General features: G+C 33.7%; 2 protein-coding genes across 2 annotated transcripts; one reads left to right on the top strand and one right to left on the bottom strand.

Annotated features, from left to right (window-relative positions):
- Positions 1 to 21,232: 21,232 nt before the first annotated feature.
- On the bottom strand, positions 21,233 to 21,754 carry LOC149031366 (uncharacterized). The gene has a single exon (XM_089176271.1). The coding sequence runs from the start codon at positions 21,752 to 21,754 to the stop codon at positions 21,233 to 21,235; it is 522 nt and encodes a 173-aa protein (XP_089032397.1).
- Positions 21,755 to 25,717: 3,963 nt separating this feature from the next.
- LOC149031365 (COP9 signalosome complex subunit 5-like) lies at positions 25,718 to 30,192 on the top strand. Its single transcript, XM_089176261.1, has 4 exons — positions 25,718 to 25,888; positions 26,008 to 26,242; positions 26,322 to 26,516; positions 28,198 to 30,192. The coding sequence occupies exons 1-4, from the start codon at positions 25,737 to 25,739 to the stop codon at positions 28,621 to 28,623; spliced, it is 1,008 nt and encodes a 335-aa protein (XP_089032387.1). The 5' UTR covers positions 25,718 to 25,736; the 3' UTR covers positions 28,624 to 30,192.
- The last annotated feature ends 41,897 nt before the right edge of the window (positions 30,193 to 72,089 follow it).

The following is a 72,089-nucleotide window of genomic DNA, read 5'->3' as shown; positions in this document are numbered from 1 at the left end:
TGTTCATTGTTCTCTCGATCGTATTGATTCACATGTTACCTAGCTGACTTATGATGTTGGTCTACATTATGCCGCTATTTTTGTTAAACAGTTATTAACCGTTTTCGATACTATTGCATATTGCCACACACCAATGAGCAATGATAACGGGCTAATGTTCCCGTAGCTCCAATCATAAGCCATGATATTATCTTATTCTTCTTAGATGTGTCTGTCGCGGCTGCACCTTCGGCCATGGTAGACGGTGTTTTCTTCATGCCGTAAATAATGGCACTGGCAAGAAACACAAGAGCAATGAGAATGACAATTACCGACGCGATTGAAGCCAATTTAATGCCCTTGGACAGATTTTCGCATTCGGGCGTTAGCCCGGATCGTATCCTTCCACCTACAGAAAACATTGTCAAATAGACGATTATAATTTATCGGCAAATTTCGAAAATATACTATCTTATGGGTGATTATTAGATCGACTATGGTGGCAAAATCAAATAGTCTCGCTTCGTCAATTGGCACTTCCCAAATGGTACACTGCAAAGTTTCTCTATATTTACTGGCACCTTTTATGTGCACACTCAAATCCGTCCCATTGGAGTGAGCCAATTTTAATGTAAATGTATCATGTAAGAATATCAACGGATACGTCGATTCGTTCATGGGAAAGACATACGTAGTTCGATCTTCGAGAATCACAAAAATATGGACGATGGTCGATTCGATACTGGGAACTATTAATCGATGGTCCTACCACTTGCACAAGTCTTCCAGCTGTACTATGAATTGCTCGAGCCTGGTCAGACCGTTACAACTATAATGTATTGCGAACAACTCGAACGAATGAAACATGAGTTAATAAAAAAAAAGATCTGTTTTGGTCAATGGACAAAATTGGATCCTGCATCAAGAAAAAGCATGGCGAAACGCTGCACATGTAGTACAGAAAAAAATAACGGAGCTTGGATTGGAACTTTTACCACATCCACCCTATTCATTAGATCCTTGCACATCGTATAACATTTTCAAATCGTTAAAACGTAGATTAAGAGATGAGAACTTTAACAATGTTGGAGAAGTGAAAACCTACTTTGAAAAGGTTTTTAATGATTTATACGTTTTTAGAAATAATATCGAACAACTGCCTCGTTTATGGCGTAAAGTGTTAGAAGAGGATAGAAATTATCTTTAAATATATTATTAATTTCGTAATCAAAGACCAATTTGGATTAATTTCGGCTTTCCTAATACATGCATATGCATATATAACTGCGTATTTATATCTTTCATTTCTATTTTCATATGTGAACAGCTTCAAGAACAGTATATAATGTTAATATTTTACCAGCCGTTTTCACGTACACGTGATATTTCTTACTCCAGCATTAATCTCGCCGGTTGCAGAGCAAATTTGGAAAGAAAAACTCGATTATAAGCCGGAAATTATTTTCAGTGACCCATTCAAGAAGAAACCATCAGCTTAAAATCGTTCTTTAATCACCGTTGTTGACAAAATAGAAGAAAGGAGGAGAAAAGCGTAGGACAACGATCATATTGTCACAATAAGACAGCGAAAATGATTTGGAGCTTACCTCGACACCTTGGGAATATCAGCACTTCTCTACATTTTATGTTCAAAGTCCAGCCTGAAACGGGACTACTCTATAAAATAAAAAAGTATTATCATAAATATCTACGAAGAACTAAATAAGTTGTCGATAATGTGCAATAAAAATATTCATGAGTAAGTGAAACAACTGCATTTACTACCCGTTCAAGCTGGACCTAACCGTTATTTTTTTTAAACGATCTCAATGTTTCTAAGAGTGCTGTCAATATAAAAATGACACCTAAATTCTGCAAACTGATTAGTTAGTTTTAATTTTTTTTTTCTGTGTAAAAACTAAAGCTTCATCTAGATTATCTTTTTTATCACATATATTTTAATCATTTATGAATTTCTATTGAATTTTATAATATTTCGACTATTAAAAAATGTTAAAAAATATAATAAAATGAATTACACATTTTTTATTACGTATATAAAATATAAATTTTATAACTGCGAATTCTGATATTAAAAAAATATAAATTAAAATAAACAATATATTTATTTAATTAAAATAAAGGGCATAATTTTTTTTGTTATATTATCTGATTTATCGTTAATTGTTAACATTTCTTTTCTTTTTCGTTTTGTTTTTTGTTTGTAATCTTGAAATTGTATATTTGTAGTTGCTAATGTCAAAATATATTCCACTGATAAGGATAGAATTAAATAAGAAACATATATAGATATGTATGTATAATAAATTTTTACTTTTGTAACTAAAAGAATTTAACAATATTCAATCTGTAATAGGATACGAATTCTCTTGTTATTTAAATTTATTTTCAGTCTTTCATTAATAAGGAACATAAAAATACATCAACGCTTATAATGAGAAATTTGTTAAAATAATTTAAAAGGATGAACTATAATAGGAATTATTTGCAGTTTTTACGATATTAATGCATTTATATTGATGTGAAAATTATATTTTACCTATAAATCCTGTAATCTAAATATAATTTACTTGAACAAAAATATCCTATTTCTTGTATTTATATTTGATCTAAACATAAACAACAGTTTGAATATGAATAAACTAAATTATAGAAACAATGTCTATTTGTATTTTGAATATTTGAATTTAACAGTTACTTTCTATAATTTATGATGTATTATACCTATATATACAGTAACTCGAACAATTGATTTGGTACAATGGATTTTGATATAGTGGTACACTATAATAGCGACTCGTGTCCATGTGTTCGGACATAGTGTGCCACTCCGGCGTGTCTGCCAACTTCGGTTACACTCGACTTCTTTCGACATCCCGAACACACGGACATAGGTAACTTTCATTGTGTGCAATCCCACAGTGGCACAGGGAGAGGGTACGATTTACCCACGATCTGGCTGCACTGAGGGATTCTCATTCTATTCCTTGGCTGGACGCCTGTGAGTACGCATCTAAGTAGAAGCGAGAGAGCAAAAAGCTAAGTAAATTAAGTTGAGTTAAGTCAAGAGAATTTAAGTCGTTACGAGTGATGAGTGGGATCGTAAGCGAAGCGGACGAGAGGTGAGATCGTTTCATTATATTTGTTTCACATTGACGGTAATTTCCCGCGTGGTAACGCCGTGGTGGATTCTCATTGTTATAATCTAATATCATCGAGGGTTTTTATGCCGCAAGGCTTTTTCCCTGACGAGTCAATAAAGCATTGCATCTTTATTTTGGCTCAACCACGTGTTTGATTAATTTTATTCTAATCCCTTATTCCTCATCCCCAGTAACTATTTACCAGAGGACTCTTAATTGAGGAATCTAAGCAATAACAGGTAGGTCTGACAAATAATAACGCAGAGTTATAATAGAAAAAGTAAGATGTAATATTTATTATAAGATTCGTTAAAAGTAATTTACTGCACAGCTAACCCAGTAAACACAAGACCAATGATATCATACATAGGTCATACAGTGATCTTCAAATTTTTTCGTAGACATGACGTAATGGTTACTTATTTATAACCTCAATATAAAGTCATATGTTCTGACTTTAAAATGACGTAATAATTCCATCATTTTCTTACAGCAAAAAACGAAAGGTTGAAATGTTTTTTTTTTTAACTTTGTATTTTTAGACTATAAATTAAGTATATAATATTGTAAAATTGTTTAATTGCATTAATTTAATTTAAAAAAAAATAAATAAAAAATTTTTTTTCAATTAAATAAAAAAAATAGGAAACTAACTCAGCTTACTCTTGGACTGGCAGGGATAATCGCAGATTTAGACAAAGTTTTTTCTAGAAAATAAAAAAAAATGAAAAATGGCGAACTTCAAGAAAATAACGGGTTTTCTCAAAATAAATGCGAAAATTTTATGGATTTTATAATTTTAATATTTTTTAGTATTTTTTCTGAAAAGTACATTTAAAACAAATATTTTAAAAAAACGTTCCAATAAATTGAATTTTAAAGAAGTTATAGCCATTTCAATAAAAGAGCCATTTTTTCAAAAATTAAAAATTTTTTTTGGGTTTGGTAAAAAAATTTGAAAAAATTTAAAAATTGTTTTTCATAGGGTAGCATAGGATAAAAAACTTTCAGCCAAATCGAAAGGGGTCAAGGTCAAAAGTGACCGATTTAACGTGGAATGCCCCGTATATATATATATCATCAAACCTTCATGTGTACTGATTTCTGTCTCTGAATATCTTTTGAACGCTTAATTTAATCGCCAAAACATAAGACACCATTTTTATAGAGCAGTTAATTTCCTACAAAAACCGGTACTACGGTGAGACAACTAAAAGACTGGGAGATCTTTTCAAAGCGACTGGAAAGAGACTTTTACGGGCTCCAGAAACAGATGTGGCGATTCATAAGAAACCAAAAAAAGAAACAAGCGAGTTAATACCCGCTAGTCAAATTAGTAAGGAAACGTGGATAAGTTACCTTACCTTAAAGACCTATATAAAGGTGCACCTATGCAACAACCAGCACCGAGTGTGGTAATAGACGACCAGATATCAATAAATGAGTCGGACATAAAAAAAGCACTAAATAAACTCAAAAATAGGAAAAGTCCGGGTCAGGATGATATCACTAACGAACTGTTCAAGTATGGCGGCGAAAGATTGCTTCAGGAGTTAACGGTCTTAACACAAAACATTTTTGAACAACAAAAAATTCCCGACGAGTTGCGGACAAGTACAACAATCCTTCTCTTTAACACTTAGCCGACCACGCGCGCCGCAGCGAACTATACGGTTTCCACCACGCTCGAGCAACCAAAACTACGCTGTCCACCACGCATTATTCGCAAGTGACACGTACTGATATGCGGTATTTGAAATCAAAGTAGTTTAAAAATTATTTAAGTGTCATTTATATCTTGGGTTAACAATTTTATTTAACGATTTCACATATTGTTTATACAAAATACCAATATATATATCCCGATAATTTTTAGGTTTGTTTATGGTTTTATGACCCTCCTAAACTTTCCCTTTAGTTTCTGAATAGAATTCTCCTTTCCAGAAAATAAAATGTAACAATAAGAACTGAATACTAGTTTTTTTTTCCTACACTATAAAGATAATTAAACGAAAAAAAAAACGCGTTGCTAAGATCACTATGGGAGATCTCCCTGATCGGTCGGGCACCGATCTACATTAAAACGGGAAGATCTCCCCGAGTGGTCGGCTAAGTGTTAAGAAAGGCGACAAGAAGTTGCCCGCGAATTACAGGGGAATAAATCTACTGTCCTCCACCCTGAAATTAGTGACCAAAGTCATAACGAACCTGATAAACGAGCGAATCACATTAGCAGATGAGCAACAAGGTTTCCGAACTGGACGATCATGCACAGATGCAGCGTTTGTGATCAGGCAAATAACAGAAAAGTCCATAGAATACAATAAACCAGCATTTTTCTGTTTTATAGATCTAGAAAAGGCGTTCGACCGGATACAGCTGGAGGATATAGTGCACCTTCTATATGACAGACAAATACCGAGTAACATCATCAAAACTATCGAAGACATCTATCGGAATAATCGAACACAGGCAAAGATAAACAACGAACTCACAGAACTCATAACGGTGGAAAGAGGTATTCGACAGGATGACTTACTGAGCCCCCTACTTTTTAACATTATAATAGACGAAATCATAAAGAAAATGAGCGAACCAAGAGGATATCGAATGGGGATTATCAGGTTGCAGTCCTGATAGCGGAAAATGAGGATGACCTGCAAAGGCTCCTGTATACGTTCAACATAATTGCCAAGACACTCGGGATGTCTATATCAACATCCAAGACTGAATGCATGACTACATCTAAAACACCCCTAAGATGTAAATTGGTTGTCGATGGCAAATTAATACAACAAGTGATAGAATTCAGCTACTTAGGCATAAAAGTTTCGAGCTTCGGTGACATAGAGTCAGAAGTAAGAGGACAAGCCATTAAGGCAGCAAGAACAGCCTCACTATTAAACGACACCATATTAATTAATTATTAACGAAACAAGCACCTATGAATAGATGCAAAAGCGCGTATATACAAAACCGCTATAAGGCATATACTAACATATGCGGCAGAAACAAGACCTGAAACATCTAAAACACGCCAAATCATGGAAGTAACTGAAATGAAGATAGTTCGCAGAATAGCTGGGAAATCACTATGGGACAGGGTAAGAAGCAAAGGCCTTAGGAAAGCATGGCAGATCGAGAACATCAACGACTGGATATTAAGCAGAAAAGTAGAGTGGAATGACCACATCACTCGCATGACTGATGACCGAGTGGTCAAAATATCCCAAGATAAGTCACAATAAAGACGAAGAGTTGGAAGACCTCGAAAGCGCTGAAGCGACAGCAGTGATCCTATTCGTACGATAATTATCGCACACGTCACATAATGTGCACCATTGTACGATCGTAAATCCAACTTGTACGATAATTTACGATAATTCGATATGTAAATATAATTTTCGATATGTCTCGATTTTGTTTTTGTTTTGATTGCAGCCCATCGCTCGCTCAGCTATTTATGTATCGTTGCATCGAAAAGTTTGAAATTCGAAAAGTTGATATCTACTACTCGGTATGCGGTATAACATATATAGTCGCATAGCAGCATCAGAGCAGCATCGCAGCATCACGCAGCATCATAGCACATGTCATTAGCATAGTCGAAAAGAAGGATCGAAAAAATCAAATCGAAAAAAACGACAAGACAAGATCGTGAAAATTAATTTTTTTACTTTTTTTGCACTTTTGCATTAAAAAAAACCAAGTCAAAAACTTATTTTTCTGTGCGTATGATAATTTTACGGCAATGTGTCGATCAGACAAGCAAAAGTTTCTGGGATCACTGAGCGACAGTCTGACTATATGAAGCGTGTCGCGATGAAGAACAGGCATTGTACCTACTTGGATGAAAAAAGAAGAAAAAATTTCTCCTTATAGACGTTTATGTATTTTTATGTTCTTTATTAATTAAAGGCTGATAATAAATTTAAATAACAAGAGAATTCGTATTCGATTACAGATTGAATATTGTTAATTTTTTTATTTACAAAAGTAAAAATGCATTATACATGCATATCTATGTATGTTTCTTATTTAATTCTATCCTAATCAGTGGAATATATTTTGACATTAGCAACTACAAATATACAATTTCAAGATTACAAACAAAAAACAAAACGAAAAAGAAAAGAAATGTTAACAATTAACGATAAATCAGATAATATAACAAAAAAAAATTATGCCCTTTATTTTAATTAAATAAATATATTGTTTATTTTAATTTATAATTTATTTAATATCAGAATTCGCAGTCATAAAATTTATATTTTATATACGTAATAAAAATTGTGTAATTCATTTTATTATATTTTTTAGCTTTTTTTAAGAGTCGAAATAATATAAAATTAAAAAGAAATTCATAATTAATAAAATATATGTGATTGGAAAAATAATCTAGATGAAGCTTTAGTTTTTACACAGGAAATCGAATAAAATGAAAACTAACCGATCAGCTTGCAGAATTTAGGCGTTATTTTTATATTGACAGCACTCTTAGAAACATTGAGATCGTTTAAAAAAAAATAACGGTTAAATCCAGCTTGAACGGGCCGTAAATGCAGTTGTTTCACTTACTCATGATTATTTTTATTGCACATTATTGACAACTTATTTAGTTCTTCGTAGATATTTATGATAATACTTTTTTATTTTATAGAGTAGTCCCGTTTCAGGCTGGACTTCGAATACGGAATGTAGCGAAATACTAATATTCCCAAGGTGTCGAGGTAAGCGCCAAATCATTTTCGCTGTCTTACAGTTACTATATGATCGTTGTCCTACCCTTTTCTGCTCCCTTATTCTATTTTGTCAACAACGGTGACCAATGAACGATTTTTAGCTGATACTTTCCTCTTGAATGGGTCACTGAAAATAATTTCCGGCTTATAATCGGGTTTTTCTTTCCAAATTTGCTCTGCAACCGGCGAGATTAATACTGGAGTAAGAAATGTCACGTATACGTGACAGCGGCTGGCAGTGTTAACATTATGTATTGTTCTTGAAGCTGTTCACATATGAAAATAGAAATGAAAGATATAATTACGCAGTTATGTAAGCTTATGCATGTATTAGGGAAACCGAAAAGTAATCAACATTTTTTTTGCTGGCGAAATTAATATTATACTTAATAATAATCTCCATTACATTTTAAAACACAACGCCAGAGATTAGGAAATTGTAAGATATCACGTTGAAGAACGATTACTGGTAGTTCATTGAAAACCTTTTCCAAACATGTTTTCATCTCTCTAACATCGTTAAAGGTTTAATCTCTTAATCTACGTTCTAACGAATTGAAAAGGAAATTCGATCTGCAGAGATCTAATGAGTAGGGTGGATGAGGTAAAAGTTCCAATCCAAGCTCCGTTATTTTTTTCTGTACTAAATCTGCAGCGTTTCGCCATGCTTTTTCTTGATGAAGGATCTTGTTTTTTCCATTGACCAAAACAGATCCTTTTTTTATTAACTCATGTTTCATTCGTTCGAGTTGTTCGCAATACATTATAGTTGTAACGGTCTGACCAGGCTCGAGCAATTCATAGTGTATGATTCCAAAAGTATCCCACCACACACAAACAAGTCTCTTCTGTATTGCTAGTGATGGTTCAGGTGTCGAAACAGATGCTTCTCCCGAAGAAAGCAATTGTTTTTCTTGTACAGAATATTTGCATACAACCCACTTCTCATCTCCAATAATCAGTCGTTGCAAAAACGGATCGGCTTCATGCCGAGACAAAAGAGACGCGCAGATGGTACGCCGTCGATCGAGTACCGTCTCCATCAATTCTTCAGGAACCCACATTCCTTTCCTCCACACTCTTCCTATGCTATGAAGATTACTATGAGTTGTTTTCACTGAACAGCCCATCTTCAATGATAATTCTGTAATTGTTTGATAAGGATTTGAATCGATCAACTCCTTCAAAAACTCCAACTTATCAGAATTTTTCATTTCTGGAGCATCTTCAAGAATCCTATTTCCATTTCGAAACTTACAAAACCATGCATAACACTTCCATAGTGTCAAAACATCCCCATAAGTATCGTTAATTTTGTTCACTGCTTCGAAACAGTCCATTCCATGATCGAACAAATATAGCATATATTGACGTAAGTCTGCTTCTTCTATTGTTGGCCTTGACATATTTCCTCCTTGGTAGAACAAGAATTTGTTAACCGAAAAATAAAATTTACAACCAAGATTAAACGTAATAACTAAATTTCCGTGTTTGCAGGACCGTGTCTCGACACAAACCAAATGGAAATGAGTTCATCGAAGAAATTTTTATTACAGTTGATCCTTCTAATACATTTAAATTCAAAGACAGGATTGAGTAAACATACTCCTGTAAATTTAAATTTTTTTTGATAAAGTTTACAAACTAAATCAATATAGTTTAGCTTTAAACTAACGTTATTTCAAATATTATTATTGTTACATCTATTAAATATTGTAAATAAAACTAATACGGATCATATTCGAAAAATAAACAGTAATTTATGAAACCTGTTTGAATTGTATGTTTACAGTTTTACTAAATTCTTAACGCAGTTTTCTTTTCTTTAAACAGGCCAAAAAAAATTATTTTTTATGTATAAGAATAAAATTTAACACATTACCTGCGTAAAATAATTTAAAAAATACGAAATTAAGGGGACGTTTCACCCGAAGCACCCCAAAAAAAGGCTATTTTCGCGAATTTTTTCCAAGAAAACTATAAAAGATACCGATATAAAAGTTGTTGGGTTTGTTAAATGAAGTCTTAAATTGCATAAAAAGATTTTTTTTTGTTCATTTCATTTAATTTTTTGTGACAAAAACAGTAGTTGTAAAAAACACCTCAAAACTTTAGTGCTTTGATAGCTCCATCAGAACTTGAGAACGGCTTACCTGAAACAAAAAGTCAAATGGTTTTATATTTTGTATGACTTCAGCTACAAAGTGACGCAAATATATGAAATTTTATCAATAAATAAAAAAATGGTGGACAAATTACAAAAAACGTTATAAATGACCTTTTTTTTTGTTGTTTTTGACTAAAAATTAATAGTAAAAATTAAAATTAAGAAAAGATTTTGAGTCACTTTGTTACAACTCATGTGTAGAATATGTGGATTAAATTTGATAAGAATCGGTTTACTGGTTCACGAGATACGATGGAGCTAGTTTTTCAAAACGTTGTTTCGAGAAAAACGCGTTTAAAGTTTTTTTAACTAAAAATCGTGAAAAATTCTTACCTAAACTTAATCTGCGATGCCTGGACCGTACAAAAGACCTTCTTCTTGTTCAAATTCTTCAATTTCTTCCAGTTTTGCCTTCTTCCACTTTGATCTGGCATCTTTTGAGCACTCAAAGCTTCGACGGTTCGCAGATTCGATGCGTCGGTCGTCGCATCTTTTAGCAAAGTCGATCGCTCCTGGCCCAAGTTTCATGCCCATTGTTTCCTTTATCTTCCTCACTGTTCGGAATCCTTCGTTGAAGATACATGCAGAAACTTTGCACGCAATTTCAACAACTTTTTTGCCGTTAAACATGTATTTAGGTGCCATGTGCCTTAGATTTGAGGTACTTTCACCAGTCGATGGAACACGTAGAATGCTTCAGCTTGGCATCAGTCAAAATTTTGTGGTAGTATCTTGCCCAAATCTTGTTTCGCATATCCTATAAAGAATTCAAATTTCTTCTGACTGCTAAACCGTAGTTCTCTGAGAGTTCTTTCATCAATTTGATTGTAAACTTTTAGTTTTGACTTCAGTAACTTTTTTCACAACAGTCGTTTTTTCTTCACTACTGTTTTTACTACGGTTCCTTTTTTTTTGCGGTTCGGCGTTTTTCTTTTCAATTTTCTTCTTTTGTATGAGAGCTTTTCTTGCCTTATTAGCGCGCTTAAAAATACGTTTTGCCACATGCAAAATACACTTAAACTTTTTAACAATGAAATCTTCACTGTATGGATGATAATAAAGCAGCATTTTAAAGATCTTGAAGTCTCCGTAGCCGATATAAAAACCATACCGCACAGCAAATTTCTCGATTGAACAAGATAAAAGTCGACCGTGCACGCCGAACGCTCAGGAGAGCGGTCCGAGATAGTAACGTTCAGGCAGCAAAAAAATGTAGTTAGAGACATCGGATTTTTTGAAATTTCAACACAATATTTCTACATATATATACATTCTAAAAATGTAAAAAAAAAATTAAATTTTTTTAAAATTGCAGAGTGGAACTTCCCCTTAATGAAAATTTTTATAGCAGCATAAAATACAACGCCGCTCGAATATACCCTAGTTAACCTATTTAGGATATTACAAAAACATAAAAACTATGATCAACATTTTTGTTGTCGCAATTTTATCTTACATATGATTAGTATAAAAATTTTATAGTTAATTCTCGTATAAGAAATATAATCAACAAATAGCAAACCAGTTTATTTTATTTTATTGAAAAATACTCATAGTTATAATAATTCTATCCAATTCAAATTTTACTTTATTTTACAATTTGTATAACATATCTTAATTAGGTAAAATTACATAGTTTAAAAACGATTAGGTAAAGCTTAGGAAAGGTTATATTTTATGAGTTTTAATTTTACAAAAAAGACACTGTATGAAATAAAAATGTCGGAATATTGTGAAATATTATCTCAGGTAGAAACAGCAAATTCGAATTCAAACATTTTATTAATCCAAATGTAAAAGATGAGAGGTAATTCTGTAAAAAAATCTGTAACATTAAAATGGATATATTTATTTATTTATAAATATATTAAAATTATTTAAAAAATCATTATTGTTACGTCCTAGAGGACAAGTTTAAGTAAGTAGTATAAGTAATGCCTGTTTATGGTCACTCTGCTTTCACCGAGTTTAACCGGGACCAGGATGGTTCGTTTTTCCGTTTTAAACAGTGATAAAATATGACAAAGTGCGTACGGTAAAGGGGTGGATTGAGGAAGGTTTGGTTGAAAGGAGAAATATTGGTAACCGCAGCTCTGATTTAACAATGGTTTTAATGAAAATAAAAAAAAATTTTTAAAGAAAATAAAAAATCATGAAAATGAAAATAAAAGAAAAACGAATAGAGAGAGCTGGAACGCTAGTGGCGAATGTGAAGTTTACTAAATAATTATAAGTAGCAATTGAACTATAAGTGATTGGTAAAAATATAAATGAAGAATGAAAACTATAAGTTGCTGAAAAACTATAAGTAACTGGTGAAAATTGTAAGTGACGAAAAAAACTACAAGTGACTGGTGAGAAAAAGTGCACGCGTTTATAATATTTTATTGCAAGGAGGTATGGTTATTCTCCAGGATTTCGGTAAGGGTTGCTTTCCTGCGTTGTAGTTGTCATTTTAACGTTAGGTTTCATGTGTTTGTAATATAGGCGGGGGTGCTCGATACTATGAATGCGAAGGAAATCTTCGGAGAGGTTTTTATTTAATTGGTTGTGCCTTTACGTCTATGCATCAGTTCAATTTATGAGATAGCCAATGGGTCCATGTAAAGGAATTGGAGAGCGTTGGTGACTATTGAAACCTTTTAGTCTTACACATGACGAGTCTCATATTCAATTCTTTTCCTTGATATTTGTTTATTCGTTGGTTACTTTTCCACGCTGGTTAAAAAAAAGAGCTCCATTCAAAAGGAAATATTCCTGGGCAATGGATGTTGGTGCAACGGAAAATCTTAGTGCAGTGTCGGATTCAATACGTGGCTTTGGATACAAGCAGGCACGTGCGACACTGGAGAAATAATGGTATTCTTTGTTCTAGGAAATAGGTTTTTCAGGAGATAATTTATGGTTCCGGTATGTGCCTTGCAAGGGACAATCCTTCCAATAGTTCATTTTAATATAGAGAGTGAATATAAAGCAATGCAAGTAATAATTAATTTCTTATACTTACTACTTATAATTATTTCTACTGTTATTCATGTGAACAACTGGAATGATGTCTCGCGCAATTGGATCTATATTACTGCGAAAAATCTGGGTAGGCAAATTGTGGCGGAACGTCACATTATATTGCAGTTAAGTTTGCCCAAATGCAGTTGGACATCTTATCACTGTATACACCGCAGTGTGTAAAAATACTTGAAATGTAAAAACAATAGACTATAATCAAAATGCTTTCATTCAAATTCCTTCTGTAGAAGAATTACATTTGTTATTCATTAATACATCATAAATTATAGAAAGTAACTGTTTAATTCAAATATTCAAAACACAAATAGACATTGTTTATATAATTTAGTTTTTTCATATTCAAACTATTGTTTATGTTTAGATCAAATATAAATACAAGAAATAGGATATTTTTGTTCAAATAAATTATATTCAGATTACAGGATTTATAGGTAAAATATAATTTTATTAATTATTATAAATTAATCAATATAATTGCATTAATATCGTAAAAAGTGCAAATAATTCCTATTATAGTTCATCCTTTTAAATTATTTTAACAAATTTCTCATTATAAGCGTTGATGTATTTTTATGTTCTTTATTAATGAAAGACTAAAAATAAATTTAAATAACAAGAGAATTCGTATCCTATTACAGATTGAATATTGTTAAATTCTTTTAGTTACAAAAGTAAAAATTCATTATACATACATATCTATATATGTTTCATATTTAATTCTATCAGTGGAATATATTTTGACATTAGCAACTACAAATATACAATTTCAAGATTGCAAACAAAAAACAAAACAAAAAAGAAAAGAAATGTTGACAATTAACAATAAATCATATAATATAACAAAAAAAATTATGCTCTTTATTTTAATTAAATAAATATATTGTTTATTTTATTTTATAGTTTATTTAATATTAGAATTCGCAGTCATAAAATTTATATTTTATATACGTAATAAAAATTGTGTAATTCATTTTATTATATTTTTTAGCTTTTTTTAAGAGTCAAAATAATATAAAATTGAATAAAAATTCATAAATAATTAAATATATGTGATTAGAAAGATAATCTAGATGAAGCTTTAGTTTTTACACAGGAAATCGAAAAAAATGAAATCTAACTAATCAGCTTTCAGAATTTAGGCGTTATTTTTATTTTGAAAACACTCTTAGAAATATTGAGATCGTTTAAAAAAAATAACGGTTAAATCCAGCTTGAACGGGCCGTAAATGCAGTTGTTTCACTTACTCGTGAATATTTTTATTGCACATTATTGACAACTTTTTTAGTCCTTCGTAGATATTTATGAAATTACTTTTTTATTTTATAGAGTAATCCTGTTTCAGGCTGGGCTTTGAACATAAAATGTAGAGAAGTGCTGATATTCCCAAGGTGTCGAGGTAAGCGCCAAATCATTTTCTGTCTTATTGTTACGATATGATCGTTCTCCTACGCTTTTCTCCTTCTTTCTTCTATTTTGTCAACAACAGTTTTCAAAGAACGATTTTTAGTTAATGGTTCTTTTTTGAATGAGTGACTGAAAGTAATTTCTGGCTTATAATCGGGTTTTTCTTCCTAAATTCGCTCTGCCGCCAGCAAGATTAATACCGCAATAAAAAAAAATCACGTGTTCGTGACAGCAGCTGGCAGTGTTAACATTATGTACTGTTCTTGAAGCTGTTCACATATGAAGATAGAAATAAAAGATATAAAAATACTTATATATAATACTACAATAAATACTACAATAATTTTGAAAAGGAATCAAAATTTTTCTTTGATTACAAAAAATATATTATATTTAAAGATATTTTCCATCATTCTCTAACACAGAACGCCAGGTAAAAGGCATTTGTTCGATTTTATATTTAAAAACGGTTATGCTATTGAACATTTTTTCTAAGGTGGATTTTACTTCATCAGCATTGTTAAAGTTTTTACGTTTAAAAGTAGTTTCTAATATTGTGAAAAGGAAATGCGACGGCAAGAGATCTAATGAATAGGGTGGATGTGGTAAAAGTTCCAATCCAAGCTCCGTTATTTTTTTCTGTACTACATGTGCAGCGTTTCGCCATGCTTTTTCTTGATGAAGGATCCTGTTTTTTCCATTGACCAAAACAGATCCTTTTTTTATTAACTCATGTTTCATTCGTTCGAGTTGTTCGCAATACATTATAGTTGTAACGGTCTGACCAGGCTCGAGCAATTCATAGTGTATGATTCCAAAAGTATCCCACCACACACAAAAAAGTCTCTTCTGTATTGTTAGTGATGGTTCAGGTGTCGAAACAGATGCTTCTCCCGAAGAAAGCAATTGTTTTTCTTGTACAGAATATTTGCATACTACCCACTTCTCATCTCCAATAATCAGTCGTTGCAAAAACGGATCGGCTTCATGCCGAGACAAAAGAGACGCGCAGATGGTACGCCGTTGATCGAGCACTGTCTCCATCAATTCTTCAGGAACCCACATTCCTTTCCTCCACACTCTTCCTATGCTATGAAGATCTCTATGAGTTTGTCTCAATGAACAGCCCATCTTCAATGATAATTCTGTAATTGTTTGACAAGAATTTGAGTCCATCAACTCCTTCAAAAACTCCAACTTATCAGAATTTTCCATTCGTGGGGCATCTTCAAGATTCCTATTTCCATTTCGAAACTTGCGAAACCATGCATAACATTTCCATATTGTCAAAACATCCCCATAAGTATCGTTAATTTTGTTCACTGCTTCGAAACAGTCCATTCCTTGATCGAACAAATATAGCATATATTGACGTAAGTGTAATTCGTCTATTCTTGTCCTTGACATATTTCCTCCTTAGTAAAACAAGAATTTGTTAACCGAAAAATACAATTTACAACCAAGATTGAACGTAATAACAAAATTTCCGTGTTTACAGGACCGTGTCTCGACGTAAACCAAATGTAAATGAATTCATCTAAGAAATTTTGATTACAGTTGATCCTTCTAATACATTTAAATACAAAGATAGGATTGAGTAAACATACTCCTGTAAATTTAAATTTTTTTTGATAAGGTTTACAAACTAAATCAATATAGTTTAGCTTTAAACTAACGTTATTTCAAATATTATTATTGTTACATCTATGAAATATTCTAAATAAAACTTACTAATTACTAAATAAAACGAATATATTAGAAAAATAAATTGTTATTTATAAAATCTGTTTTAATTTTTTGTTTTCAGTTTTATTAATCCTTTAAAGCAGTTTTTTTTTCTTTAAAAAAAATCTTTTTTTTTTTTAAATAAAAAAAATTCAGTTTCGGTCATTGTCTTTGCTAAAAAATTAAAAAAATACAAAAATAAGCAAAATTTATTATAGCACTATAGAATAAAATGCCGATTGAGTTAACTCGTGCGGTGTTAACTTAAAGGGCTAAACTATCATTTTAGTTTTTTTGAAATCACTCGTTTTTTCACTTATGGTATTATCATAATAAGTATTTGGGAGCATTCAATGAGTCTTAGCAGCAGATTTGTTTGTATTGTTTATTTTATGACGCCTATGATCTATTTATTTCGACTACAACTTACTGGTAAAACCAGCCATACAAATAACGGCGGAAGTGAGTCATGACCGACTCATCGCTGATCGTGTGTAGAGTCCAGTGATCCCAGAAACTTTTGCTTGTCTGTTCGACATAGTGCCGTAAAATTATCGGGTTCTCAGTAAAATTATCGTACGCACAGAAAAAATAGTTTTTGACTAGGTTTCTTTTTTATACAAAAGTGCAAAAAAAAAGTGTATTTTCGCGATCTTGTCTTGTCGTTTTTTTCGTTTTGATTTTTTCGCTTTTTTCGATTTTTTCGATCCTTTTTTCGACTATGCTAATGCTATGTGCTATGATGCTGTGTGATGCTGCGATGCTGCTCTGATGCTGCTTTGCGACTATGTATGCTAAGACCATCCGAATACTGCATACCGAGTAGTAGATATAAACTTTTCGAACTTCAAACTTTTTGATGCAACGATGCATATATAGCTGAGCGAGCGAGCGCTGCGCTGCAATCGAAAAAAAAACAAAATTGAGACATATAGGAAATTATATTTACCTATCGAATTATCGTAAATTATCGTACAAGTTGGATTTTCGATCGTACAATGGTTTACATTATGTGACGTGTACGATAATTATCGTACGAATGGAATCACTGGTATAGTCAGTGAAGCCAGATTGCAAACATTGCTACCCCTTCTCTCGAGCCCAGCACACCTACACAGCAAAATTTACGTGTCGGTGTATCGGAAAACCGAAAGAAGCCAAGGGAAGCCGAGGTAGCTGTGCGACAGAGCAGAAATACATGGACATAATACACATTTGAACAATGTGTAAAACAATGTGTAAAACAATGTGTAAAACAATGTGTATTGTGTCCAGGTATTTCTCCTCTGTCGCGCAGCTAACCTCGACTTCCCTCGGCTTCTTTCGGTTTCCCGATACACCGAAACGTAACATTTCGTTGTGTGCAAAGCGTGCTGGCCTCGAGAGAAGGGGTAGAAATGTTTTACGATCTGGCTTCACTGATCGTGTGTATAGGTCTCAAAGATAACACTTTGGTTATCTTGATCGGAACACGCATGGCGGTGGAAATCGATACTTGACGAGCAGGGCAGCCACACATAGCTTGCTGGTGGCGCAGTCTTTTGTCAAATGGTGGAAACTTAAATGTACTCCCAATAGAATTTGAAATATTTATTTATACCTACTGTTGTCATTACCTTTGATTTTTATACAAGAAATACTTAAATATAACTCTAAGCAAAGGCAGCAGATGTCGATAACAGTATTCTTATTGTAGAGGGTTTCTCTAGAGTAAAGATAATATAAGACTGAATTTTGTTTTATGATTTTTATTGTTAGGATGCGACTTGCTTTTCTTTCTTGTACACTTCTCAACGGCTACGCACAGACTGTACTCGTCTGGTGACCACACTTGCTAGCGTGGTTCCCTAGCCTTCTAGTAACTTAGATGGCGCGACCATCGGTCGTACCGCTACATTACTCCCTTCGGAGCATTTTTCTTATTACATAAAATGCGAAACTTAAAATTATAGATGTTTACAAGTATATAAAAATATAAAAATATATAAAGATATATAAAAATATTGCATTATCTCTATCCTAACCTAATAAGTTTTAATTGGTACATACGAATCGGTATTGCAATCTTTTTCGACGAACGCTGGTTTTAGTCTTTCTATAGATACATTTATATGTTTTCCTTTATAGTTAATTTTGAAAATATTATCTGTAAGTCTTTGTATAATTTCGTATGGACCTTCGTAAGGCGCTTCTAATGGTTTTTTTACAGCATCGACTCTTAAAAATATGTGCGTACATGTATATAACCTATCCTGAATAAAATGTTTCTTTTTGGTATGGTGTGCTGTGGGTATCGGTCTGATTTGCCTTATATGTTGTCTTAATTTTTCTAGGAATATGTGTGGATCTTGTAATAGTTCTTCGCTGAGGAAAAATTCTCCTGGTAGTCTGATGTTTTCACCATATACCAATTCCGCAGCTGAAGCTTTTATATCTTCCTTTAGACTTGTGCGTAGACCAAGGAGCACTGTTGGTAGTATTCCTACCCAGTCTTTTTCTTCGTGGCACATTATTGCTGCTTTAAGTGATCTATGCCATCTTTCTATCATTCCATTTGATGCAGGGTGATATACTGTTGTTCTAATTCTTTTCGCTCCGACTAATTTGGTTAATGCTTCAAATAGTTGACTTTCAAATTGTGTTCCTTGATCAGTTGTAATTGTAATAGGAGAACCAAATCTCGAAATCCACTGCGAATAGAATGTTGTTGCCACTGTATCTGCTGAGGTATCTGGCATTGGAATTGCTTCTGGCCATCGAGTAAACCTATCGATCATAGTTAGGCAGTATCTCATATTTTTAATCGTTGGTAATGGACCTATTATATCTATGTGTACATGTTCGAAACGTCCTTGTGGTACTTCTATTTTCGAAGGTACCTGTTTGTTATGACGGCTTATTTTGCACTTTTAGCATGCTAAACATGTACTTGACCATTCTGCAATATCTTTGTTCATTTTTGGCCACATGAAGCTTTTTCCTATAAGGTGTTTTGTTACTCTGCCGCTGGGATGTGACAGATTGTGTACGTTCTTAAAAATCTGCCTCCGTAAAGAGACTGGAACGTATGGTCGTATGTTTTTTCCTACTATGTCGCCATAAATATATTTATCAGAGCTATCGAGGAAAATCTTCTGCAGGTTCCATTTTTCTTCTGCCAAAATATTCTTTAGTTCGTCATCCTCTTGTTGCTTTACCATTAGCTCTTCTGTTGATACTAGGACTGGCATGTCTATGGTTTCCAGTCTTGACATAGCCACATTGTCTTTTCAAGCAACGTAAACAATTTTGGAAGTAAACTGTCCTACGTAATCCAACTGTCTGGCTTGTCTTGGGCTTGCTTTGTCTGTATTTTGCTTAAAAGCGTGTGACAGTGGTTTATGGTCAGTCTCTATTATTAATTCTCTTCCTTCGACAAAATATCTAAAAAACTTTAAACTTTTATAAATTGCTAATAATTCCCTATCATACACACTATATCTAATTTGCGCTTTTTCTAGTTTCCTTGAGAAATATCCTAGTGGTTCCCATTTGTTATCGCAGAATTGTTCTAAGACTGCTCCAATTGCGTTATCGGAAGCATCAGTCTTTAATTTTAATACCGCTTTCTCTTTTGGGTATGCCAATAACGTTGCTGTGGCAATTGCTTCTTTGGCTTTTTTAAAAGCTTCTTCCGCTGCTTGATTCCATTCTACCAGTCTTTTGTCGTGCTTCTTGGCACCTACCATATATTTGTTAAGTGGATTAAGCCATTCTGCAGCCTTTGGTAAGAACCTCCTATAAAAATTCACTACCCCAAGGAAACGTCGCATATCTGAAACAGTCTTTGGTTTTGTATAGTTTTGTATAGCGTGGACTCGCTCATCCAACGGCGTTATACCCTTATTATCTATCTTATAACCTAAGTAGTTTACGCTATTTTGGAAAAAATTGCACTTTGAAACATTTATTGTTAGTCCATATTGCCTAAGTCTATCGAATATTGCACGCAGATGTTTTTCATGGGATTCCTTATCTTTAGACGCTACAATTATATCATCTATGTAACAGGCACAGAAATCTAATTTGCTTAATACTATATTCATAAACCTTTGGAATGTTTGCGCCGCGTTACATAAACCGAAAGGCATCACTGTGTATTCGTACAGACCAAAAGGTGTAATTACAGCTGTTTTTTCTATGTCTTCCTCAGCCAACGGAATTTGGTGATATGCTCTAGACAAGTCTATTGTGGAAAATATATTACAGTCACGAAATTGTTGCGTGACGTCGTGTACATGTGGAATAGGGTACCTGTCTGGTACCGTAACGCTATTTAGTCGCCTATAATCTCCACATGGCCTCCATTCGCCGTTTTTCTTTGGTACCATATGCAGAGGGCTCGCCCATTGACTCTTGGACGGGCGAAAGATTCCTTCGTTGACTAGTTGCTGAAATTCGGCTTGTGCGATTCGCAGTTTTTCCGGATTTAGCCTTCTTGCTCTCTCTGCTATTGGAGGACCTTTTGTGATTATATGATGTTTCACCGTGTGGCTGATGGGTTTCCTTGAAGTTGGTTTCGTTAAATCTGCGTACTCCCTAAAAAGTTCTAAATACGGACTATTGCAATTAATGGTCAAAATGGTTGGAACGTCAATATTTACTAATTCTGCTTTCCTAGAAAGCAATGTATTGCCGTCCAACAATTTTTTGTTTCTTAAATCAGGTAGTAAATTATAAAAATGCAAGAAATCTGCGCCTATTATTGCTTTAGAAACATTCGCTATAATGAATCTCCACGAAAAATCTCGACGAAGTCCAAGATTTAAGTTTAAAAGTTTTTTTCCGAATGTGTTTATTTCTGCACCATTTGCCGCATATAACTTACACGTATTGTCTTTGGTTTCACTTATCGAAGTACGTGGAATCACTGAGACGTCTGCACCAGTGTCTATCAGAAAACATGCTCCTGTTTTCCTATCATTTACCATGAGGCGCAGGTTTTTCGTCGCGTCGTCAACTGCCTCTATTTGAGACGCTTGCCTTAGTTTTCCGAAGGCTTTCTTTTATCCGGGCCTGTCCACTTGCACGGGGATCTGCACTTCCACGATTGTTCCGCGAATTTCCAGTGGTAGTAACATAGGCCGTCATTGTTTCGGTGTTTGCTTGACAATCGGCTTCGACTTCGGGATCTTCCGCGGAAACTTCGGTACTTTCTTCTACCGCGCATCAATTTTTCCATCTTCTCTGTTAGTTGATCGATTCTCCGATTGATTTCTGCTACCTCGCGATTGGTTGTTGTTTGAGCGGTACTTCTTATTGGCGCTGCTTCCGTAATGGCGGCCGTTTCCGGCAGACGCTCTCTCTCGAGGATCTTGTCACCCATATCCGCTAACTTTGCAGGTGACGTAATTTCGTCTGCAATGGCGAGGATCTCTTGTATCCTGGTTGGCATCCTTTGCATCCATAACGTTAGGAGCATTTTTTCGCTAACACTATCTCCTGCTAAGCGTTTCATTTCTCTCCAAAGTTCGGAGGGTTTTTTGTCTCCTAATTCAACTCCCATTAACAATCGCCTTAGCCGTTGTTCGTCGGATTTAGTTAGTCTCTGTATTAAGGCTTCCTTTAAATGTGTATACGTACATTGCTCGGGGGGGGGGGATGCTAAGATGTCGTGTACCTCTCTTATCAGCGTGGTATCCAAATTCCTTATCACCGCTGAAAACTTTACGGCATCCGATTTGTGGCGTCTCGCACCAGCGCAGTGCTGACACCTCTCGGCCAACAGCGCGCAGCTGTAGCAGCGCGCGCAGGAAACGTGCTGACATCTCTCGGCCGACAGCACTAACTTACGCAAGCACCTCGTATCGCCGTTCCGCAGGGGCATCCGATTGGCCTGACCACGCCCTTTTGGCTGGCCAGAGCGAAAGAGTGACCACTGCGACGCTTCCTGGGCGTCATCAACTTCTTCAGGAGGAGCTTACCACACGCTGCTCACATCCAGGCGCCGCTCAACCAGCTTCTTCGGGGTCTTCCCAAGCGCAGCCGGCGTCCGCTGGTTTGGAACGACGCAGCAGATCGAGCCTTCGAGGACGCCCGACGCAGCCTTGCCGGAGCAGTGGAAACCGCTTTCCTGTCGCCTACTGCTCCTCTTCGACTGGCTACCGACGCATCCAGCACGGCCGTTGGCGCCGCGCTCCTACAATTGGTCAACGGAGACTGGCAGCCTGTCGGTTTCTTCTCGCAGACGCTCTCACCAACGCAGGCTCGCTACAGCACCTATGACAGGGAGCTCCTAGCCGTCTTCCTAGCAGTTCACCACTTCCGGCGTATCCTCGAGGGTCGCCCATTCACCGTACTGACGGACCATCGTCCGCTCACCTTCGCGGCCAACCAACCCTCGGACAAGGCCTCACCACGTCAACAACGTCAGCTGGACTTCCTGCTCCAGTTCGACATCACGTTCCAGCACGTGGACGGCGCAGACAACGTCGTCGCCGATGCTCTCTCCCGGACAACGGAGGACGCTCCAGCTCCGGATGGGCCAACAAGCGCCACTACGTCATCGCCGACGCCGCCAACCTCAACCTGCGCCACCATCAGCCTACCTTCGGCACTTAGCCCAGAGGCCATCGCCGCAGCACAGGACAAGGACGACGAGCTCCCAGCGCTCGCAGCACGCACCTCACTCAACCTTCAGCGACTCAACATCGAAGGATTCGAGGTGACCTGCGACATACACGACGGGCGAGTACGGCCATACCTACCCCGCTCGCTCCGCACAGCCGCCTTCGAAGCCATTCATAGTCTGGCTCACCCGGGTGTTCGCGCAACGGTACGAGAGGTATCGAGACAGTTCGTCTGGCCCGGTCTACGTAAGGACATCACCACATGGGCACGCGCCTGCCTACCGTGCCAACGCTCCAAGGTCGCGCGACACAACCGCGCAGAGCTTTCCCGTTTCAAGATCACGGAAAGTCGCTTCGAGCACGTGCACGTCGACCTCATTACGCTGCCCCAGGTAGGAGAATACCGGTACTGCCTTACCATCATCGACCGATTCACCAGATGGCCAGTGGCTGTTCCTCTCAAGGACATCCGGGCGGAAACCATCGCCAGGGCCTTCACATCGGCGTGGATCGCGGACAAGGGATGTCCGCTCACCATCACCTCGGACCAGGGTACCCAGTTCGAATCAGCACTCTTCGCCGCACTCGCCCAGGCCTCGGGGGCCACCAGGATCCGCACTACACCTCATCACCCTCAGGCTAACGGCATGGTGGAGAGGTTCCACCGAACACTCAAGGCAGCACTAATGTGCGCTCGAGCTCCTTGGCCCGACGCACTTCCTCTTGTGCTACTCGGCCTACGGAACGCGTACAAGGAGGACTTGCAAGCCTCGCCGGCAGAGATGGTCTACGGCACAACGCTTCGCATTCCCGGCGGTTTCTTCACGCCCAGCAGTTCACCCGTCAACCCGACCTCCTTCGTCGGTCGACTACGGGGACTCATGAAGACGCTAAGTGCCACACCAGCAACGGACCACTCGCGCCACCGCCCTTTCTTCTTCAGGGACCTCCGAACATGCTCGCACGTTTTCCTGCGAGTCGACACGGTCAGGAAACCGCTCGAACCTCCGTACACAGGACCACACCAAGTCATCCGCCGCATCAATGACAAAGTATATGTCATCCTAGTGAACGGCGCTGAAAAAGCCGTGTCCACTGACGCCTTGAAACCAGCATACCTGGACACCTCGGACGACCACCCGTCAGACGCACCCACTCATTCGCCTGCTCCGGAGCTGTCGACGTCCGCCCAGACTCCAGAGGATCTGGACCTTGCACCGGCTCTCACCACGACGCAGCCTTCGGCACCGCCGCCGCCGTCGTCAACTTCATCGTCCTCACCACTGCCAGCACCTGAAACTCGGCTAGTGACTCGGGACCCACCTCCGGCGTCCAGACCTCTCATCGTCTCGCCACCGCCCTCCGCCAAACCAAGCACCTTCATGCCTAACAGCGGAGCGCCCAGACAGAAGCATCGGCCCAACATCCTCCGCAGAAGTACCTTCCGCCTGCCTCCGGCAGCCGGTCCAGAGGGGGAGTGGCTGTGGCGTCTCGCACCAGCGCAGTGCTGACACCTCTCGGCCAACAGCGCGCAGCTGTAGCAGCGCGCGCAGGAAACGTGCTGACATCTCTCGGCCGACAGCACTAACTTACGCAAGCACCTCGTATCGCCGTTCCGCAGGGGCATCCGATTGGCCTGACCACGCCCTTTTGGCTGGCCAGAGCGGAAGAGTGACCACTGCGACCGTTGCTCTCCCCACTTCCGGATGCTTGGATCGCCGTAGCGGTACACACGCAGGAAGAAACGCTTCACTTCTGCTTCGTCCATCGCACCGTCCGGTCGCATTCTTCTCCTCGCGCTCTTGTGTCTCTCCTGTGTACAACTTATCTCTGTACGTGACCACGTGGCACACCACGCCGACAAATAAAATATCGTCCTACGGGATCAAAGAAATAAACAGAAATTTCTTTCCTCCACACGGAGTTCATTGGCCCATTCCTTGCGTCCGTGCAAACGCACCCTAACGCGCCGAGTAACCTCAGGGAAGGAAATTCCTAAAGATTTAACGTTGTACGCCGTGAATTCCTTTTCCAACATTACGAACCATAAATTTGGTTCCTCTTTCCAAAAAGCTGAAAGCGTTATATTTCTAAACTCACTGGCGTTGACTTTCTTTGTGTCGGTATCGGCACGGGCCACGTTGGCTTCGCTGGTTGGTTGCGCCATTGTTCTCCCACTTATTATTTTTTCTATTTTAGTTGTTGTATTATTTTTTTATTTTTTTACGCGGACGTTCCCGGGTTTCGGCACCAATTTACTGTAGAGGGTTTCTCTAGAGTAAATATAATATTAGACTGAATTTGTTTTATGATTTTTATTGTTAGGATGCGACTTGCTTTTCTTTCTTGTACACTTCTCAACGGCTACGCACAGACTGTACTCGTCTGGTGACCACACTTGCTAGCGTGGTTCCCTAGCCTTCTAGTAACTTAGATGGCGCGACCATCGGTCGTACCGCTACATTATTCGAAGTACAGAGATTTAGTTTTTCAATTTTTTGTTTGTTAAGTTCGTTATTATTGATAATTTTAGAAAACAACTTAAAAAAGAATTAAAGTAGGATAATAATTTCTTTTTATTATTAAAAATTTATATTGCAATGCTCGTTTGTGTTAGATATTTGTATGAATTTATTTTAAATTAAGTTACATTTAAAAAAATTATTGTTTATTATTATTATTATAAGAAGAAGAAATAGTTTGCTAACTATAATAAATAAAATATGTAAATTTCGTAGAACTTATGTGTATATCAATTTTATAATTTTAATGATAATCAAGTTATTGCGAATGTCTAATACTTAATGTAATATATGATGAACTTGATTAAACATTAATTTTATCATAGTTTTTATTCAAAATTGTGAAAGATAATTTGTTTAATCTGTGATATTTTGTAGCTTTACAAGAAAATAAAAAATGGCTAGTACATCCAGTGATCAAAGTATTATTGCTCAGAAGACATGGGAAATGTCAAATGAAGTTGAAACAATCAGTGCTAGTGATGAAATTTACAAATTTGATAAACAACGAAACCAAGAGATATTGTGTATTAAGCCATGGGAAAAAAAGTAGGTCTAATATAAATATATAAACGTTTCCATAAGTTTAACATTATGCTAAATATAGAAATAGTTAAGTATAGAAATCTTATTTTATTTTTCTAATGCATTGGATTTGTTCAATATAGTCCTCATTTTTTCAAAGATATTAAAATCTCAGCATTAGCATTGTTAAAAATGCTAATGCACGCACGTTCTGGTAAGAAGAATGAAGTAATGGGTGTTCTGATTGGAAAAGTACTAGGAAATGTAATGATTGTTATGGATTCTTTTGCATTACCTGTTGAAGGGACAGAAACAAGGGTTAATGCGCAAGCTCAAGCATATGAATATATGACTGTATATATGGATTATATAAAACGGGTAAAATGGAAAAAAAGATCATTTTGTTTCTTGCATAATGTCATAGTATTTTGTTTAATGTAATAAAATATCCATTTAGGTTGGCAGATTAGAGAACGTTATTGGCTGGTATCATAGTCATCCAGGTTATGGATGTTGGTTATCTGGTATTGATGTGGCTACACAACTTATGAATCAAAATTATCAAGATCCATTTGTCGCTATTGTAATTGATCCTGTGCAAACTATTTCTGCGGGTAAAGTTTGCTTAGGAGCATTTAGAACTTATCCAAAAGTGCGTATCAAAAGTTATATAGAATTATGATTCTAATACATCTTATACAGTTGCATGCAAAATTATCCGACCAAACATAATTTAATCATTTAGTGTGGTTTACTAAATGCAGAATGAAAACTCAAATATATCATTGTAAAGCGTTTTTATTATGCCATCGAAATATGTCATTTAAATATTGTTTATAACTATTAACAATTATTTGTTACAAATATGACAATTTCTGGTTTTTCATAAATATCCGGTCATGTTCTATAAAGGTATTATTAATCAAGGTAGAATGTAATTTACTTAGCTATGTTCACGTTATCAGTCGCCAATCTATGTAAACATTGAGTTCGTTGTCTTTTCTGTATTGTCCGATCAGTAACACTTTGTCAAAATGCCGAAATGCACGTCTCTTTAAACATTCGCAAATTAATTATAAAAATTACACGATGAAGGAAAAGTCTCCCGTGAAATATCAACAATTTTGGCTATCGGAAAATCGACTGTTAACAATATTATTATTAAATTTAAGACAACGGGTTCTTTAGAAACTAAACGCAATCCTGGGCGACCAAGAAAAATAACTAATCGTGTTGATAGAGTAATTAAAAGAAAGGTTTATCTCAGACGTAACAAAAATTGCTGCAATCAATGCATGCGAGTTACGCGAAGATAATTTAGCTGACATTAGTCAAAGTACTGTGTCACGAAGGTTGACAGAAGTGGGACTTTTCGGTCCCACTATTGTTGTTAAAAAACCACTTATCAGTTAGAAAAATAAGAAGGACAAATTGGAATTAGGAGATATGTTCGACGACCAAAAGGTACTAGATATGATTCAAGATATCAAATTACCCACTGTAAAACACGGTGAAAAAGTAGCATTATGCTATGGGGTGCATTTTCTTGGAAAGGCGTTGGCCCAATCTTTAAAATTGAAGACACAATGGACTCTATTAAATATAGAGATATCATATTAGATATGTAATTCTGCCTTATGCACCTCAAAACGTGCCACGAGGATGGATATTTCAGCAGGATAATGAGACAAAACATCAATTAAAGCTCCTTCAACAGTTTTTTCCCAGAAACAAGTCCGAGTTTTAGAGTAGCCAAGTCAATCTCCGGACTTAAATCCCATAGAGTATTAATGGCAAGAGTTAAAACTAAAATTAGGGTCTAAAACATGTGCGAATAAAGCTGATTATTTGTGGGGAAAAAGTTCAAGAAGAGTGGCAAAATATCTGTCAAGATAAAATCATTAAACTGATTGAATCGATGCCTCACCGATGTGCTGCTGTGATAGCTACAAAGGATATGGCTACCAAATATTGATGAAAATTTAACATTTATTTCTTATATTTATTTTTTATTACTATTTCTGATTATTTTTTCTTCAGTTTTTTTCTATACATAGTGCGAAATTTGTGCTTTGCCAGTTATTTATGAAAAACCAAAAATTATTATTCTTGTTATAAATAATTATAAATTGTTATATATAATTTTCTAATTACATGGTTTTATAACAAAAGAAAAATACTTTACGATGATAAATTTGTATTTGCATTTTGCACCCTTTATATATTACATAATCAAAAAGTTATGTTTGGCCGGATAATTTTGCATGCAACTGTATATACTTACGTATATATATATATATACTTATCTTAAAATAACTTTTCTTAATTTATAGGATTATAAAAATCCTAATAAGGAGAAATCAGAATATCAAACAATACCTTTAAAAAAAATCGAAGATTTTGGTGTACATTGTAATCAATATTATTCTTTAGAAATATCATATTTTATATCATCATTAGATAGAAAATTGTTAGATTCTTTATGGAATAAATATTGGGTGAGCGTTCTTAGTTCTTCCAGTCTATTAACAAATACAGATTATACTACAGGACAAATATTGGATTTATCTAATAAATTAGAAGAAGCTGAAGTGACAGTAAAAAGAACGAGTAGAGGTGATAATTCAGCAACAAATCTTACACAAGCAGCACGTGATAGCTCTAAAACTACAATTGAAATTATACATGGTTTAATGACACAAATGATTAAAGAAAGATTATTTAATCAAGTTGGAGCGAATAAGATAGATTATGATTAAATTACTTATTCACATTCATCATAAGTTAATTTTAAGTGAAACGAGAGAGCTAAATATAAATGCATTTGCAATACAAGCAATGAAATTTATACTGTTTTTCTATTTTAAGTTGTAATTTTTCATATTTTGTTAAGATATAAATGTATATGCTTACAAGACTGTATACTTAAAAAAAAAACCTGGTGTATCCAAAATTTCTAATATTTTCACATTTTTTATCTGTTCGAAAGTATGTACATAGTGTAAAGTTTTAACTCAAGCTTTATATATCACCGTAATGACCGGATTCATCCGGATCTCTGAATTTTTCTAAACCAAATAAACTAAAATTAGTTAACATATCTTCTTTCTGTTAAAAATAGAATATCCCGTTAAAAAAATATAAAAAGGATGTTATCATGATTATTTATCCGACAATAATTATTAAATGTTTAAATCAAAGAAATCGAATAAACTATTTATTACATTCTCGATCAAATAAAATTTTATCGCTGAGAAATTGTTAAGGTCGGCGCTACATGAAAACGCCTAAATTTTGACCGTTTTTCAGAGGCTTATTTAAAATGAAAGGAATAAGTGAATCGTTTTGAAACTCAGCATGTTTATTCATTACTTATTAAAATATAAGAATCTGATTTTTTTTCAAAATGGCCGCCGTAGTAAATAATCTCCTGAGGCTCTCGCGACGAAAAACATCAATCATGGTGATTTTTAGCTTTAGTTACAGCAATCTAAAATTAAAAAAAAAGTGTCGGAGAGTGTTCCTAAAACATGTATCTTCTAGTTGAACTAAGGAAAAACTAAAAAGTCAAAAAAATCGTGAATTGGCACGACCCAGACAAAAAAGTCTGATTTTTGACCCTTTTTTTAACGGTTTTTGGGCCAGAAATGGCAATTTTTGAAAATTTTTGTAGCATTTTTAAAATTCAACTAGAAACTAATACTATAAAGAAAATGTGGGCTAAATTTCATAATAATCGGTTGAAACCTTTTTGAGTTATCTTTCAGCACAGTTTGAAAAAAATCGTTTTGAGAAAAACGCGCTTAAAGTTTAGCGTTGGCGTCTAGCGCTGAGTTGAGGCGGTGCACTTGAATGAATTTTTAATCGATAAATAATGCGAATTTCATTATAAAAATTTACAGGCATATTTTTATGATGGTAAACTAACTATTTATGAAAAAAACAAAGAAAATTCGATTTCTTTTTTATTTTACATGTATCGCCGGCCTTAAACCAAATTTTAGTCTTCCAACGCTAGGAAGAACTCACGAAATTTCTATTTATTAAATATTAAAATAATTTACGTGTTTTGTGATGACAATGACAAAAATATCAATATATAACTTTATTTTTGAATTAATTCAATTTATTGATTTACAATATTTATAATATATTAATCCTAAAAATAGCATAGAAGCAATAATGAGAATCGTCCTACAAATTACGCGTATGCCATAAAATAATTATTATCGATATCAGTATTATTGTATTTGTATTATTCATTATTATAGTTATTATTGTTATAAATAAATTTTCAGTCATAAAAAACAAAATATTAAAAAACGAAATTTATTAATTTAGTTACATATAACTACTATACTATTATCATATTTATTAATTTTTGTATTGCCAAAAATACGAGTTATTATTTTTTTATTCAAACTTTTTTTTATTCAAATAGTGTTTTTTTTATTTTTATTTTTATTTTTATTATTGAATTTGTACTGACATTTATTAGAATATACTACAATTATCAAGTGGTAATGAAGGAATCTTGCTGCATTTATGTGCAGTAATTTTGTTATACAATAAAACATTAAATTATTATTATAGTTACGCACTTTTTGTAAATTACATCATTATTTTGTGATGTGGTTTTAATCTTTCAATATTCTAATTGCTGTAAAGCGCATTTGTTTTGTTATTTTGTGTTTTTTAAGTGCTTCTAGACGAAATATTTTTCTTTTGGTTTATTCGTTTTTCGTTTATTCCATTTCTACTGCTGATTGAGTAAAGACGTGCTTCCACCTTATCATATAAAATAAAAAGAAAATTGTTTTATAAGAAAGAGTAATTTTTTAATATCCCCTATAACTCAACAGGTTTTGGGCTAAGATCACGCTGTGCATTAATTGTGTTTAAGGTTTGTGTGTTGTTCATTTTAGATTTACTTATATATATAATTAGTGAAAATAGATATGTCTAAAGACAGAAGAAACATACCGCAGTTTGACGGTACAAGATACAGTGCGTGGAAACATAGAGGGAGAAATCTATTGCAAGAACTCGCTGTGTTGAAAGTGGTTGACGAAGAACCTCCGTCATTAGCTACTACGGGTTGGTCTAAAGTTGAACGTATTGTCAAATGTACAATTGTACAATATCTAGCGGATACTCATCTCAAGTATGATACAAGTAATAGTACAGCGAAGTCCATCTTGGCAAGTTTAGACGCAATTTATGAAAGCCAAAGTACGGCCACCGAATTGTCTATTAGAAAGAGGTTATTAAGTATAAAACTGAGAAAGACACACAATTACAGAAGCATTTCGAAACATTTGACGAATTAATAAATGAACTATCGGCTGCAGGTGTTACCTTGAGGGAGAATGAGGTAATCTCACTTCTCTTGTCAAGTTTATCCGAGGCGTATAGTACAGTGTTTGTTGTCATCGAAACGATGATGACAGAAACCAACGTTGCCCTGGACATTGTGAAAAAGAAACTGCTTGACCGTGAGAAAAAAATTACTAGCGAGAGAATGGACACCAGTAGAAAGGTGTTGCAAGTTGAGACTCCCGTAACAAGAAATTCTAAGTGAAATCATTTTAACAACGTAAGGTTCGAAGGAGGCAGCTATAGAAGTCAAAATCAGAAAAGGGCAGGTTTTAAGCAGAACAGAAATTCATTTGGTGAGAAGTGTCACTAGTGTGGAAGAAAAGGACATAGAATGAAAGATTGTTTCTACTACAAGAAAAACCAACAATTTAAAATGACGCAGAGGAATAAAAATGTGCGTACTGCTCAGACGACAAGAAAGACAACAGATGAGCATATATCTGGATTTGCCTTTATGACTGGGGAGTATCAAGTCACCCGGAAAAAAAAACTAGTTTTCATCCTCGATTCTGGTTCGTCGGATCATTTTGTGAACGATGATAGCGTGTTCTCAATTGCGGTCGAATTACATTCTCCCATTAAAGTTTTGGTAGCGAAGAATGGGGAATTCGTCACGGCCACCAGGAAGGGACAGATACACATGATGATTAACATGGGTTCAAGTGGAGTCCTCGAAGACGTATTATACTGCCCGGACGTACCATACAACTTACTGTCCGTGAGGAAAATGCAGGAGAAAAGGATGAGTATCATCTTCGATGAGAACGGCGTGGTAATCGCTAAAAATGGTAAAACGGTGATTTGTGGTAAGCCTTCAAACAATCTAATATCTATAGAATTAGATGTTGCAAAAAAGGTAAATTTAATTAACACTCAAGTAAGTAACAGTAACAATGATAGTTATGAATTATGGCACAAGCGTTTAGGGCATATTGGAAAAACAAAATTTTTACAGTTGAAAAATAAGCAAATGATTCAGGATATGACTCACTTGGAAAAGGTCATCCCGGATGATCAGTTATGTGAAGCTTATTTTTACGGTAAACAAGCACGATTACCATTCAATAAGGAAAAAGATAAGTGTCATATTACACGACCATTGCTTATGGTTCATACAGATATTTGTGGTCCAATCACTCCTTCTATGGTCAATAACAAAAATTATTTTATAACATTCATTGACGAATATACGCATTATGGCGTAACTTATTTATTAGAGCATAAGTCCGATGTTTACATAGTTTTCAAAGATTACGTTGCAAAGAGTGAGGCTCGGTTTAATTTAAAGTTAGTCAATTTGTATTGTGATAATGGTAGAGAATATCTATCAAATGAAATGAAAGATTATGGCGTTCAAAAGGAAATAAGTTACCATTGCAGAACGCATAAATAGAACTATAACCGAAAAAGCACGGGTTATGATAAATAGTGCTGATCAAGAAAAGGAATTTTTGGGAAAAGCAGTCTTAACTGCAATTTATTTAATTAATTTAATTCTAACACGGGCCCTTACAATAAATACAACTCCGTTTGAATTATGGCATAATAAAAGGCCGTGCTTAAAATATCTGAAGGTATTTGGTTCCACAGTCTATGTGCATAATAAAATTAGAATGTCTAAATTCGATGAAAAATCTTACAAAGATATATTAGTAGGATTTGTATCGAATGGATATAAAATTTGGAATGTTAAGTATAGAAAATTTGAAATAGTAAGTGATGTAATAGTAGATGGAATAAATTACTTGAACTTTCGACCGGTGCTGAAAGAAGTGAATTCGGAAGGAGATTCACATGAAACTGATGCGTCAAGTGTGATGCCAAAATCAGTAGAAATGAGAGGTGAGATAAATAAATCTGATAGTGAGAAATCAGATGTATGTAAAAGAAATAAATCTGATAGTGAGAAATCAGATGTATGTAAAAGAAATAAATCTGATAGTAAGAAATCAGATATGGTAAGGTCGAGAAAGAAAGTAATAGTAGATCCCATAAAAAGTAAAAATATACCTGAAACAGATATAGCTGTAGAACCGAAATCTAAGGATATTAAAGAGAGGAAATCTAATGATAGTATAGGACCCAGAAGGAGTGGTAGGATTAAACAACGATCTCCTATCTCGTATGATGAAATGGAGAATGACAATTTATGAATGACGATTATCTGTTGACTACACAATCTATAGTTTATTCAATTCCCATGTCATTTGAAGAACTAAAGACGAGAAATGATAAAGCAAAATGGGAACAAGCTATTACAGATGAAATAAATTCATTTATTATGAACAAAACTTGGAATTTGGTATCGAAGCCAAAAGATATGAACGTTGTCGATTGCAAGTGGGTATTTGCAGGTAAAAATGATGAATTTGGGAATCAAATTAAATCCAAGGCTAGACTCGTTGCTCAAGGTTTTAGTAAAAAATATTTGATAGATTATAATGAAACTCTTGCAGCAGTTGCTAGGATTTCAAGTTTTTGATTCCTTGCTTTTGCAAATAATCATGGTTTATTAGTTCATCATATGGATGTGAAAACCGCATTTTTGAACGATGTGTTAAAAGAGGAAATTTACATGAGGATTCCTAAGGGCGTAAAAAGCAATAGTAATCAATTGAATAAAGCTTTATATGGTTTAAAACAATCTGCTAGATGTTGATTCGAGATGTTTGATAAAGTCCTTTTAGAAAAAGAATTCCGAAATTTGTCAGTAGATCGTTGCATTTATATTTTGGATAAAAAGAATATATGTATTGGAGAATATATATGTGGTACTATATGTGGATGATCTTTTAATTGTGACTGCTGGGATGGAGAAAATGATTGCTTTTAAGAGCTATCTAATGAATATGTTTTGCATGACAGACTTAAATGAAATTAAATTATTTTTAGGAATTATAGTTAAGAGAATCAAAGGAAAATTAACATTAGATCAGAGTTCATATATCGAAACTATTCTTCAAAGGTTTTATATGCAAGATTACAAGCCCGTTAGTACGCCTCTTCCTACTATATTAGATCATTTAGCTTTGAATTCGGATGAAAAATATGATGCACCCTGCCAAAATTTAATTAGATGTTTGATGTACATAATGGTTTGTACCAGACCCGATTTGAGTATTGCCATGAATACCCTGAGTCGGTATTCAAATAAAAGTAACAGAGAACTTTGTCCAAACCTTAAAAGAGTTCTCAGATATCTTAAAGCATCAGCTGATATTAAATTAACTTACACTGGAACCGACTATAAGAACATATTGAGTAGTTATGTCGATTCTGATTGGGGATGTAGTGAACAAACGGATCGAAAAAGTTCAACTGGATATTTATTTAAGTTATACGAACAATGTCCCATCAGTTGAAATACGAAAAGACAAGCATCGGTAGCTACTTTGTCTACAGAGGCAGAATATATGGCTCTCTTCGAAGCCGTGAAAGAGGCACTCTTGATAAAATCATTGGCTTTTAGTATTAATATAATTATTTCCGAACTGATTGTAATATACGAGGATAACATGGACTGCATTAGTATAGCAAATAATCAAGGCAATCACAGACGATTGAAGCATATAGATATCAAGTACCATTTCACAAGAGAACAAGTTAAAAAAGGTGTAATAAAACTCGAATTTATTTCTACAGGTAACCAAGTAGCAGACACTTTAAGTAAGCCATTGCCAGTAGTCAAATTCCTGGAATTCAGAGATGGAATGGGACTGAAATAGTTATATGGATAACAGACTTAAAATCATTTACTATGTATTCATTTATTGTTTTAAGTGGTCTGGGTGAGTTTTTTTTCTGGGTTTCCCCACTCCTTAATAATGAATACTGGATAATATGTACTTGTTCCCAGAAGTAGAGTCAAACTTAGTGGATGTTTCGTCTTTACTTTGATCAATTAATTATTGATAGTATAATCTTATTTAAAATGACATAAAAGCAATTTAATGTAAAGATTTAATCGATTAAATTTTGAGGGGGCGTGTTGAATTCTACGCAGTATTCTTTATTCTGCGTTTATGATACCATATCTACAAAATATAATGGATACATTTATGAATATAAATAATATCCAATATCCGGTGTGGGACACAGAGTGTTTTGTTCTATCGATGGGCGGTCCTTCTTAATATTTATTTTTTTTATCCCTACCAAGGAGCAGCTGCATCCGAAGTGCTTGGCGACGAAACATTTTTCTTTTTGCTTATTCGTTATTCATTTATTCTTTTTCTACTCCTGATTGAGTAAAGACGTGCTTCCATCTTATAATATAAAATATAAAGGAAATTGTGATATAAGAAAGAGTATTTTTAATATCTCCTATAACTCAATAAGAACACTGTAAAATACAAATGCAGCTGACAAATTTCATTCAAAAGCAAGTAAATTACTGTCACATTTTAAGTCGCATATAAGAAAATTATTAATATCTATTATTAATTGTAATACATGCGTATTTAAGAAACTTATTCTAATTTTTCAATGGGAGGGGAGAAAGGGGATAGATTCTGGACAGCAAAAGGTGTCATGCAGAGGTGCCCAATGAGTCCGATACTCTTCAACATATTTACAGCAGATTTAGAGGAGGAATTGATGAAAGGAAGGTGGGATGGTGTAAGGGTAAGAGAGAAGAGGATACTCTCACTCGCATACGCGCATGATATGGTTTTGTTTGCGGAAAGAGAAGAAGAAATGGAAAGCATGCTGAGAAAGATGGAGGAGTATTGTAATAGGAAAAAAGTTAGAGGTGAATGTGGAGAAAACAAAGACACTAAGATTTAGGAGAGGAGGGGGAAAAATAGAGAGATAGACTGGAATTGGAAAGGAAAGAGGATAGAAGAGGTGACGGAGTTCAGGTATTTGGGCTATATTTTCAGAAAGAATGGAGGACAGGAAGCGCACTTAAGGAATAGAGTAAAGAAAGCAGGGGCAGTAATGAGGCAAGTATGAGGATTAGGGTGAAGAATATTCAGCAAGGATTGGGGGAGGAAGATATGGCTTTTCGACACGCTGGTGTAGACGGTGTTAAGTTACGGAGCGGAGATATAAGGGTGCGAGGAGAGGAAAGAGATCAAGTGGGTACAGGAAAGGTACATGAGATAGACACTGGAAGTAGACTGGAGGACACCAGGGTAAATGATAAGAGAAGAAGGAAAAAGAGATTAACTGGGAACAAGAGCAGCGAAAAGAGTTTGGAAGTATGAGGAGAAGCTAAGGAGAGGAGAAGGAAGTGAGCTGGCGAGAGAATGCTGAAAGGAGGCGCGGAAGAGAGAAAAGGGGGGAGAAGCTGAGATGGAGAAGAAGAAATGGGAAGAAGGGAGGAAAAGGTTTAGAGAGAGGATAGTGCAGGACAGGGAGGAGGTTGTTAAGAGTTCGGAAGAGATTGAAAAAGAGGTAAGAAGGCGGCAGGAGGACGAAAGGTGGATAAAAGGTACAAAGCTCCAGATATAATAAATGGTACATGCTAGTGATAGCGGAGGAGTTAACAAAAAATTGGGAAAGCAAGTGGAGTGAAGAGAGGAAGAGAAGAGTCGTGAGATTAAGATTAGGGAATGAGATGAGGGAAGGGTGATACTGGGAGGAGGAGGAAAGGAAACGCTGCAGGGTGTGCGGGTCGGAGAGAGAGACGTGTAAGAATTTGTGGGAAGGTTGCATCAGAACGATAGGTGAGGAGGACAGGAGAGGAATAGAAGAAAAGATATAAGAGATTATGGATCAGAGTGGAATAAGGGAAGATTGGATGAAGAGGATTGAGAGTATAAGAGAGGGAAAGGAGGGACAAGGTCTGGAGATATGGTGATAAAAGCGGGGTTGCGGGACGAGTGGAGGGGAAAAGGAGGAAAGGAGAAGCAAAGAAGAGAGTAGGTTTCCAAAATTGGAATAAGAACGCAAAAGAAGTCATTTTTTAGCAAGTAAAACAACCCTAAAAGTCAGAAAAAAATAACTAAAGAATGGTTTAAGGTTCATGGATTTACTTTTTTAGACACACCCCATAGTCTGCCGATCTGAAACCAATAGAACACCTATGGAGTTTACTGAAAAAAGCAGTTGTCAATTTCGATCATAATTCAAGATGTATTATTGAATTGTGGTCAAAAGTAAAAGTCGCTAGGAAAAAAATTAAGCCTGAACAGTGCAAAAATTGAGTAAATAGCATGCCAAGAAGCAAGAAAGCCGTATTGAAAGCTAAAAGAGGGTATACGAGTAACTCAAATTTTGTTTTTCGCAGATACAAAAAATTGATAAAATCAAAGATTTGTTAATTTTCTTTAATTTTGCTTAAATTATGCAACATATTTAAATTATTTTGCTACAATGTGATTTACGAAAGCTATGAAAATACTAAAAACTATGAGAACATTTGATCAATTGTTCGAGTCACTGTATATAAAGATTGAATACATACTAAATGTTTGAAAGTAACTGTTTAATTCAAATATTCAAAATACAAATAGACATTGTTTCTATAATTTAGTTTATTCATATTCAAACTGTTGTTTATGTTTAGATCAAATATAAATACAAGAAATAGGATATTTTTGTTCAAATAAATTATATTCAGATTACAGGATTTATAAGTAAAATATAATTTTCACATCAATATAATTGCATTTATATCGTAAAAAGTGCAAATAATTCATATTATAATTGTACTATTAATTTATTTTAACAAATTTCTCATTATAAGCGTTGATGTATTTTTATGTTCTTTATTATTGAAAGACTGAAAATAAATTTGAATAACAAGAGATTTCGTATCCTATTACAGATTGTAATTGTTAATTTCTTTTAGTTACAAAAGTAAAAATTCATTTTACACACATATTTATATTTCTTCTATATATATATATATATATATATATATATATATATATATATTTTCTTATTTAATTCTATCCTTATTAGTGGAATATATTTTGACATTAGTAACTACAAATATACAATTTCAAGATAACAAACATAAAACAAAACATAAAAAAAAGAAACGTTGACCATTAACGATAAATCATATAATTTAACTAAAATTAACTATTCCTTTCATTTTAATTAAATAAATGTATTGTTTATTTAATTTATAATTTATTAAATATGAGAATCAGCAGTCATAAAATTTATATTTTATATACGTCAAAATAATATAAAATTGAATAAAAAATCACAATTAATTAAATATACAATATTTGATGGAAAATATAATCTAGACAATGCTTTAGTTTTTACACAGGCAATCGATAAAAATGAAAACTAACCAATCAGCTTGCAGATTTTAGGCGTTATTTTTATATTGACAGCATTCTAAGAAACATTGAGATCGTTTAAAAAAAAAATAACGATTAAATCCAGCTTGAACTGGCCGTAAATGCAGTTGTTTCACTTACTCGTGAATATTTTTATTGCACATTATTGACAACTTATTTAGTTCTTCTTAGATATTTATTATAATACTTTTTTATTTTATAGCGTAGTCCCGTTTCAGTCTGGACTTCGAATATGGAATGTAGCGAAATGTTGATATTCCCAAGGTTTCGAGGTAAGCGCCAAATCATTTTCGCTGTCTTATAGTTACTATATGATCGTTGTCCTACCCTTTTCTGCTCCCTCATTCTATTTTGTCAACAACGGTGACCAATGAACGATTTTTAGCTGATACTTTCCTCTTGAATAGGTCACTGAAAATAATTTCCGGCTTATAATCGGATTTTTCTTTCCAAATTTTCTCTGTCACCGGCGAGATTAATACTGGAGTAAGAAATTTCACGTTTACGTGACAGCGGCTGGTAAAGTGTTAACATTATATACTGTTCTTGAAGCTGTTCACATATGAAAATAGAAATGAAAGATATAAATACGCCGTTATATAAGCTTATGCATGTATTAGGGGAACCGAAAAGTAATTAACATTTTTTTTGCTGGCAAAATTAATATTATACTGAAAAATAATTTCCATTACAGTTTACAACACAACGCCAGAGATAAGGAAATCGTAAGATTTCACGTTAAAGAACGATTACTGATAGTTCATTGAAAACCTTTTCCAAACAGGTTTTCATCTCTCTAACATTGTTAAAGGTTTGGTCTCTTAATCTATGTTCTAACGAATTGAAAATGTAATTCGATATGCAGAGATCTAATGAATAGGGTGGATGAGGTAAAAGTTCCAATCCAAGCTCCGTTATTTTGTTCTGAACTACATATGCATCGTTTCGCCTTGTGTTATCTTGATGAATGATCCTGTTTTTTCCATTGACCAAAACAGATCCTTTTTTTACTAACTCATGTTTCATTCGTTCCAGTTGTTCGCAATACATTATAGTTGTAACAGTCTGACCAGGTTCGAGCAATTCATAGTGAATGATTCCAAAAGTATCCCACCACACACAAAAAAGTCTCTTCTGTATTGTTAGTGATTGTTCAGGTGTCGAAACAGATGCTTCTCCCGAAGAAAGCAATTGTTTTTCTGGTACAGAATATTTGCATACTACCCACTTCTCATCTCCAATAATTAGTCTTTGCAAAAACGGATCGGCTTCATGCCGAGACAAAAGAGACGCGCAGATGGTACGCCGTTGATCGAGCACCGTCTCCATCAATTCTTCAGGAACCCACATTCCGTTCCTCCACACCCTTTCTATCTGATTAAGATAACTTCTAATTGTATCCACACTAAGGTTCATTTTCAATGATAATTCCGCAACTGTTTGAAAAGGATTTGAATCTATCAACTCCTTCAATAACTCCAACCTATCATATTTTTTTAATTGTGGGGCATCTTCAAGATTCCCATCTCCGTTTCTAAACTTGCGAAACCATGCATAACACTTGTTTATTGTCAAAACATCACCGTAAGTATCGTTAATTTTGTTCACTGCTTCGAAACAGTCCATTCCTTCATCGAACAAAAATAGCATATATTGACGTAAGTATACTTCTTCTATTGTTGGCCTTGACATATTTCCTCCTTGGTAGAACAAGAATTTGTTAACCGAAAAATAAAATTTACAACCAAGATTGAACGTAATAACTAAATTTCCGTGTTTACAGGACCGTGTACCGACACAAACCAAATGGAAATGAATTCATCGAAGAAATTTTGAATTCATTTGATCCTTCTAATACATGTAAATACAAAGATAGGATTTAGTAAACATACTCCTGTAAATTAAAATTTTTTTTGATAAAGTTTACAAACTAAATCAATCTAGTTTAGCTTTAAACTGACGTTATTTCAAATATTATTATTGTTACATCTATGAAATATTGTAAAAAGAACTAGTACGGATCATATTCGAAAAATAAACAGTAATTTATGGAACCAGTAGAAGTTGTTTTTTTACAGTTTTAATAAATCCTTAACGCAGTTTTTTTGAAAAAAACCTGCCAAAAAATCAATTTTTTTTTATTTATAAGAATAAAATCTTAAACATTGCCAGCGCAAAAAAATTAAAAAAATACAAAAGTAATGAAAATTTTTATAGCAGCATAAATTACAACGCCGCTCGAATTAACCCTAGTTAATCTATTTGGGATATTACAAAAACATAAAAACTATGATCAACATTTTTGTTGTCACAATTTTATTATCCATATTATTAGTATAAAAATTTAATAGGTAATTCTTTTATAAGAAATATAATCAACAAATAGCAAACCAGTTTATTTTATATTATTGAAAAATACTCTTAGTTATATTAATTCTGTCCAATTCAAATTTCACTTTATCTTACAATTTGTATACGATATCCTAATTAGGTATAATTACATATTTTGAGAACGATTAGGTAAAGCTTAGGGAAGGTTATATTTTATGAGTTTTAATTTTTAAAAAAAGACACTGTGTGGAATAAAAATGTCAAAATATAGTGAAGTATTACTCAGGTAGAATCAGCAAACTTGATCTTAAACATTTTATTAGACCATCCCACATAACATAGAAACTTTCTAAAAATTTTCTAAAACATTTCTTGAAGAGTTTTAAGTCTTATAAAAAGGTTTCAAAAAAATCTTTCTAGAAGGAGAAATGTCTGCGCTTAGAAACTTGCAAAGGATTTCTAAAAAGGCTTTTGAAAGATTTTTTAAAACCTTTTGACTATATTTTGGAAAAGGTTTCTAGAGAACATTTTTGAAACTTTAAAAAAAAAAACAATTTAGCTTCCCCAGCCAGGGCTCACTGACTAATTCCTCTCACGAATGCCCGGGTAAGTTTGGCATGGAGGCGCTCGTCCCACAGAAGGTTTTTGGAAGATTTTCTGAAATCTTATCGTTATGTTTTGTTAAGGCCGGCGATACAAGTAAAATAAAAAAAAATCGATTTTTTTTTTTTTATAAATAGTAAGTTTAATATCTCACAAATATGCTTGTAAATGTTTAGAATGAAATTCGCATTATTTATCGATTAAAAATTCATTTAAGTGCTCGGTCTCAACTCGGCGCTAGACGCGAACGCTAAACTTTGAACGCGTTTTTAAAACGACTTTTTTAAAACTGGCGTAATAGATAACTCAAACATTTCTAAACCGAATCTTATGAAATTTAGCACACATTTTCTTCATAGTATTAGCTTCTAGTTTAATTTTAAGAATGCCACAAAAATTTTCAATAATTGCTATTTTTGACCCAAAAATCGTCGGAAGAATGGGTCAAAAATCGAACTTTTTTGTCTTAGTCGTGCCAATGTACGATTTTTTGTTTTTTTTTTGTTTTTTCCTAATTCAACTAAAAAATACATGTTTTATGAAAACGCTTTAACCCTTTTTTTTATTCCAAATTGCTGTAACTGATGCTAAAAATCACGCTGATTGATGCCTTTCGCCGCGAGGGCCTCAGGAGATTAGTGACTACAGCAGCCATTTTGAAACAAATTTAAAAAAAAACCGGATTCTTATATTTCAATATGTAATGAATAAACATGCTAAGTTTCCAAACGATTCATTTATTCCTTCCATTTTAAATGAGCCTCTGAAAAGCGGTCAAAATTTAGGCGTTTACATTTATCGCCGGTCTTAAAAGTTTCTATAAATATGTTTGAAATGTTTTTGACATATTTTTCATAAAATTTTTACAAACCTATTTGAGGTATTGAATGAAATCTTTTAGCATGATTTCTGCTAGGTTTCATGAAAATAGTTTTATACATTTCAATTACTCCTTCATTAAAATTCTTTAAAAATATTCTTGAAATATTTTTGTAAAATTTTTTATGAATCCTTTTCACAATATTTTAGAATGATGCCTGCAAGGTTTCTGAAAGATTTTATGGGAATAATTTACGAAATTTTTCGCTGAAAGATTACAAAACTTATCGTGTTGTGTAGGAAGAATTAACTATAAAATTATTATACTAATCATATGGAAGACAAAATTGTGACAACAAAGATGATGATCATAGTTATTATGTTTTTGTAATATCCTAAATAGGTTAACTAGGGTTAATTCGAGCGGCGTTGTATTTTATGCTGCTATAAAAATTTTAATTACTTTTGTATTTTTTTAACTTTTTTGCGCTGGCAATGTTTTAAATTTTACTCTTATACATGTAAAATAATTGATTTTTTGGCAAGTTATTTTCAAAAAAACTGCGTTTAGAATTTATTAAAACAGTAAACAGAAAATTCAAACAGGTTTCATAAATTTCAGTTTATTTTTCGAATATAATTCGTACTAGTTTTATTTACAATATTTCATAGATGTAACAATAATAATATTTGTAATAACGTTAGTTTAAAGCTAAATTAGATAGATTTAGTTAGTAAACTTTATCAAAAGAAATTTAAATTTACAGGAGTATGTTTAATCAATCCTATCTTTATATTTACATGTATTAGAAGGATCAAATGTAATCAAAATTTCTTCGATGAACTCATTTACATTTGGTTTATGTCGAGACACGGTCCTGTAAACACGGAAATTTTGTTATTACGTTCAATGTTGGTTGTAAATTGTATTTTTCGGTTAAAAAATTCTTGTTTTACCAAGGAGGAAATATGTCAAGGACAGGAATAGACGAATTACACTTACGTCAATATATGCTATATTTGTTCGATCAAGGAATGGACTGTTTCGAAGCAGTGAACAAAATTATTGATACTTACGGTAATGTTTTGACAATATGGAAGTGTTATGCATGGTTTCGCAAGTTTCGAAATGGAAATAGGATTCTTGAAGATGCCCCAAAAATGAAAAATTCTGATAAGTTGGAGTTTTTAAAGGAGTTGATCGATTCAAATCCTTATCAAACAGTTGAGGAATTATCATTGAAAATGAACTGTACAGAGAGAACAATTAGAAATTATCTTCATCGCATGGGAAGAGTGTGGAAGAAAGGAATGTGGCTTCCTGAAGAATTGATGGAGACGGTGCTTGATCAACGGCTTACTATCTGCGCGTCTCTTTTGTCTCGGCATGAAGCCGATCCGTTTTTGGAACGACTGATTATTGGAGATGAGAAGTGGGTGGTATGCAAATATTCTGTACAAGAAAAACAATTGCTTTCTTCGGGAGAAGCATCTGTTTCGACACCTGAACCATCACTAACAATACAGAAGAGACTTTTTTGTGTGTGGTGGGATACTCTTGGAATCATACACTATGAATTGCTCGAGCCTGGTCAGACCGTTACAACTATAATGTATTGCGAACAACTCGAACGAATGAAACATGAGTTAATAAAAAAAGGATCTGTTTTGGTCAATAGAAAAAACAGGATCCTTCTTCAAGAAAAAGCATGGCGAAATGCTGCAGATGTAGTACAGAAAAAAATAACGGAGCTTGGATTGGAACTTTTACCTCATCCACCCTATTCATTAGATCTCTGCATATCGAATTACATTTTCAATTCGTTAGAACGTAGAATAAGAGATCAAACCTTTAACAATGTTGGAGAAGTGAAAATCTACTTCGATAAGGTTTTTAATGGAGCATCCGTTTTTAAAAATAATATCGAACTACTGCCTCATTTATGGCGTAAAGTGTTAGAAGAGGATGGAAATTATCTTTAAAAATATTATTTATTTCGTAATCAAAGACAATTTTTGATTACTTTTCGGTCCCCCTAATACATGTGTATGCATATATAGCTGCGTATTTATATCTTTCATTTCTATTTTCATGTGTGAACAGCTTGAAGAACAGTACATAATGTTAACACTGCAAGCCGCTGTCACGTACGCGTGACATTTTTTACTCCAGCATTAATCTCACCGGAGGCAGAGCGAATTTGTAAAAAAAACTCTTATTATAAGCTAGAAATTACTTTCAGTCACTCATTCAAAAAGGGACTGTCAGCTTAAATTCGTTCTTTGATCACTGTTGTTGACAAAACAGAAGAAAGGAGGTGAAGAGGGTACGACAACGATAATATCGTAATAATAAGACGACGAAAATGATTTGGCGTTTACATCGACACCATGAGAATATCGACACTTTGCTACATTTCACATTAAAGGTCAAGCCTGAAGCAGGATTACTCTATAAATTAAAAAAATAATATCATAAACATCTACGAAGGACTGAAAAAATTGTCTATATTGTGCAATAAACATATTCATGAATAGGTGAAACAACATCATATACGACCCGTTTAAACAGAATTGATCTGTTATTTTCTTTTAAACGATCTCAATGTTTCTAAGAGTGCTGTCAATATAAAAATGACGCCTAAATTCTGTAAACTGATTGGTTTGTTTTATTTTTTTTCGATTTTCTGCGTAAAAACTAACGCTTTATCTAGATTGTATTTCTTATCACAAATATTTATTTAATTATAAATTCCTATTCCATTTTATAATATTTCGACTATTAAAAAAAGCTAAAAAATATAATAAAATGAACTACACATTTTTTATTACGTATATAAAATATAAATTTTATGACTGCGAATTCTCATATTCAATAAATTATAAATTAAATTAAACAATATATTTATTTAATTAAAATAAGAGGCATAATTTTTTGGGTTATATTATATGATTTATCGGTAATTGTCAACGTTGCTTTTATTTTTTGTTTGTAATCTTGAAATTGTATATTTGTAGTTACTAATGTCAAAATATATTCCACTGATAAGGATAGAATTAAATAAGAAATATATATATATAGAAGAAATATAGATATATATGAATAATGCATTTTTACTTTTGTAACTAAAAGAAATTAACAATATTCAATCTGTAATAGGATACGAACTTTCTTGTTATTTAAATTTATTTTCAGTCTTTCATTATTAAAGAACATAGAAATACATCAACGCTTATAATGAGAAATTTGCAAAAATAAATGAAAAGTATGAATTATTGGCACTTTTTACGATATTAATGCATTTATATTGATGTGACAATTATATTTTACCTACAAATCCTTTAATCTGAATATAATTTATTTGAACTAAAATATCCTATTACTTGTATTTATATTTGATCTAAACATAAACAAAAGTTTGAATATGAATAAAATAAATTATATAAACAATATCTATTTGTATTTTAAATATTTGAATTATACAGTTACTTTCTATAATTTATGATGTATTATATCTATATATACAGTAACTCGAACAATTGATTAAATGTTCTCATTGCTTTTGAATTTTTACATTGCTTTCGTAATTCACTAAGTACAGAAATAATTTCAATGTGTAACACATTATATGTGACTTTTGTTTTTTATATAGTATAGAAATAATTTAAATATATTGCATTATTTATGCAAAATTAAAGAATATTAACTAATCCTTGATTTGATCAATTTTTTGTGTCAGAGAAGAACGAAATTTTAGTAATTCGTATTCCCTCTTTTAGCTTTCAATACGGCTTTATTGCGTCTTGGCATGCTAGTTACTCAATTTTTGCTCTTTTTAGGCTTAATATTTTTCCAAGCGACTTTTACTTTTGACCACACTTCAATAATACATTTCGATTTATGATCGACATTGACAACTGCTTTTTTTAGTTAACTCCATAGGTGTTCTTTTGGTTTCAGATCGGGAGACTATGGGGTATGTCTAAAAAAGTAAATTCATGAACTTCAAACACCTTTTAAGTTATTTTTTTCTGGCTTTGAGGGTTGTTTTTTTGCTAAAATATGACTTCTTCTGCGTTCTTATTCCAATTTTGTATATTTTATTGAAAAATTAGTATAAAATACTTAAATACGCAAATATTACTATTAATAATAGGTATAATTGTCTTATATGCGATTTAAAATGTGACATTAATTTCCTTGCTTTTGAATGGAATTTGTCAGCTGCATTTGTATTCTATAGTGTTCTCAATTCATTTTTTCTGATGTATCTTGTAAATATTCTTTTTTGTAAAATATTTCAGAAAATACAATTATTTTATATTCTATGTATTTCATAATTATTATTTATAATATTTGCGAAATAAATAACTTATTAATAATTTTTCAGTAAAATAGAAACATTTTTAAATAGAAAATAAATGACATGTTTGGTAAAAAAAAACAAACAACGCACTTTCTTTCTTTATTTCCACCGTCGATTCGTTTGTACTTTATTCTTTTGTCGAGTCCCTACGTGCTTACCTTTGTTTATTCTTCTACCCTTCTATCGCTCCTACCAACAAACAGATATAGTATCGAAATTATTCTATATGTGTGCACGCTTCGTAGTTTGCAATCGAACATCGACACACACATATAAATTTACGAGCGATAACTACGAAGCAGTGCATAAAGAGGAGACCGAGAATAGGAAAAACTGTATAGCTATATTCGGTCTCATTCTCTCGCAGGCTCAATCCTATATGTTTGTCTCTTTTTCTCTCGTTATTTAGTATAGCAGCCGTTTCATAGCTCCGTTTCCGTTTATTTACTTTTCAGATTACTCCTATTCTAAGGAAGTTTTCACTTCAAAAATATTTTATTGATTATAAACACCAGTAATCAACCAAGATTTTGTCATTACTAATAGCCAATGCTTGGCCGAACGCTGGCAGATGGTCATCGGCCGATATACGGCATTTCTTCCATCGACGATGACTTTGTTCAGAAAAGCGCGATTAGAAGCTCTCGAAAAACTCGCGAATCCTGAACCGTCGGATGCTCCGGTTTCCCACGCTCATGTTCCTTGCTTTCTTCCGCAATTTACCACCTTCAGTCACGCTTACTCGCCCAGAGAAATCATCGAACAACTTCCTAAATTTGACAACAATAATTTCCAAACCGATACCTTTATCAGAGCTTATCTACAGGCCGCCCAATCATTGCAAAATTATCCCGACGGGGAAATAATAGCCGCCTTGAGAATATACTAACCGGAGTCGCGGACGATATATGTGCTACAGATGAATTTGAAACTGTCGAAGCATTTGTCAAGAAAATAAAAATTAATTATTGGAAGAATATTTAGGCTAATGTAGTATTGAGAGTGCCGCGTGGCGTCGTGACGGTGGACTCGTAGACGCTACATTGTTCTTCCGTTGTTTTTTTTGTGTGCTGTACGTCTCGAAGTGCGTGCGTTGTTAGTTATAGGACGTCAACCGAAATGCGTGGACGTAGCGTTTCTTATTCTTAGTTTTTCTTTTGTTCTTTTATGTAATGCATATTATTATATCTGAAATATAGTTGTTCAGTATCTTAACCAAGAGTGTTGGAAATCATTAGATAGAATTTTCCAATAGGTTATGGGCCCAGCACGCTTCCACTGCGCTTAAAGTGTTATTTTCTGGGTTATGATACGTGCGCGTTACTTGTAAAAGAATATTCTGTAGTGTTCCGTAGTGCGTTTTCTCGGCTGTGTTTTATTGTAATATAGAACAAAATGGCAGATAGGGAGAAATATAGTCTTACAAAATTCGATGGGAAAAATTTTGCTTTATGGAAATACAGTGTATCGTTCTTGCTTGAAGCAGAAGATTTAACGAATTTTGTCAAAGGAACGGACGCAGAGCCAGAAAGTAAAACGTCAAAGGAATGGAAAGATTGGAAAACGCTTCGTGCTAAAACGTCGGTTATTCTCCTTAGCTCGGTGGAAACGTTCTTACATGGAAATTTGATAAACTGTGACACGCCGAAAGAAATTTGGGAAAAACTAAATACGCTGTACGGGGATACCAGTGAAGATCTGAAGCAGAGCAACTGGCAAGCATTCTACAAATTTCGAATTTCTGATGGTGAATCGGTAGCATCGAGTATTGAAAAATTCGAAAGCATTTGTAGGAAATTAGAAAATGCCGGAGATAAGCCTTCCGATAGCGCGGTTATGTCGAGACTCCTAGATAGTTTACCGTCGAAGTTTTCTACATTTAGAATGGCATGGGAGAGTACAACTGCAGGAGAGAGGAAGAAAGATAAATTAATCGCAAGAATAATCCGAGAAGATAAGCGTCTCACATCGGTCAAAGCAGAAGAATCGTCGTTAGCGTTAAAGGTGAGAAATATGAATTTGCAGCCCGGAAGGTCCAACGATAAGGCAGTTTCTAGTAATCAAGCTGGGAAAAAGAAAAGTAAAGCCAGAGTGGATGAAATGAAACAAAAATTTTCGTGTAATTATTGCTATGAAAAAGGACACTGGTATCGTGAATGGAAGAAAAGAATTGCTGATAAAGAAAATAAAAAGAAATCGGATAAGCCGTCTAATCTTGAAGAAACATATAATGTCGCGGCGTTTTCTTTGGAGGCAACAAATGAAAAACAATCGATATGGATAGCTGACTCGGGGGCGTCGATGCATATGTCGCCACATAAAGAAATATTTCGAGAATTAAGACCGGTCGATAAGATAAGATATGTGAAAGTGGCAGGAGGCGAAACTTTATCCGTGGCGGGTATGGGGACAATAGATATCGTCGCTTGTGTGGACGGTAAAGAGGAGAGCCGCCAACTTTCAAATGTTCTTTTTGTTCCGGATTTGGAACAGAATTTGTTTTCAGTGGGAGCGATTACTGAAAGAGGGTTTTCATTTCATGTTATCGGAAAGCGGTGCGAAGTTCGAAATAGTAGCGGTGCTTTATCTTCAGTGGGAGAGCGCCATGGACAATTATTTAGAATGCTATTTAAAACGAAGAAGTCTATGGAATGTTATTTAATACAAGAAAGCTCGTTAAAATTATGGCACGAGCGATTAGGCCATATCAATGTGAACGCCATCAAAAAAACTGATGAAATGAAAGCTGTAAATGGTATGAAAATTAACCCTTTCACTACTACGGGTGACTATAGTCACCCGCCACAAAACGACACCCGCACACGACGGGTGACTATAGTCACCCGTCACACGATGCCACCTATACGCGACGGGTGACTATAGTCATAGACTATAGTCACATAATTATGAACACAAATCATTTTGTTTCTAAAAGTAATGTCACAAAGTCGTTTTTGAGACAAAAGGCTCCGAATGCTAAAGACTGCGCGCGCTTAATGTTCCCACTTTCGGTACGGCGCTCCGTTCTAGACGAGGTACTTCGCGGCGAGGCCCACCGTAGCGAAAGGGTTAAAAATGGATCACAGTTTTTCTGTGAGGCTTGTACGCTGGGGAAACAGGCACGAAAACCTCATTTCTCAAGTAGGCGGGTCAAGGCAGATAAACCGGGCGAGATGATGCATTCGGATGTGTGTGGCCCAATAAATGTGGAGTCTGCAGGTTGTTCGCGGTATTTTCTACTGTTTAAGGATGATTGTACAGGTTTTCGAACAATTTATTTCCTACGGAACAAATCGGAGGTTCTAAATAAATTTAAGGAATTTGAAGCTCTTGTCCACAGGCAGACAGGTAACAAGATAAAAATTCTACGTTCGGATAATGGGAGAGAATATATTTCGAAAGAATTTCGAGATTTTCTACAATCGAGAGGAATCATTCACGAAAAATCTACGCCGTACGTTCCTCAACAGAATGGACGATCCGAGAGGGAAATGCGAACTCTTGTAGAAAGTGCAAGGTCCATGTTAATTTCAAAAGGCTTACCAAAATATTTGTGGGCGGAAGCGGTAAAAACAGCAGCGTACATTCTTAACAGGACTGTTACAAAACAGTGGGATGAAATGACTGCATATGAAAAATGGACTGGACGAAAACCGGAAGTACAACATATGCGAATTTTCGGAAGCATCGCCTACAAGAACATTCCCAAGGAAAGTAGGAGAAAGTTGGATAGTAAAAGTCTTCGGTTGGTTTTGGTTGGCTACGAAGGCGATTCTACTAATTATAGACTATGGGACAAGAAATCACGGAAAATACATATAGCCTGTGATGTCACCTTTAATGAAGAAGCTGCAGAAAATTTTGATGAAGAGTCCTGTAAACGTTTTTTTTGTAAACTTGGATTTTGGAAATTATAATGAATCACTTGAAGAGGACGAAGAAGATTTTGAGTCGGCTGAATCATCAGGTGAAGATAATGACGAAGTATCTCCAAGTGTAAGTAACCGTCAACAGGATGAAGTGCAACAAACCGGTAGACAATTGCGCGATAGAAGAACATTACGTGTGCCAGACCGCTATAGTGAGTTTGGTTATGCCTCCATAGCGGATGTAGTGCCCCAAACGTATGAAAGTGCGGTGTCTAGTGTAGAAGCAGTGCAATGGAAATGTGCGATGAATGAAGAAATGAGTGCGCTTCGTAAAAATAAAACATGGACACTAGAAAGATTACCAGAAAATAAAAAGACTGTAGCTTGTAAGTGGGTTTTTACTAAGAAACTGGACTCGAACGGTAATGTGCAGCGTTATAAAGCTAGGCTTGTGGCAAAAGGCTTCACTCAACGAGAAGGAATTGATTTTTCTGAAACTTTCGCGCCGGTGGTTAGATATGAGTCTATTAGAATATTATTGGCGATCGCGGCGAGAGATGATTTAGAGTTAGCACAATTTGATATTAAAACTGCTTTCCTTCACGGTGAATTGAAAGAGCTTATTTTCATGGAGCAGCCACAAGGTTTTGTCGATAAATGTCAACCACAAGCAGTTTGTAAATTAAATAAGAGTTTGTATGGGCTTAAGCAGTCACCACGGTGTTGGAATTATAAATTTACAAATTTTCTAAAGAGTTTTGGTTTCCATCATTCTGAAAATGATAATTGTGTATTTTTAGGGAAAGTGAATGATGCAGACGTTATTTTAGCTTTATATGTAGATGACGGGTTAGTGTTGTCAAAATCAAAAGAAGAGGTTAAAATGGTTTTAGATAAATTAAAAGAAAATTTTGAAATCACTATTGGAAACGGAAAACAATTTATCGGTATGGAAATTGAGCGCGACCGCAAAAATCGTACTATTAAAATAAAGCAGGAACAGTACATCAAAAGAATGCTTGTAAGATTTCGAATGGAGGATGCAAAACCAGTTAGTACACCGTTTGAGCCTGGTTTGCATTTGTCATCACAAGAAAATGTAAAAATGTGTGATGTACCATATCGGGAAGCTATAGGTTCATTATTGTTTGCAGCAAGGGTCTGTAGGCCGGATATTGAATTTGCGGTGAATAAATTAAGTCAGTTTTTGACGAATTATAGGCAGGAAAACTGGCAAGCTGCGAAAAGAATTTTCAATATTTGAAATGAACACTAGATCATGGAATTGTTTACAGAAAAAGTGGGAGCAATAGCATTCTAAACGGGTATACGTATGCAAATTATGCAGGATATGTAACTACTCGTAAATCTACAACAGGTTTTTTATTTGTATTAGATAATGGAGCAGTTTCACGGTCTAGTCAGAGGCAGCGTGTGGTAGCATTGTCAACAACTGAAGCGGAGTATATTGCACTTGCGAAGGGTACTCAGGAGGCTTTGTGGTTAAAGCAATTTTGTTTAGATATTGGTTTAAAATGTGAAGCGATACCTATGAATGTAGATAACCAATCAGCGATTAAACTAGCAAGTAATCCTGAGTATCATAAACGAACAAAACACATAGACGTTCGTTATCATTTTGTGCGAGAAGTCTTCGAACGAGGCGATATTATTGTAAATTATGTCGATACCACACGGCAGCTTGCAGATGTTTTTACGAAGCCCTTGAGTAAGCAACAATTTGAAAAATTACGACACGGGATCGGTGTATTAGTCTAAATAAGTGGGAGTATTGGAAGAATATTTAGGCTAATGTAGTATTGAGAGTGCCGCGTGGCGTCGTGACGGTGGACTCGTAGACGCTACATTGTTCTTCCGTTGTTTTTTTTGTGTGCTGTACGTCTCGAAGTGCGTGCGTTGTTAGTTATAGGACGTCAACCGAAATGCGTGGACGTAGCGTTTCTTATTCTTAGTTTTTCTTTTGTTCTTTTATGTAATGCATATTATTATATCTGAAATATAGTTGTTCAGTATCTTAACCAAGAGTGTTGGAAATCATTGGATAGAATTTTCCAATATTAATTTTAAACCGTTTAAATCAACACTCGAGTGCATCGCCGAATTATCGTGTTGGGAACAGGGGCGTAACAAAAGTCTAATCCAATACACCCATAGAACCCACCTGATGGAAGCCGACCTAAAGAATTCCCTTCGAGACAATCCTATGGAAATAGCCATCATCAAACAGTTGCAGTGCAACATAAAACAGTTTATTACAACCGCTTATCACCCTCAATCTAACGGATCGCTCGAAAGATCTCACCAAGTTCTACTAGAATACTTAAAAACATATGTAAATAGTAAAGGTAACGATTGGGATTCCTGGTTAAACTCAACCATGTTTTCCTACAACACTAGCGTACACGAAGGAACAAAACACACTCCATACGAATTGGTGTTCGCTCAACTCGCCCGTCTGCCAAGCTCTTCCCCTCCTTTAGAGGAAAATGTAGATGTCACTTACGCGCAATATTTAAACGACCATTTCGACGAAATGGATAGATTGCAAAACCTGGAGGAGGCAAAGATCAAAAGCAAAGCATATTACGATAGAAAAGTTGTATCACAGGAATTAATAGTTGGTGATGATAACTTGCTATTGGCAGTAAAGCAGGGAAAATTCAGCAACACTTACAATGGTCCCTTTAAGTTGATAGAATTGTTAGAAAATAACAATGCGACCATAGAAATCAAAGAGAATAAAACTAGGAGAGTATACGTTGACAGATTAAAATTATATAGAAACTATAATTCAAATTTATATACTTTACACACTATGGTATTCGTCATTTCTCTAATCCTGACTAAACTCAATTTTTATAAAAGTTACTTTCAAAATAAACTACTCTGAGACTGGAGAAGCGACGAACCCCACCTGCTATAAACCTCAGACTCTCTCCGTAAGCGAATCGTTATCATATGCGAATGCCAAGCCTCTCCTCGATCATAAGTATGTAATAAGTACGATATCATGTATTAGAAAATGTTGCGTCACATCGCTCTGGTTCTTGCCACCACAAACATCGTAGAAGAATTTATCGGATTTGATCGCAATATCCAGCCCGACGTTTGAACGCCAAACGCACCCATATTTAACTGCTCCGAATCATCGAATACAAAGTTATTCGTTACACTTGATGCAGAATAATGGTTACGCTGCAGAACACGGATGGAATGGACTGACATCTAACCCCATAGATGTACTCTAGGGTGGGTCAGAAAAATGACTTTTTTTTTTTCAAGTGCCACGCAAAAATGGGTTGCTAGACACCTTAAAAGAATTCTCACCCAATATGAGCTCTTAATTTTAATAGGAAGATCCTCCGCTTTGTTGTTTTTTTTTTTCAGTCCAATAGATTAAAATTCATACCTCATTATTTATTGATTGTACAGAAAAATGGTAAAGACGAATTTTGTAGGAAATTTAATGCTCTACAAAAAGGGTATCTTATACTTTTTCCGTAAACCTTACCATTTGAATGATATTGAAGATTTTAATTAGATGATTTTTAGACAAATCTCATTTTTGCTAATAAATTTTATAACTCCACAATAAATGACTATTAAAAAGTGCACAATACAAATTTTTGTAAGAAATTAACTGCTCTATAAAAATGGTGTCTTATGTTTTGGCGAATAAATTAAGCGTTCAAAAGATATTCAGAGGCAGAAATCAGTACACATGAAGGTTTGATGATATATATATATATGTAAAGAAAGTGTACTTTCTTCCTTTGGGATTACGCGCGCTTTCATAAGTAGGAAGGTAGTAGGAAAGGCGTTATGTGTATAAACCTAATTGGATACACAAACAAAAGCGACAAAGCAAAGATGTAACGTATATGGATCAGAGGGGATATAAATAAGAGAGAAAAGACGTTACATATACAAATCAGATTAGATATTTAAAAAGGATAGATAGATTTAATAGACTAAGAAAGTGAGTGATAAAAGTGAAGAATAGACATAATTGTCGTTTTTCGTTTCAGGTAATATTATATTATTCATTTTGTAAATATTGTATATAGGAAATAAGGTTGACATAGAAATAAATTCGTTTCAGAACAACACTTTGTGCTATTCTTGACCGTTTTGTTTGAACCACTCCTATTCTGGTCTTATATATATATATAAATATATCATCAAACTTTCATGTTTACTGATTTTTGTCTCTGAATATCTTTTGAACGCTTAATTTAATCGCCAAAACATAAGACACTATTTTTATAGAGCAGTTAATTTTCTACAAAAATTTGTATTGCGCATCTTATAATAGTCATTTATTGTCGAGTTATAAAATTCATAAACAAAAATGAAATTTGTCTAAAAATCATCAAATTTAAATCTTCAATATCATTCAAATAGTGAGGTTTACGGAAAAAATATAAGATATTTTTTTTGTAGAGCATTAAATTTCCTACAAAATTCTTCTCGAACATTTTTCTGTACAATCAATTAATGATGAGGTATGAATTTTATTCTATTGGACTGTAATAAAAATAAAAATCTGCGATGCGGAGGATTTTCCTATTAAAATTAAGAGCTCATATTTGGTGAGAATTATTTTAAGGTGTCTAGCAAACCCATTTTTCCGTAGCACTTGTAAAAAAAAAATAATTGATTTTTTTTACCCACCCTAATATATATATATATATATATATATGTGGGATTCCCCTTCTCCTGTTAGTCTTCCTAAAGGATATCTAACGAGTAAAAAGGAAAGAATTCCGCGGTGTTATTAATAGGTTGATTGTAGAAAGAAAAACCTCTCTTCACGGATATGCAATATATTTAATATAAAGGAGTAAAAATACAGAGATGATAAAACGCCTTCTTTGCTCGGATACTAAACGATGACTGCCTCTTGTTTCTTTTCTTTAATCAACTTCTTTGTGCGACGCTCTCGCTATCGATATTCAACTATTTATTTTACATTGTTTATCTTCGGCCTGATTATACCCGATACCCTCTGGCCAACACATGCTTCAGTGTTCTTACTCGCATTCTCGCAACCCCACATATATATACTTATCTTAAAATAACTTTTCTTAATTTATAGGATTATTTAAATCCTAATAAGGAGAAATCAGAATAACAAACAATACCTTTAGAAAAAATCGAAGATTTTGGTGTACATTGTTTTCAATATTATTCTTTAGAAATATCATATTTTATATCATCATTAGATAGAAAATTGTTAGATTCTTTATAGAATAAATATTGGGTGAGCGTTTTTAGTTCTTCCAGTCTATTAACAAATACAGATTATACTACAGGACAAATATTGGATTTATCTAATAAATTAGAAGAAGCTGAAGTGACAGTAAAAAGAACGAGTAGAGGTGATAATTCAGCAACAAATCTTACACAAGCAGCACGTGATAGCTCTAAAACTACAATTGAGACTATACATGGTTTAATGACACAATTAAAGAAAGATTATTTAATCAAGTTGGAGCGAATAAAATAGATTATGATTAAATTACTTATTCACATTCATCATAAGTTAATTTTAAGTGAAACGAGAGAGCCAAATATAAATGCATTTGCAATACAAGCAATGTAATTTATACTGTTTTTCTATTTTAAGTTGTAATTTTTCATATTTTGTTAAGATATAAATGTATATGCTTACAAGACTGTATACTTAAAAAAAAACCTGGTGTATCCAAAATTTCTAATATTTTTACATTTTTTATCTGTTCGAAAGTATGTACATAATGTAAAGTTTTAACTCAAGCTTTATATATCACTGTAATGACCGAATTTATCCGGATCTCTGAAATTTTCTAAACCAAATAAACTAAAATTAGTTAACACATCTTCTTTCTGTTAAAAATAGAATATCCCGTTAAAAAAATATAAAAAGGATGTTATCATGGTTATTTATCCGACAATAATTATTAAATGTTTAAATCAAGGAAATCAAATAAACTATTTATTACATTCTCGATCAAATAAAATTTTATGGCTGAGAAATTGTTAAGGTCGGCGCTACATGTAATCGCCTAAATTTTGGCCGTTTTTCAGAGGCTTATTTAAAATAAAAGGAATAAACGAATCGTTTCAAAACTCAGTATGTTTATTCATTACATATTAAATTATAGGAATCTGATATTTTTTTTCAAAATAGCCGCTGTAATAACCAAACTCCTGAGGCCCTCGCGGCGAGACGCATCAATCATCGTGATTTTTAACATCAGTTACAGCACTCTAAAATTAAAAAAAAGGGTCGGAGCGTGTTAATAAAACATGTATCTTCTAGTTGAACTAAGGAAAAACTAAATACGTAAAAAAATCGTAAATTGGCACGATTCAGACAAAAAGAGTCTGATTTTTGACTCTTTTTTTTAACGATTTTATGGTCAAAAATGGCAATTTTTGAAAATTTTGGTGGCATTCTAACAATTCAACTAGATGCTAATACTACAAAGAAAATGTGTGGTAAAGTTTATAAGAATCGGTTGAGAAGTATTTGAGTTATCTTGAACGTCAGGTTGAAAAAAGTCGTTTTGAGAAAAACGCGTTCAAAGTTTTGCGTTCGCATCTAGCGCCGAGTTGAAGAGGAGCACTAAAATGAATTTTTAATCGATACATAATGCGAATTTCATTCTAAAAATTTAGGGGCATATTTTTGAGATATTAAACTAACTATTTATGAAAAAATAATTTGATCTTATTTTTTCATTTTACTTGTATCGCCGGCCTTAACAAAACATGACGATAAGGTTTCAGAAAATCTTCCAAAAAACCTTCTGTGGGACGAGCGCCTCCATGCCAAACATATGAGGCATTTGTAAGAAGTATTTATCGTTAGCCCTGGATACTTCAATTGGTTAAAAAGCAGTTAAAAAGCCCGGAAAGCAAAAAATCCGAGGTTCGATTCCGCCGGTCCTAGTCAGTCTAGCGGTCCAATTTTTTTCACGAATTCCACACAGGGGGCTCAGCCGGGATGGAGGGTCTTTTTCGTAATATGTTCTACAGTGTTACAACGCCACGAAAAAAAAACTTAAACTGTCAGAGTAAAGAGTTTAAAGAGAGTTTCGATGTTGGATGGCAATATAACATTCGGGGTTGAATGTTGTTAAAAGGGGGGTGGAATGTGGGACGTGCGCCACCATGTCAGAGTTTCCCGGGCATTCGTGAGAAAGATTGATCAGTGACCCAGGCTAGGGGGAATCTTATTTGTTTTTTTTGAAAAAATTTTAAGAATGTTTCCTAGAAACCTTTCGAAAAATATAGTGATAAGGTTTTAAAAAAAACTTTTAAAAACCTTTTTTAAAATCTCTTGCAAGTTTCTAAACGCAGACATTTCTCCTTGTAGAAAATTTTTTTAGAAACCTTTTTGAAAGGATTAAAGCTTTTCGAGAAAAGTTTTAGAAAATTCTTAGAAAGTTTTTATGTTATGCAGGCTATATCCAGTTAATTAGTTGCTACTTAAACTTATCGAGAAGCATACGTATGGGTGACTTCCTAATGTTTAAAACCGCGATTTCGAAAATGGCTAACTTATTTTTCATTGTAAATCAACCAAACTACGCTCGATATTCCGTAAAATATTTTGATAATTTAAATAATGTCACTAAAACACACCCAGAACTAGAAAATGATTTTAATAATGGATTTTTTGGAGTCCAAAGAACCGATAAGCTATTCTTAAGAATACCAATGGATATTACTCTGAAGCAAACGATAAATGCTAATTCAGCTAAACGACTAAGTAGAATTGCTCATTTTACTAATTCTATCGCAGCACGTCAACGCTGGTCGAAAAGTCAAAGTATAAGAGCTGCTTTAATTTCACTTGTTTTGGATATTTGTGTTTTAAGGTACTTACAAGATATAACGGCAGAAATACAACCTAATAGAATCCCAATCTATGGTAAACAAATTGCCGATTTTGTTAAAATTTTAGAAAAAAATTACAATCCATTTGATCCTTTTTTAGATACAGAAAATCTTTACAATATTGCTACTTCTAAGCCTGTTTCTCCTGACGTTGCTGATTTTTTACTAAATATCGAAGAAAATGGTGAGGATTCAAGAAAACAGTTTATCAGTGAATGTGCTGAGGATAAGAGTAGAATTGATAAGCCTATTAAAAAAAAAATCAAGTTTCAAATTTCGCCAAAGCTCTAAAGGAAAAGAATTTTACTCTTGTGAATAAAATTGTTGAGCTGCGAATGCAAAGAGACTTATTTGGTCAGATGTTAGGAATTTCCCTTACCCACAAGGTTGAAATCGAAAAAGTCTTGTCATTCCCACTTACCCCGATGCCAACGTCTATGTGTCATCCAGATGGTTCAATTTGTAAAACCGGCAAAGCACAATTAGCAAAATTGATGGAGAAGAAATTAAAAAACACGATTGATCAAAAGCCGTCATCATCTTTTCATGTCAGTATCATTGACGGTTTTTTCATGTAGCATCTCATGAAAGATGTACCACAAACCTTTGATGGTATCTCTAAAAAGTTTCTTTCTACGATCTCATAGATGAAATCTATTCGAATTGATGTGGTCTTTGACCAATACTATTCACCTTCCATTAAAAATTTTTAACGTTCACGGCGAGAAGAATCACCCACAATTGGTCCTAATCAAATTCGGACACATAATTTCGCAGCAGAACTTAAGAACATAGAACTTAAAATAGCTCAAGTTAACTTTTTTATTGATCATTGGGATAGTGAAGACATGGTACCTTTTATTGGGAATAAAAATATTTACGTCAGCAACAAAGTTATACGAAGTATTGAAGAATCATTATCATGTGAAGAACACGAAGAAGCCGATTCTCGGATTATTTTTCATATTTGTCAAATCGATTTCGACACAAAAGTTGTTATACGCTGTTCTGACTCTGACATTTTAATTATACTACTACGAAATATGGATCATTTGAACGCATCTTTGAAAATTTGGATAAATTTCGGTGTAGGAAACTATCAGCGATACATTAACGTTAATAAATTATACCGAATCCTTGGTGATTCTTTATCCAAAGCTTTACCATGATTCCACGCAATCACAGGATGTGATTACACGCCAGCATTTTTTAGAAAAGGTAAAGTTAGGCCTTTTAAATTGTTGGAAAAATCTAAAGAATACCAATCAGCTTTTGGAAACATTACTACGAATGATGAAGAGTTACTTGAAAGTACATTTGTAACCCTTGAAAAATTTATTTGTCAAATGTATGGGGTTACCAATTCTTCAAATGTCAATAATGTTCGATTTCGTTTGTTCTCAAGTACTTTTCAGTATAAAATTTCCGATGAGAACTTTGAAAAAAACTTTCGGAACTTTGACTCATCGAGTTTGCCATCCGGTAAAGCAAAATTGCAACAGCATTTATTGAGGGCTCGCTATGTGACTAAACTTTGGAGAAATGCTCACTTAAAACATCCAATTTCTTTACCTCCAGTTGCTTCCGGTTGGATCATCAACGATGATAAATATGTTTTTGTCTGTTTTGTGGGAGAGCAATTACCATCATCAATTGCAGATATTATTATTAAAAGTAAGTATGAAATAGAACATCTATCAATAATAACTAAAGTATCATATAAGAAACGGAAAGAATTACGCTAATTGTACGATCCGAAATGATCGTACGGTAACTAATTGTATTCAAACCGCGCGCGTCCGATTTTATCGACTAACATTCTAGTTCGATATTCATTACGAATATCGAATAACTCCAAGCGACTGTCGAAACGCTAATGATAGCCACGACCACCTCTCACAAGTCCACCTCACACCACCCCCCTATACGCCCCCAATTGGACCAACTCAAAGGGATTCTCATTCTATTCTTTGGCTGGACGCCTGTGAATATACATCTAAGTAGAAGCGAGAGAGCAAAGAGTTAAGTAAATTAAGTTGAGGAGTTAAGTCGATGGAGTTTAAGTCGTTACGAGAGGTGAGAGGGAACGTAAGCGAAGCTGACGAGAGGTAAGATCGTTTCATTATATTTGTTTCACATTGACGGTAATTTCTCGTGTGGTAACGCCACGTGGTGGACTCTCATTAATATAATTAAATATCATCCAGGGTTTTTATGCCGCAAGGCTTTTCCCTGACGAGCCAATAAAGCATTGCATTTTTATTTGGGCTCAACCACGTGTTTGATTAATTTTATTCTAATCCTTCTTTCCTTATCCCTAGCCATTAATTGCCACAGGACTTCTAATCGAGAAATCTATGTTATAACACTAATGTTAATAGATTTTGCTACAGATGATAGTATATTAAATGACAACGACGATTCCCAAGACAATGCCCAAGACGATGATATCAGTAATTCTGACAATGAGAGCGACGACGATAATGATTATGAAGATGCATCCTTCTTTTGTAACACTATTATGGACTGAAAAATAAAAAAACTTAAATACCTCATATTAATGATTTGTAATTCGTGTGTAGTTACCAGAGCATGTTAAAACCTTTAAGAATACACCTTTTTTTTCCTCCTTTCTAACTTAGTTTTACTCTAATTTCTCTCTAACTACAGCATCAGACTGCAATACTTTATATAAGTTTGTCGTTCTTATTCTAGGTTTGACAAGCGAATAAACATTTGGCAAGTAAATTTTAGGTTTCTGTATACTTATAAAACATAATATTAAAATTACATGAATACCAAGATACTTTTAATTTTATATTAAAAAAAAAAAAAAAACATGTTTGCAGATCACACGTATTAGAAGTGAAACTTTCAAAAATCTAAGTTTCAAGAGAATGTGAGGAATTCACAGTTTTAAGAACAAGGTAATTGTAGGATTTATTTATTATAATATTATTACCATATATAATAAAGATCACCGGAATGGTCTATAGGTGGAATAGCTGATACAAAGTACACTTTTCCAAATTCAAGCAATAACACTGGAACACTGAATGCGATGGTCACAGACAGACATCGAAATCCTAGGATGTTGTTCATAGGGAGAATTACAATTTGTTGTAAACTAAGTAAATATAAAATATCCTTTTTGTGAAACTCAAATAGATGATTGTTTTTCTGTGATTTTGAAATATCTTTATCATGGGTAAGCACACACAAGTATTGTTTAGTTTATCGCAACTATGTACTACCTTTAGATGCTTGAAAAAAAAAAACAACAATTTTTTTTCATTAAGTATGTGTGTGATTTGAAAAAATGAAACGCGTTGATGTAGTAGAGAAAGAAAATGGACGCTGTAATGGGGAAAAAGAAAAAAGAGACAAAAATATACGATTGAACCTGCGAGAGAATGAGACGGAATATAAATACATAGTTTTTCCTATTCTCGGTCTTCTCTTTATGCTCTGCTTCGTAGTTATCGCTCCTGGATTAATATGTGTGTGTTTGTGTGCGACTGCACTCTACAAAGCGTGGACACATATAGAATAATTTTGATACTATATCTGTTTGCAGGTAGGAGCGATAGAAGAGTAGAAGAATAAACAGAAGTAAGCACGTAGGTACTCGGCAAAAGTATAAGGTACAAACGAATCGACGGTGGAAATAAAGAAAGAAAGTGCGTTGTCTGTTTTTTTTTTTACCAAACGTGTCATTTCTTTTTTGTTTAAAAATGTTTCTATTTTATTGAAAAATTAATATTAATAAATTATTTATTTATTTTGCAAATATTATAATTAACAATTATAAAATATATAGAATATAATAATTGTATTGTCTGCAATATATTACAAAAAAAAAATCATTACAAGATACATCAGAGAAACAGAATTGAGAACACTGTAGAATACAAATGTAGCTGACAAATTCCATTCAAAAGCAAGGAAATTAATGTCACATTTTAAATCGCATATAAGAAAATTATACCTATTATTAATAATAATATTTGCGTATTTAAGTATTTTATACTAATTTTTCAATAAAATAAACAAAATTGGAATAAGTACGCAGAAAAAGTCATATTTTAGCAAAAAAACAACCCTAAAAGCCAGAAAAAAATAACTTAAAAGGTGTTTAAAGTTCATGAATTTACTTTTTTAGACATACCCCATAGTCTCTCGATCTGAAACTAAAAGAACACCTATGGAGTTAACTAAAAAAAGCAGTTGTCAATGTCGATCATAAATCGAAATGTATTATTGAAGTGTGGTCAAAAGTAAAAGTCGCTTGGAAAAAAATTAAGCCTAAAAAGAGCAAAAATTGAGTAAATAGCATGCGAAGACTCAAAAAAGCCGTATTGAAAGCTAAAAGAGGGTATACGAATTACTAAAATTTCGCTCTACTCTGACACAAAAAATTGATCAAATCAAGGATTAGTTAATATTCTTTAATTTTGCATAAATAATGCAACATATTTAAATTATTTTTATACTATATAAATAACAAAAGTCACGTATAATGTGTTACACATTGAAATTATTTCTGTAGTTTGTGAATTACGAAAGCAATGTAAAAATTCAAAAGCAATGAGAACATTTAATCAATTGTTCGAGTTACTGTATATATAGATAAAATACATCATAAATTATAGAATGTAACTGTGTAATTCAAATATTTAAAATACAAATAGACATTGTTTATATAATTTAGTTTTTTCATATTCAAACTGTTGTTGATGTTTAGATCAAAAATAAATACAAGACATAGGATATTTTTGTTCAAATAAATTATATTCAGATTACAGGATTTGTAGGTAAAATATAATTGTCACATCAATATAAATGCATTATTATCGTAAAAAGTGCAAATAATTCATACTTTTCATTTATTTTTGCAAATTTCTCATTATGGACGCTTAAGTATTTTTATGTTATTTATTATTGCAAGGTTATTAATGAATTTAAATAACAAAAAAATGTTTATCCTACTACAGATTAAATATTGTTAATTTCTTTTAGTTACAAAAGTAAAAATGCATTATACATAAATATCTATATTTCTTCTCTCTCTCTCTCTCTCTCTCTCTCTCTCTCTCTCTCTCTCTCTCTCTCTACATATATATATTTCTTATTTAATTCTATCCTTATCAGTGAAATATATTTTGACAATAGAAAATAAAAATATACAATTTCGCGATTACAAGCAAAAAACAAACCAGAAATGAAAAGAAATGTTGACAATTAACGATAAATCATATAATATAACGAAAAAAACTAATACTTTTATTTTAAATAAATAAATATATTGTTTATTTTAATTTAGAATTTATTGAATATGAAAATTCGCAGTAAAAAAGGTAAATTTTATATACGTAATAAGAAATGTGTAATTTATTTGTTTAATTTTTTAGCTTTTTTTAGGAGTCGAAATAATATAAAATTAAACAAATAATCGCAATTAATTATATATACTATATTTGATGAAAAAGATAATCTAGATGAAGCTTTAGTTTTTACACAGGCAATCGAAAAAAATGGAAACTAACCAATCAGCTTGCAGAATTTTGGCGTCATATTTATATTGACAGCACTCTTAGAAACATTGAGATCGTTTAAAAGAAAATAACGGTTAAATCCATCTTGAACGGGCCGTAAATGCAGTTGTTTCTCCTTTTCGTGAATATGTTTACTGCACATTATAGACAACATTTTTAGTCCTTCGTTGATATATATGATAATACTTTGTTATTTTATAGAGTAATCCTGTTTCAGGCTGGACTTTGAACATGAAATGTAGAGAAGTGCTGATATTCCCAACGTGTCGAGGTAAGTGCCAAATCATTTTCTGTCTTATTGTTACGATATGATCGTTCTCCTACGCTTTTCTCCTTCTTTCTTCAATTTTGTCAACAACAGTTTTCAAACAACGATTTTTAGTTAATAGTTCTTTTTTGAATGAGGGACTGAAAGTAATTTCTGCCTTATAATCGGGTTTTTCTTCCTAAATTCGCTCTGCCGCAAGCAAGATTAATACTGGAGTAAAATAAGTCAGGTGTACGTGACAGCGGCTGGCAGTGTTAACATTATGTCCTGTTCTTGAAGCTGTTCGCATATGAAAATAGAAATGAAAGATATAAATACGCAGTTATATATGCATATGCATGTATTAGGGGGACCGAAAAGAATCAAAACTTGTCTTTGATTAGGAAATAAATAATATATTTAAAAATATTTCCCATCCTGGTCTAACACTTTACGCCATAAAAAAGGCAGTAGTTCGATATTATTTTGAAAAATGGATCCTTCATTAAAAACCTTATCGAAGTAGGTTTTCACTTCTCCAACATTGTTAAAGGTTTGATCTCTTAATCTACGTTCTAACGAATTGAAAATGTAATTCGATATGCAGAGATCTAATGAAAAGAGTGGATGAAGTAAAAGTTCCAATCCAAGCTCCGTTATTTTTTTCTGTGCTACATCTGCAGCATTTCGCCATGCTTTTTCTTGATGAAGGATCCTGTTTTTTCCATTGACCAAAACAGATCCTTTTTTTATTAACTCATGTTTCATTCGTTCGAGTTGTTCGCAATACATTATAGTTGTAACGGTCTGACCAGGCTCGAGCAATTCATAGTGTATGATTCCAAAAATATCCCACCACAGACAAACAAGTATCTTCTGTATTGTTAGTGATGGTTCAGGTGTCGAAACAGATGCTTCTCCCGAAGAAAGAAATTGTTTTTCTTGTACAAAATATTTGCATACCACCCACTTCTCATCTCCAATAATCAGTCGTTGCAAAAACGGATCGGCTTCATGCCGAGACAAAAGAGACGCGCAGATAGTACGCCGTTGATCGAGCACCGCCTCCATCAATACTTCAGGAACCCACACTCCTTTCCTCCACACTCTTCCAATGCTATGAAGATCTCTATGAATTTTCATCACTGAACAGTCCATCTTCAATGATAATTCCTTAACTGTTTGATAAGGATTTGAATCGATCAACTCCTTTAAAAACTCCAACTTATCAGAATTTTTCATTTCTGGGGCATCTTCAAGAATCCTATTTCCATTTCGAAACTTACGAAACCATGCATAACACTTCCATAGTGTTAAAACATCCCCATAAGTATCGTTAATTCTGTTCACTGCTTCGAAACAGTCCATTCCTTGATCGAACAAATATAGCATATATTGACGTAAGTCTGCTTCTTCTATTGTTGGCCTTGACATATTTCCTCCTTGGTAGAACAAGAATTTGTTAACCGAAAAATACAATTTACAACTAAGATTGAACGTAACTAAATTTCCGTGTTTACAGGACCGTGTACTGTCACAAACCAAATGGAAATGAATTCATCGAAGAAATTTTGATTACATTTGATCCTTCTAATACATGTAAATATAAAGATAGGATTGATGAAACATACTCCTGTAAATATAAATTTTTTTTGATAAAGTTTACAAACTAAATCAACCTAGTTCAAGTTTAAACTAGCGTAATTTCAAATATTATTATTGTTACATCTATGAAATATTGTAAATAAAACTAGTACGAATTATATTCGAAAAATAAACTTTAATTTATGAAACCTGTTTGAATTTTCTGTTTACAGTTTTAATAAATCCTAAACGCAGTTTTTTTGAAAATAACTGGCCAAAAAATCAATTATTCTATATGTATAAGAGTAAAATTTAAAACATTGCCTGCGCAAAAAAGTTAAAAAAATACAAAAGTAATTAAAATTTTTATAGCAGTATAAAATACAACGCGGCTCGAATTTACCCTAGTTAACCTATTTGGGATATTACAAAAACATAAAAACTATGATCATCATTTTTGTTGTCACAATTTTGTCTTCCATATGATTAGTATAAAAATTTTATAGGTAATTCTTCCTACATAGTACGATAAGTTTTGTAATCTTTCAGCGAAACATTTCTTAAATGATTCCCATAAAATCTTTCAGAAACCTTGCAGGCATCATTCTAAAATATTGTGAAAAGGATTCATAAAAAATTTTACAAAAATATTTCAAGAATATTTTAAAAAAATTTTAATTAAGGAGTAATTGAAATGTATAAAACTATTTCCATGAAACCTAGCAGAAATCATGTAAAAAGATTTCATACAATATTTCAAATAGGTTTTTAAAAATTTTATGAAAAATATATCAAAAACATTTCAAACATATTTATAGAAACTTTTAAGACCGGCGATAAATGTAAACGCCTAAATTTTGACCGCTTTTCAGAGGCTTATTTAAAATGGAAGGAATAAATGAATCGTTTGGAAACTTAGCATGTTTATTCATTACATATTGAAATATAAGAATCCGGTTTTTTTTTTTAATTTTTCTCAAAATGGCCGCTGTAGTCACTAATCTCCTAAGGCCCTCGCGGCGAAAGGCATCAATCAGCGTGATTTTTAGCTTCAGTTATAGCAATTTGGAATAAAAAAAAAGGGTTAAAGCGTTTCCATAAAACATGTAGTTTTTAGTTGAATTAGGAAAAAACAAAAAAGACAAAAAATCGTAAATTGGCACGACTAAGACAAAAAAGTCCGATTTTTGACCAATTCTTTCGACGATTTTTGGGTCAAAAATGGCAATTATTGAAAATTTTTGTGGCATTCTTAAAATTCAACTAAAAGCTAGTACTATGAAGAAAATGTGTGCTAAATTTCATAAGTATCGGTTTAGAAATGTTTGAGTTACCTATTACGCCATTTTGAAAAAAGTCGTTTTAAAAACGCGTTCAAAGTTTAGCGTTCGCGTCTAGCGCCGAGTTGAGGCCGAGCACTTAAATGAATTTTCAATCGATATATAATGCGAATTTCAATCTAAAAATTTAAGGAGATATTTGTGAGAAATTAAACTTACTATTTATAAAAAAAAATCGATTTTTTTTTATTTTACTTGTTTCTCCGGCCTTAACAAAACATGACAAAAGGGTTTCAGAAAATCCTCCAGAAACCTTCTGAGGGTCGAGCGCCTCCATGCCAAACTTATGAGGCATTCGTAAGAAGAATTTATCGGCAGCCCTGGATAGTTCAAATGGTTAAAGAGCAGTTGCGCCAGGAAAGCGAAAGATCCGTGGTTCGAATCCCATTGATCCCGTCGATCCCGTCAGTCCTGTCAGTCCAGCGGTCCAATTTTTTTCACGAATCCCACACAGGAGGCTCAGCCGGGATAAAGGATCTGTTTCGTTATATGTTCCAGAGTCTTAAAACGCTACAAAAAAAATCTTATGTGCAGATCACACGTGTTCGAAGTGAAACCTTCATAAATCTAAGTTTCGAGAGAATGAGACGAATGGACAGTTTTAAGAGTAAGATTAATTGTAGGATCTATTTATTATAATATTACTACGGGTGCCCCGGCCACGCGTTGCTGTGGCTAATAAATATATAGATAGATCTGAATCTACGCACATAACATTTGTCTTCTTTTTCTCTTTTTTCTTAATATCCTTTTAAAGGAAAAATAATTATGGTGGGTCACCTTTAACACTCAGAAGTATAAGAAATATACGAAAAACTATTCTCATACCTACCGAATATACACAAAAAATTTCATATAAATCGGTCAAGTCGTTTCGAAGAATAAGAATAACAAACACTGTGACAAGGGAATTTTATAGAAATAAGATTACTATACATAATAAACGTCACTGGTATGGTCTCTGGGTGGAATAGCTGATAAAAAGAGCACTTTTCACAATAAAAGCAATAAAAACGGAATGCTGAATGCGATAAATATAAATAGTCACCAAAATAGTGGGATGTTTATCAAAGGAAATATAATTTGTCAGAATTTAGGTAAATATAAATAATCCTTTTTTTGAAACTAAGGTATAAATTTTTTTTTTGTTAGTATTGTTTTCTATTTCCCGTTTTCAACTACATTCTTGCGCTATATAACAAACATTTTAGGATAGATGAAATAAAGACGTTACGAAAACATGTGGAAAATACTGCTGGACTGAACGAAGTTCTGGTAAAATGCAATGAAAGATCTAAAAAATATATTCTCTAGAAATGTTTTTTCAACTCTGTAGCCTACCACACTTCGAGACCCTTATTATTTCTACCATATCTCGTCCTTATTTTTTGGACCAAAAACTTATCTTTTCAAATACTCTCGTCTAAATAACGATCTGAACAACGGAAAATCTAAAAAATGCATTGAATCGTATCGCTCTCTCAGCGTATCGAGCTGTGTACACTACGAGTCTGAAATTCAGGCCCCGTGTTAAGCTCCACCGATTCACGCTGGATGTTCAACATCTTTAAAATGTTTTCATTTTGTTGGAAAATTACTATAAGTTTCTTAAATACGTAAATATCACAATTTATAATATAAATTTTATATACGCATGGGTCAGTACATCTCTTTGGATATTTTTCATAAAAACATATAAAAATCAAATTTAATAGACATATTTTGTCTTTATGCATCAAATGTATTTTTTAAAGAAGCAAAATAAAAATATAACAGTAATTTACTTGCTTTTGAATGGAATTTGTCAGCTGCTTCTCATTTATTCCACAGTTTTGGAAGAATATTTAGGCTAATGCAGTATTGAGAACAGTGATCCCAGAGACTTTAGTTCGTTTGATGGACACAGGGGCGCAAAATTATCGTACGCGGCACAAAATTATCGTACGAATGGGATCGCTGATTGAGAATGCCGCGTGGCATCGTGACGGTGAACTTGTAGACGCTACATTGATCTTCTGTTGTTTTTTTTTGTGCTGCGCGTCTCGAAGTGCGTCAGTTGGTTATAGTACAGTCAAAATAGCCCTGAAATCAGGTTTTTGGCTTATACAACTGAAAAAATATGGAAATAATAAAAAAAATGCTTACAAAACTGTGGACAAAGTAAAAAAGTTCTCAACCACCGGGAAAGGGGTGAAAAAAATAAAAAACTACCCCAAAATACGACTTTTAGATTATATGTTGAAAATATCAAAAAAAGTTTTAAATAAAAGTTGTAGAGCATAAAATTTTAGGCCTATCTCTTATTAGCCACTTTTCCTCTAAAACGCACCCTTTCACCCCTACGACGGTTCAAAGTACTAAAAAAATGAAAATTCAATAAAAAATATAATAATTGGACTTCATTAATTTTTTTTTTAATTATCTTTAAAAAATTACAAAGAACAATCGTAGTGGAAAAAAATTTTTTTTCATCCCTTCTAATAAAAATCAAGGGGTAAAAACGGTTTTTGCTACATATTTCGCTTAAAACAAGTTATTTAAAAAAATTTTCTTTTTCATATGAATTTTTAACTTATTTTTTAAATTTTGGGGTTTAATTTATATTTATAGATATTTACCTGCAGGAAATATCCCAATTTAAAGACAGGTAATTAGTCCATTAGTCCTACGCCTTTGTAGAAATAAATTGAAAATGAAGCTATCTTGCTCTTACTCATTGTGAAATAGGTCGCTATGGCACGCATGCGCATACTCTTAGCTTACATGCGTGCAAGAGAGATAGACAATCTATTGTTGGCTTCGTCCCAATGAAAACTGTAAAAAGTAATAAGAGAATCGAGAAAGTAAGCGAGATCAAGCGATTTCTTATTAATTATGTTTTGTAGACAATTTTATTTGCTAAAAAGAAGGTCCAGTACTAAAATATTTTATCTCCTTTACTTTTCGAGATATTTCTAAAAAATATGATTACTCTCTTACCTGATACTTTTTATTAAGTTTCACCACTACAAGGACAGCGCAAGGTCTTGCCCTCTCAGATTTTGTTCAAATATTTCAGGATGATAGATTTTGCTTCCCTTTTTACGAATATATATGGTTATAGGGGCCACTACTCAATAATTTTTGAGATATTTGCAATTAAAAATGCTTATGATGCTATCTAGTGTTTACTTTTACTTCTGAAGTAAGCAATGATATGTAATAGGTTTAGTATAATGACGACGATTCGGAGATTCGTTCCAATAGTGGCCGAGTCTTTTAGGGTACGAATCTTGGGAGGTAAGTTTTTTTTTTTCTATCTTATCTCTATAAAATTCCCCTGTCACAGTGTTTGTTATTCTTATTCTTCGAAACGACTTGACCGATTTATATGAAATTTTTTGTGTATATTGCGTAGGTATGAGAATAGTTTTTCGTATATTTCTTATATCCCTGAGTGATAGGGGTGACCCACCATAATTATTTTTCCTTTAAAAGGATATTAAGAAAAAAGAGAAAAAGAAGACAAATGTTATGTGCGTAGATTCAGATCTATCTATATATTTATTTGCCACAGCAACGCGTGGCCGGGGCACCCCTAGTAATATTATAATAAATAGATCCTACAATTAATCTTACTCTCAAAACTGTCAATTCGTCTCATTCTCTCGGAACTTAGATTTTTGAAGGTTTCACTTCGAACACGTGTGATCTGCACATATGATTTTTTTTTGTAGCGTTTTAAGACTGTGGAACATATAACGAAACAGACCCTTTATCCAATCTGAGCCTCCTGTGTGGGATTCGTGAAAAAAATTGGACCGCTGGACAGACAGGACCGACGGAATCGACGGGATCGACGGGATCGATGGGATTCGAACCACGGATCTTTCGCTTTCCTGACGCAACTGCTCTTTAACCATTTGAACTATCCAGGACTGCCGATAAATTCTTCTTACGAATGCCTCATAAGTTTTGCATGGAGGCGCTCGTCCCACAGAAGGTTTCTGGAGGATTTTCTGAAACCCTATTTTCATGTTTTGTTAAGGCCGGAGATACAAGTAAAATAAAAAAAAATCGATTTTTTTTTTATAAATAGTAAGTTTAATTTCTCACAAATATCGCCTTAAATTTTTAGATTGAAATTTGCATTATATATCGATTAAAAATTCATTTAAGTGCTCGGCCTCAACACGGCGCTAGACGCGAACGCTAAACTTTTAACGCGTTTTTAAAACGACTTTTTTAAAACTGGCGTAATAGATAACTCAAACATTTCTAAACCGATTCTGATGAAATTTAGCACACATTTTCTTCATAGTATTAGCTTCTTGTTGTATTTTAGAATGCTACAAAAATTTACAATAATTGCCATTCTTGACCAAAAAATCGTCGGAAAAATGGGTCAAAAATCGGACTTTTTTGTCTTAGTCGTGCCAATTTACGATTTTTTGTCTTTTTTGTTTTTTCCTAATTCAACTAAAAAATACATGTTTTACGAAAACGCTTTAACCCTTTTTTTTTATTCCAAATTGCTGTAACTGAAGCTAAAAATCACGCTGATTGATGCCTTTCGACGTGAGGGCCTCAGGAGATTAGTGACTACAGCGGCCATTTTGAGAAAAATTAAAAAAAAACCGGATTCTTATATTTCAATATGTAATGAATAAACATGCTAAGTTTCCAAACGATTCATTTATTCCTTCCATTTTAAATGAGCCTCTGAAAAGCGGTCAAAATTTAGGCGTTTACATTTATCGCCGGTCTTAAAAGTTTCTATAAATATGTTTGAAATGTTTTTGATATATTTTTCATAAAATTTTTACAAACCTATTTGAAATATTGTATGAAATCTTTTAATATTGTATGATTTCTGCTAGGTTTCAAGGAAATAGTTTTATACATTTCAATTACTCCTCAATTAAAATTTTTTAAAAATATTCTTGAAATATTTTTGTAGAATTTTTTATGAATCCTTTTCA

The sequence above is a fragment of the Polistes dominula genome, unplaced genomic scaffold (assembly GCF_049000335.1).
Source record: "Polistes dominula isolate Pdom_NZ unplaced genomic scaffold, Pdom_raw_medaka contig_281, whole genome shotgun sequence".
Taxonomy (NCBI): domain Eukaryota; kingdom Metazoa; phylum Arthropoda; class Insecta; order Hymenoptera; family Vespidae; genus Polistes; species Polistes dominula.
The sequence above is the reverse complement of the archived record's forward strand: the minus strand, read 5'-3'. Positions and strand labels throughout refer to the sequence as shown.

Coding starts and splice junctions, on each gene's coding strand:
- LOC149031366 (XM_089176271.1), bottom strand. CDS start 21,754: ATGGGAGTTGAATTAGGAGACAAAAAACCCTCCGAACTTTGGAGAGAA.
- LOC149031365 (XM_089176261.1), top strand. CDS start 25,737: ATGGCTAGTACATCCAGTGATCAAAGTATTATTGCTCAGAAGACATGG. Junction 26,243..26,321: donor ATATGGATTATATAAAACGG/GTAAAATGGAAA, acceptor ATATCCATTTAG/GTTGGCAGATTAGAGAACGT. Junction 26,517..28,197: donor CATTTAGAACTTATCCAAAA/GTGCGTATCAAA, acceptor CTTAATTTATAG/GATTATAAAAATCCTAATAA.